Raw genomic sequence first — 72,089 nt, forward strand, 5'->3', positions numbered from 1 at the left:
AACGAATTTTGAATGGTAAAAGAACAGTACTATCTTGATGCAAACAAAAGTCATTTTTATTTTCTTGTCGTTTTATGGAATGTTAAATATCGTATGTCTGTGTGAGTGAGTTCATTTAATGTTTTGATTTTGATATGACGAATTCACGTTTGTTTTATTTTACCCATGGAAAAAATTAATTACACGTGCGATATTCAAAAAATGGTTCGAAATTTAACCAAAAAAGTAATAATGAAAAAATAACTTAGCAACAGAACAGCTAAGCTAAGAATAGCTAAGAATAAACAGACTCGAATAATTGAGATTGTTTGTCAAGAATCATCATTATGTCAACCAACGCACTTTGTTACAAATTGTACTAAATTTGATGGAAAATGCATCATCTCGAAGCCAAAAATATTTTTTCCACAACTGCCTCTTCCAGTGGGCAGTAAAAGGGCTAGTTTGTTATCCAAGTTTAGTTAGATATTTGAAAAGAACTAATTTTTCGAATGTGACTAAATTTTTCATAGAAAGGGAAGTTTTAGGATTTATTGGAGGAAAAAGTAAATAAAAATCTGACACTGGTTTTTTGTTGTAGATGGTGACTTAATGGTATATTTCGTTGTTGCGATTTTCATTAAGCTTCTTCTGTTAACAAAACATTGCTTTACAAATTTTGTAAATATCACGTCTACTTTTGTTTTATTCAGTTTTTGTAAACCTCTATAAATGCGGCAATTCAGCTAGGTGAAGGGTTTTGAGAAACTCTAACTGAAACAGATTGTTCAACAAAATTTTGTAAGAATCTCGTCCATTCAACTGATTTAACAGTTCTAAACAGTAATATAATTTAAAGCCACATTCAATATACTGTAGTTTTGCAATATACAATCAGTGGAATGTTTATACGATGTTATATGTCATTTTCTCAACAAGTCCTAGATCGTTTTAACTATAACAATTTACAAATAATTGGGTTTGTCACAATATTTTTCTACTCGGGAAACTTGAACTTAGACGGAACTTGACGGAGGTTTCGGGGTTAACGAAGTCTTGCAGTTGAAAGTGATCTTTACAAATGAAGCCAAAGATGTCATAAAATCAAATATAGTATAAAACCAATATACCTCACTCTTTAAAAAACAAGGCGACACATCAAGCACGCCATCATATGGAGAAAGTTCCAACTATCACGTGTAAACTTCGACGATCTGAACTACTTCTGGCGGATATCTGACTTGTGGGTGGTGCTGTTGTCACTTAGGGCGGTGATGGTGGTACCACTGACCACACTGACTTGACTCTTAGAACAAAAATTCAACCATTTTCAGTCTAATTATTTGTTGTCCGTTTTTGCAGGTTCGCAATACCGACGGCAGGTGGCGAACCTGAAAAATTTGACAAAAAATGCCCTGTAGGAAAAATGGTCCTGTTTAGCCCGATTTTATCGTAGAAATTGCGTGTTTTATTTTTAAAGTTGGGTGGCATTTCCTAACTGGGATAGCATTTCTTCAAATCGATCGATGCGCACTCTGGAATCGACATTGCGTACTGTTGGAAAAATAATTTTTTTTTGTTTTTTTTCTGGAAAAATTATCCAGAAAACGAAATCGAGTGTCCAGTCAGTATGGTCAGTGGTGGTACTATCAGTGACTTTAGTAGGAACTTTCGTCAGTAGGTGGTGCTGACATACGTGTCCTTGATGAGATGTATGAGGAAGGCTGACAGTGGGGTATATTTGTTTTAATATATTTGATAAAATGGTTATTTTTCAACCACAACGCAATAAGGAAGTGGAGCAGAAAATCTCAAGTTTTCAGTCAATTTTCATTTCTGTCGAAGTCGATGCATTTTTTATAAGCTTTATGGTTGAATTCTAACCACATTTGGTTAATGCGCTCCAATTCAAAAAAGGTTCTTTAGTAAAAAAGATATCGGACAACTCGGAGGATTGGAGTCGAAATCTCGGTCGAGGATTTTTTTTCCGTTTTACTTAAATTACTTAGAATCGTTTAATATGCATTTTCTGGGGAGATCGAGTCGTTGGAATCTTGCCATGGTAGATTTATTGCTCCCACTTTTGTAGCTATATGCTGTTTTGGTAAGTTTAATACAATCTTTTCATCTGGAATATTAGTTTGAATATCTCTATTGTTCCTGCGATAAACATTCTTAAATGTTTGCTGGGATATTGTATGCGATTTCTTCTGGACGTGATATCGAATAGATTTAATAGGTCAATTGAAGTATAAATAGTTTTGGAAAGGCAATCAAAATCTACTGTCTTGCATAAAACTTGCTATCTCTGTGCCAACCTTCATGTAAACAAGGACACAAGTCAACAAAATTCACTTTTTTCTAGAGTGAATGAAAACGAAAAAAATACGCAAGCTTTAGCGCAAATTTTCTGGATGAACTTTAAGATATAGTTTAATAAGATTATCGTCAAGTATCGCACTGCTTAGAAAATTACATCACTAGAACTGGTCGGCCTGGATTACTACTATGGCTGTAGCATCATAACTACTGAACCGATTTTCATAATTTAAACTATTTTAAAGTCATCTACTTACTATCCATTTATTGTGAATTTTTTTTATAAAATCTGTGGCGTCTGAGAATCGAAGCCGCTTATTTAAGCAAAGAAAACAGCTATTTATAATATGTGAGTAACATCATTGTTTCGTGTTCAGACACTAAAAAAGTCAACTTCCTAAAATTCCGTTGACTTCGTCGAGTTGAATTCGCTGCTAGATTTTACGGTAGAAAATGCTCATCGTGCCCCGATTAATGGTGCTCTGTTCGCCCCGAATCAGCAAGTTGAAGTAAAAAAGCGTTTTAAAATTTATTATAGTGAAAAATCAAAAGTTAATGATGGCGAAAATTGAGGAACAATATGGACATCATGTTGCAGTGCGTATATTAATGATCAAGATGATTTAGCAATCATAAAAGCTTATTTTAAGGTGATCAAAAATTATAATATTTCCGTTATTTGACAACCCAGTTGGTTTTTTTAATATTGCTGTAAAGATGAATTTCCTTTATGCTGAAAAATCAATCCTCATGAAAATTTGTTTAACAAAAAAAGTATTTTTGTAAAAAAAACAGAAGTGCTTTCCTCTGCCCTGAGTGCTCGTTATGCCCTTATCTCTCCTACAAAGAAGAGCGGAGTTTAAACTAAGCTATGGTACCGTAAACTGGAGGAACTTTGATCACCGGGGTAACTTTGATCAACATTAAGTTTTTGCAGATAATCATCATTAACTAAGTTAAAAGTTAAAATATCTGAAAACTGTTTACTACGTTTGAAAGCCTATAAATTGAGTTATAAATAAGCTAAACTTGGTTTTTATTGGAAGATTTTTGATATTAATTAAAATATAATTCTAATATCATAAAATATCTGGTTTTTCGAAGACTCACAAACAAACATCTTTTCAGATCAAATTTAAGCATTTAGGAGCAAATGGGTTTTTTCATGTGAAACTTCAACTTTTTTTCTTTGTTTAGGTTTAGTGTTATTGTTATGGTAATTTTAGATAATTTTTGGATATTTAAAAAAACGGTGATTTTCCATGAGGAAGCCTGTATAGTAAAAATGGCCAAAACCCTATCAAATGGTTTAATTTGAAGAAAAAAAAACAGGAACAGTGCGAGGACGTAGGGAATTGCATAAAGGCAAAATTTCATTTGTTCTTGAGGCCAAAAAAAATGAGAAATGTTTATAATTTTTACCCCTAGATGTATGCAGCAACATTGTCCATCTTTTGATTTTTTGAAAAAAACGTTGAAAAATCAGTTTAGTCCAAACAAAAATTACTGCTGTTAATGTTTATGCCTTCTGTGCTAAATGGCATCATAACAATAATTTTAAAAATGTTGAAGTACGTAAAAACCATAGTGATCAAAGTTGCCCCGAAACTCGAAATCTGGTTTTGTAACAAACATTTAATTATAACCACCAATGTCGTTTGAATTGACTGCAATCAATGATCATGTTTTATACTCCTCACCTCAGTAAGTATTTTAAAACTTTAAGGTACTACGAAAAAGCAACCCCTTCCAAAATATTCAAAAATTAATGAAAAAAGTGATCAATGTTCCCCAGTTTACGGTACATTATATTCAAGTTTATATTTTACTAACCTTTTGCACATTAATCAGTTTGTGTGATAACGAATTTCTTGTTCAACAATTACAAATAAGATGAATGTTTTCAATAATAATTGTTTCAAGTACACACAAAATTTTCGAGGCTCCACTTAGCAAAATTTCGCTGTTACTTTTGATTAGCAAAAATAGTTATTTTACTAACGCGATAGCAAAAAGCGAAATTTGCTTCATTTTAGTAATTAAAATGGCGATTTTACTTGATTTTAGTAAAGCGAAAGGTTTTTTAGCCGCTTTGTTTACAAACAGCAGCCGCCGCCAGTTGGCAGAAAAATAACAAACTGACGCGATAAGGTGCGGTTCCGGAAGAACGATGCTGGTGGTTCTTGCATTTGGTGGCAAAATGGTAGCCAAATCTATTCCGGATGCGCACAGGTAAGTGCCGATCATGGAGTGTACGGATTTTCCGAGTTTCAAATTGCAAAATTGTTCGTTTTTTTCTAGCAGTTTGCTTGCTAATTCTGGCGATACCGACGGGTTTTTCTGCAACAGTTCGGGAGTGGACAGCTGGATTTTTAACGCGCTGCATCCGGCACAATCATCGGTGAATGAATGACAATCGGTCACTTGGGTTTTAAGCCGTAAGGTGCGTTCCTAGGATCCAAAAAAATACCTTCCATTGTGTGAAAAGTGTTTGGAAAAATATTTAAAAATATATTCAAGTGATGTTATCCATGCATTCTATTTAATAATCAAACATTCCCTCGAAATTTGCAGATAAAAACGAAAACATTGAAATTTCAGATCCTGCACGATCTTTTCCAGCGGTTTTTGCTAAAATTTCAGTAAAACATGCCGGCGGCTCATTTTTCTCTTTTTTGCTAAAATTTGAGCAGAAAAAAATTGCTAAATTGATTGCTAAATTTCTAGCTGGTCAAATTTGAGCCAAATTTTGCTAAATTCCGGCCTCGAAAGTTTTGTGTGTATGCTCAATTGTAATAGCATTACTAAGATTCATTTATGGACGACCCCTTCTAAGCATTCTAAGTGTTTTTTCTTGCAAAATTAATCACGCGTATAAGAAATGTTTTAAGTGTTTTTGCTTAGAAGTCAACTTGCGCAGCTTCGTGCAGTGTCGGATTATATTCATTAGAAAGCTTATGAAATTACCTATAATTTGGATACAGTCCCAATCGTGGCAAACTGTGGAAACTTAACTTTTATGCTGGTTTTTATAAAACAAAATCACTTTTATTCACAGTTTTCACACCTAGCTTGCTGTTATCACATTTAACAATATCTAAAGAAAAAGATTTGTATGAATTGTGTTTCAAACTACTTTTCCTTTTATGCTAAAAAGATTCGATGTATTTTTGTAGCTATAGAGGATTTCGAAATAATGCACTTTTTCTTCGAAAATGTCAAAAAACGTCGGTTTTTTTTAAACTTTGAAAAACCATAGAAAATTAAGTTGCATGCTATTGCGAAAAAATTCAAGATTCAAGAACTTGAAGGTTATAGAAAACACTAAAAATTTATTGCAATGACTAACTCAAAAAAAAAATTTTTATTGACCGATGGCCAACGATTTCCCACTGTGCAATAGTTTGTGGTTGGAATCATTTTTCTCGTCTAGATAAAAGAAATTAGGCGAATTTACTATTTCTGTGAAGGAAAGCATATTGGCTACTTGGAAACATTCCCATTATATTTTGCTAACCATCTAGATTTATATTAGTGATTTAGGATATTGAATTCCTGTTTTTTCAATGGAATCGTTTAATTTTCCAATATACAAAATGTTCAGCTATTTCCGAGAAACTAAATCGAAAGAATCTTGCACCGTTTTGTAACCGGTACGGAGAAATTACTCATTATATAGAGCGTCGTACTGGCTGGACGTTTATCTTTTTCTGTCAATCTTGAATCACGAAATCTGCTGAGCTATTGAGGATCTTCCATTCTTCTCTTCTGCTGACTTGACACAGCCGCAGCACGTGAACTTGTTAGCACCTTGTATAGAGTGCAAGCAATTGTAAAATTCAAATGAGGGTGTCATAGTACAGTCAAATTAAGACGGCTATAAATCACCCCAGACTCGTAGCAAGGGTTGGTTCGTTTACAGAAGTCGGGTTTAAACACCGATATGATGTCATTCGAATCATTACAAGAGTGTTCCAAGATTTATTACTCTTCGACGACTTTCGGAAACCGTTGATAGAGAAGCGACAAAAAAGGGTTGATCATTTATAATGTATTTTCAGTTACGTCCCTATTTAGTGGATGCTCGCAGAAAGAACGTCCTAGTCTTGCCTTCTGAACCGCGGCAAGGGAGCAATTATCAACTCGGTCCTGATTGAAAACAGTTCGGTGTTATGATTTAAATGAACTGCATTCCTAGATGTGTATCTATAAACTGCATGTAAATTTTCACGGCAGTATAGAATCTCTTTGACAAGTGTGATAAGTATACACGCAAGGTAAAGTTCCCCGTTAAGGAATAAGTCATCCGATATGTGCTCGCTCGAGTAAGTCCAAGTCGCTGAGTTGAGGCAATCATCTTCTCCAAGTGTGTTGGATGGCAATAAAACCGTTTTTATGCGACCACTATGGAGTAATTTACGATCCCGTATTCTGCTAAATACTGTGCTGTCTATATGGTCGATGGAAAAAGTCCGAGGGAGCGGACAATCCGGACTGGCAGGTGCGGGTTTCGTTTTAATTGTGTTTTATTTTAAAATACTCTTGTAATCTAATTAGTGCGTTTGCATATTTCATTGGCGTAAATCTTTCCCGCAGGGAGAAAACGACGTCGTTTAGCTGCTAAGTGAAGGATTATGAATATAGTTTTGCCAAGTCATTTGTAAACAGGAAGTTTTTATTGCGTATTTGAAAAGTTGATGCACGATATTGATTTCTGCTGTTGAATGGATCTTGTAAGACACTTCCATTGTTCCTTTTGGCGGATGAACATTTAAAATAATTTACATTGAATAATTATTTTGCATATTTGTCAGCTCTGTACCTCGTCATTCGCCAGAAGGTCGTTAGATTTAATCGAACTATAGATCGAGATTGTTGGACTTCATATTGATTTGTTGATTCTCAAATTACAAGTCTCAGTAAATATAAGGACTTCTACAGAATTTACCCGGGTTCAAATTATTACACTTGTCACGGACACCTATAAAAGCCTGTAATCCAAAGTGTTCCAAGCAATACGGAACCACTTGAACCTCTACGCCGCCGTGGGTAAATCAGATTAGGAAAATTTATTAAGGCGATACGGCGACAGATCATAATGTTTACACCTAACGGCTAACTCCTGGATTGAATGTAAGGTCCCACAATAATTGTGCGCCAAGTGTGTCTGGCTGGTTGAATGGTGGCAAATTACAGTACAATTAATTTAAATCTTTGCCCCCGGTCGATCGAAACTCAAAACCAGACAGACACTAACACCCTTCGGGACATCAGGCGGGAGGCCGGTTGTTCTACGGAAGCACAACTCAACCTTCGGAGCCCCCGGGGGACCGTTAGATGCACGGAAAACTGAAAATTGATAGATAGAACTTATGAAAATCGGTAAAGTAGTTTTGATTTTCTAACCAAAATACTAACCCGGGTCGTTGAGACCTCAATCGGTTACATGTACTTTGCTGATAATCTGGTGACTTTTTTCAAAATAAAAAAAAATATCAGAAAAAGTTATTTTTTTTTGCATCGATAAATTAAAGTTCGTGTCATATACATCTTAACCCAACAGATAAGTAGGTTAAATTAGACGTGATCCACTTGATCGGAAGCAGCTAACAGATGGATATACACCCATAGAAGAAGTTATAAAAATCCGATGCCTGTTTAGCAAATCTTTGTGCCGAAAATGCGCTGAATATTGTACTTTACCAAAGATGATATAAGCACAACTGGCATAAAGTCTCGAGCCCCCAAGCAAAATAATTAATGAACACTACATTCAAACTAAATAATAAAAACATTTTATGGGATTTTCATCCTATTGGATACTTCATCTTAAAAAAATAGTGAGAATCGAACTCACTGCAACATCCCATCTCAGCTTGCCAGTCCGATATCTTACCCAGTGCACCATCTGAGTCGGTTAGAAAATGTTTTCTATTGCCGGCCGGTTTATATACACACTAGAGTGCTCCAAATGACCCGAAATTTGAAAAAGTTAGGCGCTCCAGGCTTAAATTGATCCTAGGCCTAGTACAAGATCTCATGCCAAATTTGGGCCAGATCGGATCACGGTCAGAGATGTTAAAATCGCGAGTCTACATACTCGCACTTTGCCCTTCTTTGCAGAACGATTTTATTTCGTTAAACTCAATCTGCAATGATGCTATCTAAAGTTCAACTCGGAAAGCATCAGGAAGTAAGCTTCGGGTAAACTCGGCAGGAGTAAACAGCAATCGGGGGAAACATCAGCGAAGCAAACGAACAGTTCTGCGAATTAAAAAAAAAATCGTTTTCGTTCGGCAGCCGAACACATCAATCGGACAACGCATGGGGGCGTGGCTTAAATTGATAGATACAAGGGAACGGGAAACGAGCGAGAGAAGGGTGCGAGGAATGTTAACTCGGTCCATCGGACAACGATCGCTCGTGAGCATTCGTGTACGGTAAGCTTCGTTCTGTTGTTTCGTTGGTGTGATTTTATTCCTGCGAGGCATGGAAAACATCAATTCGAAACTGTTCTCTTCGTTCTGCGTGCAATCGGGTCATGATTGGAACGAAGATAAACTCAATCTGCACACAACAAGTTAAACTCGGAAAAAATCAGCCGAATGATTCTTTCCGAAGCGAGTCTACACACCGCTGATCACGGTAAGGGATCGCTCTACGAGCCTAAAGTTTGTAAGGGAAACACGAAAATCCAAATCAATACTGATGTTATGAAATCGCTTGGTACATCTTTGTACCTGAAAATGATCACATTTTCATATGTGATGAAGGAAATTAGAGAAACATGAACTATCAAAGAACGAAAGAACATAAGCCGTAAATATCATGAAAATTTCGAAAAAGATACAACGGCTCACCGACAGGACTTGAACCTGCAATCTCCGCTTCGGTACAACGGCGCGTTAGCCAATTCCACCACGGTGAACGTGATGGAACCGGCGAACACGAGCAATCGAGCTCTGCCGATCAACTGCTGGACCCTCTATCGAAACACCATGTATATCCCGCATGTGATCTTTCCCTCTATTGATCTCTCTTGTTTCTCTAACCCCACCCATCGACTCGGGATTTTAGCCGAGCGAGCACATGGTCGATTGCTTCGGGTTTGCCGCAACTTACGGTCAGATGAAGAAGCAATCAGTGCCGCTCAAGGTTCCGAGCAGACCAGTTACACAGGGAGGTGTTGCTCTGTTGAAATCAATACTGATGTTATGAAATCGCTTGGTACATCTTTGTACCTGAAAATGATCACATTTTCATATGTGATGAAAGAAATTAGAGAAACATGAACTATCAAAGAACGAAAGAACATAAGCCGTAAATATCATGAAAATTTCGAAAAAGATACAACGGCTCACCGACAGGACTTGAATCTGCAATCTCCGCTTCGGTACAACGGCGCGTTAGCCAATTCCACCACGGTGAACGTGATGGAACCGGCGAACACGAGCAATCGAGCTCTGCCGATCAACTGCTGGACCCTCTATCGAAACACCATGTATATCCCGCATGTGATCCTTCCCTCTATTGATCTCTCTTGTTTCTCTGCCGTTGTATCTTTTTCGAAATTTTCATGATATTTACGGCTTATGTTCTTTCGTTCTTTGATAGTTCATGTTTCTCTAATTTCTTTCATCACATAGGAAAACGAAAATCCAGTTTTTCATGGATAACTTTGGTCCCCTTCGGCCGATTTCTTTTAAAATAGTTTTCCTTAAAGCCTAAACTATGACAAATATTTCATCCGAAATCTGCATTTCGATTCAAGTTAAGACACAAAAGTTAAATTTAAGTTAGAAGTTTCTTCAACAACTTCGAGTTGTATTGTAGCAGGTATTGTCATTCAGTCTGTTTCTGATATCTATGGAGCCACTATAAGAAAATAGACTGAGTCGATTTGGTGTCATTTTTGAATTTTTCAAACTCTGGGGTTTAAACAACTTCGTTTTGATTCAAAACTCATCAACGATTTTTCGCAGAATTTTAAAGTAACGTGTACATGAGTAATTTTGAACTTTATGATTTGTATAGCAAAATTGAATATTTTGTACTGATAAATCAAGATCATTTTTGTTTCTTCTGTGAAACCTAGCCTGCTTATGGTTTTTGTGCAATATTTATAAATTCTCTAAAGGTCATGTTGAGGCATTTACGGACGACCAAATTATAGCGAACCGAAATCATCACTTGACAGCGGTACCGTGCGTATCGAACCGACAACACCAACACATACGCACCCGCATATGGAATGACGACGAAGAAGGTAGATACAGTTGCGTTCAAAAAAGAATGAAATCGCATGAAGCTGCGCACCCACTTCCAACTTCGACAAGCTGCCATTTCTCTCTCGGTTTATATTTTTTCATGAAAATTTTACACAATCTAGTTCAACTATCCAACTAACACTCCACAAAATTTGAAGTCTTTTCAATGACGAAAAACAAAGATACAGCTTTTCCCGTAAAAAAGGGAAATTTGGAATTGCTTCACTAAATTTGCTGTATCTTTGACAATTTTCATTGAAAAATCTTGAAATTTGGCTCAGAGATGTAAAAATGTTTGACCTAATATCAGGCCAAGTTTCGGTAAAATTGAGGAACGTGATCAAAAATGGTGCCGAATTGAAAATTAGGTTCATTATCGCTCAGCAGACGATTTCATTCTTTTTTGGACGGATGTTTGTATGGAAAACATCGTAATCCATTTTTTTTTTCACAAAACCAAAAGTTATCACAAAGAATGTTGTAAATTACTAAAAACTTCATTCGTACTTTGTTTCGAAAGATAAAATGTTTCAACAGGGTTCAAAATAAGTAAAACAGAGTTTCAGAAATGACCTGCTAATTATACCGATAAACAAATTTGATACACAATTAAAGCGAATATTCTATCCGCTCTTTTGTTTCAATACCAGCTCTGTTGGAATCATTTCTATTTCTTAACAAAGCAAGGATGAAGTTCCTATCAATTTACAGCATTCTTTGTAAAAAAAGTTGGTTTTGTGGAAGAAAAAAATTAAAAATACATAGATTACGATTGTTCCATACAAACATCCGTCCAAAAAAGAATGAAATCGTCTGCTAGGCGATAATTAACCTCATCTTCAACCCAGCACCATTTTTGATCACGTTCCTTGATTTTGACCTAACTTGGCCTGATATTAGATCGAACATTTTTACATCTCTGAGCCAAATTTCAAGATTTTTCAATGAAAATTGTCAAAGATACAGCAAATTTAGTGAAGCAATTCCAAATTTCCCTTTTTTACGGGAAAAGCTGTATCTTTGTTTTTCGTCATTGAAAAGACTTCAAATTTTGTGGAGTGTTAGTTGGATAGTTGAACTAGATTGTTTGAAATTTTCATGAAAAAATATAAACGGAGAGAGAAATGGCAGCTTGTCAAAGTTGGAAGTGGGTGCGCAGCTTAATGCGATTTCATTCTTTTTTGAACGCAACTGTAAAGCCGGGTCCCGGCAACTGCGCAGTTAGTTCACTTTCGACAATCGAAGAATAAACGGCGGACGAATCCAAAAATTAAGTTTGCGCGTTTGATTTCTTTTCGGTCCAGAAATACCCGAACATAAAGTGGTCACTTCGACCGGATAGAATTGTTAATCGGTGTACCTACAGATAAAATCGGAAAGTGAAAAGTTTAAGCGGATTCGGTGATAGTTTTTTCGAGCGAAAATCGAGCGTCATCGAAACGTTTGCAAAGAGTGCTTTGTGTGCGAACAAAAGTAGCGGCGCGCTACTCCATTTTGTTGAGTGCAAACCCAGTAGCTGGGAAGAAAATTTGTGCTTGCTGGACTGCATTTACTGGACAGTTTTGAGAGGTCAATGAACGGACAGTTAGTGTTGTTGTAACAAAAGCGGACAGTTTGTGATAAGAAATCGAAAGTTTTGTTGGACTTCACGGACATTGACCCGCTAGAAAAAGTGTGCGTTCTTTTATTGACCGGACGGAAAAAGTGCGCTGCTACATTTGTGGACTGCAAAATCGGCGAAAAGTCGATAAGTGTAGAAAAAAGTGAAATTAAAAAGAAACGAAAAATAAAGGACTGGACTATCAGTGATTAATTAGTGATCATAATAAAATCAGTGATATTACGGCGGAACGCTGCAGAACGAGAATCTGGACTGGAGAACAGGCATCGGTGGGTCGGATAAAATTCGCCATTTTAGTTGAGGGGACGCCACCTGAACAAAAGGAGGACGCTATCGCTAACAATTGAAGCGAAACAATTGGAAGGACGCCATTTTGTAACTCCAGCCTTTGTTCGCTGTCGAGTAAAGCGTCTTGCTGGACGAGCGCCACAAGGTAAGATCGTTTCAATTTGAGCATTTTCCCCCCAAATTAAATAAATAGCATCTCGAGCAATTGTTGAGCTACGTTCGTTTCGCGGATCGCGTCGGTTGAGTAAATCGTATCGTAAATCGAAAAATTTCGGTCAAATTTTGAGCAAAGTCGTGAGCAATTGATCGGTCAAAATGAGTTCCTCTACCAAGCAACAAGTTACCTCTCTCACCCGGTCCCTCTCCTCCATCGAAACGCAATTGAAAAAGATGCTTTTGGTCGTTGAAAATTTCGATGTGGCGACCGGTGAAAAAATTCGCTTGGAAGACATTCTTGAATCTTCTATTGAACTCTACGACAATTTTCGGTCCGATCAATTGAAACTTTTTGGTCTAGTTAAAGAAGAAGAAGTGCCAGATATTGAGATACAAGGTGAAACCATCCACGATATTGTTCGCGAAGTGCGAATTCAAGTTAAGAAGAAGCTTTTGCACTATAAAGAAAAAAAAAGCCACTTATTGTACCTTCTTCTTCCGAAACCCCCAATAAAAGCACAATAAAATTGCCTGAAATTCCCCTTCCACTTTTCGACGGTAATTGCGAGAACTGGCTTTACTTCAAGGACCAGTTCACCAGTTTGATAAAACGCAACGATCATTTAAACGATTTTCAAAGGCTGTACTATCTCCGTTCGTCCCTCCGCGATGAGGCGCGTGCCATTGAATCAAAAGAAGAGTCCTTTCAATCCCTTTGGAAAGCCCTGATGGATCGCTACCAAAACGAAAAATTGTTAGTCGAAAAACATATCTCTGAATTATTCCGCATCAGATCGATTGATTACGAATCCTCCTTGGCACTGCGCGAGCTTTTGAATGGAGTGCTAAAGCATATTCGAGCCCTTGCTGCTTTAGGCTTCTCCCTTGATAAAACGTCGGATGTCTTTTTGGTTCACCTGGTAACCAGTCGTTTGGATCGTGAAACTCGTAAGGCCTTTGAGATGCAACAAACAGACTCGACTTACCCCAGCTGGACAGCTTTAATTACATTCCTCCAAGACAGGTGCAGAGTTTTGGAAAGTCTTGAGTGTGGAAAGGCGTCAGCTGGTGAAAGAAATCCTCGTCCCCAAGTCTCGCAGGCGCAAAGGTTGCGGCATACATCTCGTGGTCCTGTGTCAAATGCTGCTATGAGCCTAGAACCAAAGCGGAACAAATGTTTTCTCTGCAGTGGAAGTCATTTTTTGAGCGAATGTTTTAAGTTTCGAGGCTTTTCCGTCCCTGAACGTATACGCAAGGTGAAAGAACTTCGTTTGTGCATCAACTGTTTTGCTTTACACTGCAACCGTCGTGATTGAAAATTCTTACGGCGAACGGTTTGACTGTCGTGCCTTGTTAGATGGTGCATCTATGGCCAACATCATCACTAAAGACTGCGCCAAAAAGCTGAGCTTGAAGTCTAGATCAACTAACATGGAACTAAGTGGAGTGTGTCACCAACATTCAAAAATTCGTCGTATTGTGCGAGCCTTTGTTATGTCCAGGCACTGTGACTAAGCAAGATTTATCGAGTTCCTTGAAGCAGACAACGTCACTGCGAATCTTCCTCTACAACCCTTTGAAACGTCTTCTTGGAAATTACCTGACGGTGTGATTCCCTCTGACCCCTCTTTCAACATACCAGGGCGAATCGACATGCTTCTCGGTATGGAATTGTACTGGGAAATATTTTCTGGAAGGCAAGAGTTTATGGATGGAAAGTTTTCGTTCCGTGAAACCAAGTTCGGCTGGGTAGTTGGTGGAATAACTGAGCGACAGGGCGAGTTTTCCGAAACTGATGATTGTTTCTGCAACGTTATGACAAATGAAGAGTTGCATGATAAACTTAAAATATTTTGGGAAGTTGAGGAACTCCAACCATCAGAAGCAGTCTCTGAGGAAGCATTAGCCGAAACTCATTTTTGTGACACGGTCGAAAGAACAGCTGATGGTACATATATGACTAGACTACCGTTTCGAAAGGGAGCTACATTGGGCAATTCTTCAAATCTAGCTCACCAAAGATTTCTTGCTATGGAATATCGCTTACTCAAGAACCCCACATTGTATGATGACTACAAAGCGTTTATGGCCGAATATTTATCCATGGGCCATATGATAAAAATCGGAACTATCGATACAGTGGTTGACGGTCCAGACCAGTACTTCCTTCCCCACCACCCTGTCCTCCGACCATCTAGTAGCACCACCAAATTACGTGTCGTTTTCAATGCGTCCTCAAAAACTTCGAACGGTCAGTCCCTGAATGATAATCTTTTGGTCGGCCCAACCATTCAACAGAATTCGGCAGATATTATTTTGAGGTTTCGAAAACATCGAGTCGCTATGTCAGCTGATATTTCAAAAATGTACCGAATGATAAAGATGCACCAAGATGATCAACGGTTCCAAAAAATTCTATGGCGATCGAGTCCTGATAGTGAAATATCTGTGTATCAGTTGACAACCCTCACGTACGGCACGGCCTGTGCTCCCTTCAGCGCTACTAGATGTCTTCTACAACTCTGCCAAGACGAGAAAGATCGTTTTCCTTATGCTGCGGCTCGTGGCACTACTGACTTCTACATGGACGATGCATTGACCGGTGCGGACAGCACAGATGAAGCAAGGACTCCACAAACTGAACTAATCGAAATGTGTTGTTCCGGAGGGATGGTTCTGCATAAATGGTGCTCCAACGACAGCAAAATCTTGGATGCTGTTCCCAGCGAAAATCAAGAACAAAAGGTAATTTTCTCGAACGACAAATCAACAAAGACGCTTGGGCTAACCTGGCAGCCTAACACTGATCTCTTTGTCCTTGATTTCTCATCCATCGAATTCAAGACTTGCGGATGTACGAAGCGTGAAATTCTGTCAGACGTGGCAAAGCTGTATGACCCGATCGGACTGATCGGTCCTGTGATTCTGACAGCCAAGTTGATTGTTCAGGAGGCATGGAAAAGCGGATATGGCTGGGACGACGTTGTAGACGAAGGGTTGAAAAACAAGTGGCTCAAATTTCGCTCTCAAATCCAACAAGTAGACCAAATAAAAGTCCCAAGGTGTGTGCTCCCTAACAACCAATTGAAGTCCATCGAACTACATGGCTTCTCCGACGCTTCGAAATCAGGCTACGGAGCCTGCGCGTACGTAAGATCGGTCGATTGCGAAGATAAAGTGTCGGTTCAGCTCCTTTGCTCAAAATCGCGTATAGCTCCAATTCGTAAAACAGAGGAGGAACAGTTAACTATTCCAAGACTCGAGTTATGCGGCGCTCATGTTTTAGCTCAAATCATTGAAATTGTGAAACGATCTTTTGAAATTACCTTTGACCAAATAATTCTTTGGAGTGATTCCATGGTAGTATTAACTTGGATCCAAACACCATCTACTAAGCTCAAAACATATGTTTCTAACCGAGTAGATTACATCCAAAAAACGACCAGTCCAGCTTTGTGGCGGCACATTGGCACGAAGGAGAATCCAGCCGATGCCCTGTCACGAGGACTCATGCCGAACGAGATTGTCGACTTCGATAAATGGTGGCACGGGCCGTGCTTCCTGCAGAACATCGAGGCTACATGGTTATCTGACGACAAGCCAAACATCGAAATCGAGGACATCCCAGAACTGAAGGCATTGGTGAGCGTGGTCAACGAACGGTTCAGCATCTTCGAAAATATTGGCAGCTTCGAATCGATGCTACGCACGATGGTCCAGATGCTGCGATTCATCAGAAAAAAGCCGAAACAACCCTGCACATTTCGGACGAATGTGTATCACGTGCTGGAACTCAACGATGCTTTGGTGAAATTGGTGAAGCTAGTTCAAGAAGAAGTTTTCTCTGACATCATCGAAAAACTTCGCAACGGCAAGTCAATTCCCCGAGACAGTCATCTGCTAACTCTCGGACCATATCTCGACGACGACGGTGTGATGCGAGTTCGTGGACGACTTCAAAAGGCGCGGATTCCCGAGGACATGAAGAACCAAATGATCCTCCCGGCGGACCATCCGTTCACAGTAGCATTGATACGGTCGTATCACACCAAGTACCTCCACGCAGGACCTCGTCTTACCATCGAAGCTCTACGCCAAAAGTTCTGGATTGTACGAGGGCAAAACATAGTAAAGAAGGTGATTCGCCAATGTACCAAGTGCTTCAGACGAAACCCGAAAATTTTGAGTCAACCTGTTGGCGAGCTCCCTGTCTGTCGAGTCGAGCAAAATTATCCTTTCTACAACACCGGAGTAGACTTCGCAGGGCCTGTGAGTCTACAGCAAAGAAACAGAAGATCGACGGTCACGTACAAGGGCTACATCGCTGTGTTCATTTGCATGGCGACTCGGGCGATCCATTTAGAGCTGGTCGGTGATCTGACATACGAGGCGTTTATTGGGGCTCTCCAAAGATTTGTCGGACGACGAGGTAATTGTGCTCATATATATTCAGATAACGGTCGGATTTTTTTAGGGGCGAAGCGAATCCTCGCAGAGCTGCGAAAGTTGTTTTGCGACGAACAGCACCAACAATCCCTGGTCAACTACTGCAGCGAAGAGGGCATCTCTTGGCACTTCCAGCCACCTTACTCTCCTAACTTTGGTGGCAGCTGGGAGTCTGGTGTAAAATGGCAGCGATGGCACATCAACTACTTGACCCAACTGCAGAACCGAACCAAACTTGATCAAGCGAAGAACATCGAACCTGGACAGGTAGTTGTGGTGCGCGACGAGAATCTTCCACCCCAAAGGTGGATCCTTGGCCGAATAGTCGAAACCTTCCCAGGACCGGACGGTATAGTACGAGTCGCTGACATCCGGACCCAAGACGGCATAATTCGACGATCGATTTCGAGATTGTGTATGTTGCCAATCCAGGACAATTTGGTGACACTACACACAACCATCAAGACTGGGTCCCAGAACGTTTGATTTTTTGGAAGGTTGCCTCCTTCCACCCTGGGGAGTATGTTGAGGCATTTACGGACGACCAAATTATAGCGAACCGAAATCATCACTTGACAGCGGTACCGTGCGTATCGAACCGACAACACCAACACATACGCACCCGCGTATGGAATGACGACGAAGAAGGTAGATAAAGCCGGGTCCCGGCAACTGCGCAGTTAGTTCACTTTCGACAATCGAAGAATAAACGGCGGACGAATCCAAAAATTAAGTTTGCGCGTTTGATTTCTTTTCGGTCCAGAAATACCCGAACAGGTCATATCGAAGTTATTAGCTGTTCAACAGGGGTATGTCTTTCGGCATTGAAAAACAATACATTCAATTGACATCACTGCTGATGTCTCACGAAGTATTGCAAAAAATGTTGTCATGCAATACCTCGCTAGGCACCCAGCAGTGATGTCAATTGAATTTATTGCTTTTCAATGCCAAAAGATGGCTTCATTCGACACCTAATAACCTTTTTGTCTAAAAAGATACGAAGTTACGAAAAATATCACCAATAACTGAAAGGACATCAGATGTCGCTTCTAGGCCGTTTATCACCAAAGAGAATGGGTTCATATAAAATCTGGGACAAGACACGTCGAAACAGGTGCCAAGCACTTTGAAGTTGCTTATTTTCTATTGAATTAGATTAGGGTTACCATATCACGCCATGCTAAAAAGGGTATAATGAAAAAAATCCATTTTTTTTAATAAACTCGTTTATTTGACCCGAAATTCCTAAATCCTAAAAAGTAAGGAAACTCTATAATAAAAAAAACACAGGTATTTAAAGTCATTCAAATAACGCCAATTTTTTGGGAGCAGTAGGTATGACTAAGCATTCAGGATTGCCTGCTTTTTCAAGAAAAAAAAAATGATGTTGCCCAGGTATCACGGAAAAAATGCCAAAATCTAAGCAAAATTCAATCAAAAACTATATTTTTCTTTATATAACGTATGAGTTTTTTTGAACTTGTTCCATCGAAATACACGTGCAATTTTTTTTTAGAAATTTAAAGTTTGAATTGAACATCGCTAATATGACTCCATAAAAAAATTTTTTTCATGTGTACATTTTTCACTTTTTCTCTTGAATTGGCATGAGAAAAGCCTGGATTTTGGTCAGGTTTTCCTGGATATTGCTCGGGTTTTTAATTGAAAATTTTAAAATCCAATACCCGGATTTTGCTAGGTTTATGGGTAAAAATGCTCGGATTTGCCCGGCCCGAATGAATTACGATTAAAGATGCCTTCATGAATACAAGATATTTAGGTAAGGTATTGAAATTTTTGTAAGTTGTAAGTTTTGTATTTTTTGTATAAGATGTGGTAAACAAACTTCATATACTGAAACAAACAAGTACATTTCTCTGATTAATTGGCTATCATAAAAAAAGAGTACATTTCGTAAAATTTCACAAAAAGAAGAGTACGCCCATTTTTAGATCGAAAAAGAGTACATGTACTCTTAAAAAAGTACGTATGGTAAACCTAAATTAGATGAAAGTCGTATATGAACAAGACATCTTCAAAATAGTTGTTAAATAGAACGATGATCTTTAACTTTTACCATACTTTTAGCCACACGGTCGGGCAATTGAGCACAATTTTCTAAAAAAATGAAAAAAAGCCAAATTTGAACAAAATTTTAGCCAAAAACATACAAGAGGAAAGTGAAAGAAAGTAACTTGATTTCAAAAGTTTTTATTGAATTAGAAGCAGTATTAAAATCGTATCTAGGGATTAAACAAAAAATTATGTTCATTTTGAAAAAGTTGAATAAAGCGGGGCATTCCGACCAGATTTATGGCAAAGCCTGAATATTTCAAGAAAATCTGGAATAATCATTAATCAAAGTATAAAGCGATACTTGTCAGCATTTTCCTTTAAGATCAATTCGGTAGACCGAAAGTGGATTTTGTAGTTTCACTTGATCAAATTATGTCTAATTTCCAAACAAACTTGAGACTCGTTGAGCGACCCCTTATAGTTTATCAATTGAACTGAATTTAGCACTTCGATGCACTTTTTTATACTACTATTTCCTACTATTAAATTTAAGATGGTGACCTTATGTATGCAAATCTTATAAGTGGAGCTTTCTTGTATTAGATCTAAAATAGATTACAATGAAAAACACATTTTAGAACGATATTGAAATCCAATTTTAATCGGATTGTGTTGTGAAGGCTCTATTTGATTGCTTTATGAAGTTTGTAGGTCCTTTAAAGATTGCATTATGTACTTTTTCTTATTTTATTACTGAGTCCAATTTCATCTAGTTGCTAAAACGTGCAAAAATACAGCTTTTAAAATATCAAGCTGGTAGTTATTGAGTGTTCAAGTGATTGTCATGTACGGATTACCATATACAATTTTTATGTAGAACAATTAACATCAATAAATGTTGGTTCATAAAATGTTACTTAAAGATTACCCAAGCAACCAAAAGTTTGGATATTACTTAAGGAACGAACTCATAAATTCACATAGAGCTGCACAAAAGTTCCGTAGAACTTTTTTGCTGTTCAAAATGCTTTTTCGATGTCCTTGGAACTTCCTTCTTTATCAAGTTGAGTCAAAACTCAAAAAAATCTTTAAAGTACTGTTTTGGTTTCTGTTTCTACTTATTGGGAACTTTACAGTTGGTATGAAGAAAAACAATCTTCTTGTTATGTACTTCTCAATTTTTCAACATCAAGTAGCTATCAAAGGGTTGCAAGTCTTTTTTTACAGCTCAATAGTTCTTAAAAAATCTTTGTCGTACTCTTTTGTAAACTTGAAAGTTTTGAATTAGTTCCAACGGGCGTTCAAAAGCTACTTCGCAATATAGGAACTTTGAAGTATGTAGATTTAAAGGCTTAAATCTACTTGTTTCGAACTTCAACTAGTGTTTGCATAAATAAACACAGCGGTACTTCGTTTAGCTACTTAAAAATTGAGCTGAAAAGAAGTTGTATAGCATACTCGATTAAGCTGATCAAACCTGATAGAAAAATGTTATCCGAAGTTTTGGTTGCTTGGGTGCCTACTCATGATGTTCATATAGAGCAGCAAGTATGTAGCTCGATTTTCAAACGATGAGCTCGGGTTCGAGGCTTGGAAAGAACATGTTATTTGAATGTGAGCTTAGTAACAAATATGGTTAATTATAATTTAAATCAAAATAGTTGACTTGAGAAAGCATACAAAGAAGCGGAAAAGTAATTTATTTGATTTTTGTACTTCTATTAAAGTGATTTTTGAAACTGATTAGAGGTTGTTAAGCAATTTATGTGAACTTTTTCCCACCTTAAGTTCGTTTAGCTACTTAAAAATTGAGCTGAAAAGAAGTTGTATTACAATACACGATTGAGCTGATTAAACCTAATACAGAAATGTTATCCGAACTTTTGGTTGCTTGTGGTGGCAGTCTGTACCAATATTAGAGCGGGGCTGCCTTGGTACTTCCTTTTTTTAAATATTCCTTGGATTACAATCGATTATCAAATAAAAAGAATGATTAAGAAATTGGATGGTGATGGTGACATACATTGGACGGGTAGCGATAAAACTTGCTAAAAATGTTTGGCTCAAAACTTTTTTTTTTTCATTTATAAACGATTGAAAATTTCAAAGTATTTAAATCAATAACGCCAAAAAGTTGAAAGCCCGATACATACACGGAGAAAAAAGTAAAGCTTCATCAATAATATTCCGCCTGTATTCATATATTTATAAAATATTCAACTATATTTGTATGATTGGTTCAACTATAATTATGATAACAATTGTATGATACATTCAACCATAAATATGATAAGTTTAAATATAATGTACTGATTGTACAAAGCAATTTTGTTTAGCTGGAAACCAGCAAAATTTTGCCGGTTTTTGTCCCGCTGACTTTCCGGCAATATGAATTACTGAAAAAAACAGCAAACATTAATGCTGGTTTTCAGCTATTCAAATTGTTGGAAATCAGCAACGAAAGGTTGCTGGAAATCTGCTATTTCTTTCAAAACATTCAGCTGTATTCGATATCAAATTTACATTTCAATACGAAATTAAGTATGTATTGAATTTCGGCAGAACCTTTTTTTCAATATTCCAACACCGGTCTGGCAGCTTTGTGCCAAAGAGTTGATCATCCGCCACCTGAAACAGAGTTTTGATTAGTATCTTTCATGAAAAATCTACCTATCCAATGAAAACTCAGCCTTGGCTCGATGTCTTGTTGCTAGAATATAGAGGGAAATAAAAAAAAGTTGTTTTAATCTACCCATATAGCGTGAAATAGAGTTTCACTTTTCTTCAGCGTGTGAAAACAAACAGACTCCAATTTGACAACTTGATTACTGATTTTCCAGCAAACTAGACCAATTGCTGGAAAGTTCTGCAATTTGAAAACCGATTGCTTATTTTTCAGTAAAAATTACAAGAACACCACCGAATACTGGAAAACACGTCAATTAGATAACCGATTGCTGGTTTTCAGCAAAAAATGGGATTGCTGAAGCTCCAGTATTTGTTTTTTTTGCTTGGAATCGGATGAAAATGTAGTGTGTATGTATAAGGCATTTCCCCACTTGTCAGACAAACAGCTGATTTCTCATGTTTACATTTTCTCGGCATATCGTGGTAGGGTAAACATAACAACAACATTACGTATGTTCAATGACCGTATAGTAACGATATGAAATTGGCAATGCAATTGTAGTGGTTTTGCAAGCGCACCTTGGTGAGGAGCATATAAATTCTTTATTTAATGATTTGTAAATTCATAACAAGTTAAGACATGAAGGTTTGTGATGCTTTTAATTAAAGAAATTTTTAAAAGAAAGCATTGAACAGTGCTTATCATCAAAAATCAAAATGGCGACCAGTTGGTGTTTACATTTTTCAAAAAAAAAAAAACAAAAAGCTACCCTACCACAATCTGTCTCAGGAAATACTCTATAGATGAAACTTTCATATTTATAGTTGAACACCTAAAATCAAACAATTGTAGTTGAACCTATCATATTTAGGAGTGAATAAATTATACCATTACAGTTGAATCTATCATAATCATTGTTGATGGCGTAAGGTCAATCAGCAGATTTAGTTAAACAATTATGGATGCGAATAAATAAACTACACTATGATAATTGGAATAATTTTTCAGCATTTTTTAGATAATTTTTTCAGCAAGTATTCGAACCGGACAAATCCGAGCTATTTTATTAACAGAATCAAAGCAATCGAAAATTTCCCTTTAATTCAACCAAACACATATAAGAGCTATTTTACTTAAAAGACCTTGCAAAATTGTCGAAAAAATTCGAAAAATATTCGGGCAAAATAAAAAAAAAACTTGACAAAAATTCCCGCCAAAACTCTTTAGTAGATTTTTAATCGTTTTCAGGCGTTCAAAAAATCTTTCATGATGATCTTCGAAAAATAATCTTTTTGGACGCTTAAAATTTTTTTTTTCAACACAATTTGTTTTTTTTAGATTTGGTAAATTAAGTGAATATATCCGGGCTTTTTTCAACGAAATCATAGCAACCAGGCTACCGGGCCAGACCAGACTTTTCCCAAATTTCGTATTAAGTATCTAGGCACACCCGAATAAACCGGGCTATCTGGCAAGCTTAGTATAACTAGCTGAAATAATTGAACATCAGATGTATTTTCTCCGTGTAGACATTATTTTAACCAATCTTTTAGGATGAGCTAAAGCATTGAAAAACGAAGACAAATCAGTGATATTTTTTCAAAGAAAAGTAGCCTCTATATTTTAATCAGAAGAACGTAGGGAGATAAGGGCATAACGAGCACCCGAGGCGAACATGGCCCATTTTTTGTAAGAAAATACTTATTTTCTTGAATAAATTTTCACGAGGAAAAATTTTGTAGTTCCTATGGTATCAATTTTTCAGCAAAACAAAATCTCCTTATCGTCTTTACAGAAATATTTTTGAAAAGCCTACCGGGCATAAATTTGTGTCTTTTAAGAAGCATTTCGAATATTCAGGCTAATTGTTATTCAAGCATTCCTTTCGAGAGAATTTTGAAAAAAATAACACTTAGGATAATTCTTATGAAAGTATTATTTAAACAAATCTCAAGCTTTCCGTAAAAGTGTGCCAATCGTATTGTGCATTAGATCGATCGGAAAGATTTCGCGCTCGTCATGGGCAGGGTGCGGCTGATTTCTGAGGATAAACATCGCCGCCGACTAATGTACCGCAGGTAAGATACGCTTTCTGTATTTCCCGGGAAACTGCAACAGGCAGCGTTGGCTCCAAACAACTGGCCGATGGCCACCGGCGCAAAATTATTGCTGCACACGGCCTATAAAAGGTTAATTGATTGAGATTCAAAAGACGCAAACGACGCTTCGCAAAAAAACATGATTTTAGTTAACAAATAACGTGTTGTTATTTGACGAAACATTAAACAACACTCTCCAGTTCGGTCCTCGATAAACGCAAAATATGGCAGTTCAAGTTTTTACGGCATCAGCATCATTCCGTCGATCAACTTGGATTCGTGGACCGTTTTTCTTGCCCGTCGCGTCTCTGTTTCTCTCTGCTCTGATGTGCTACCACTTGTTCGTTGGATATTCCGAAACCAGTGCACGTTCCAGCATGCCGCGGGACACGCTGAATTCTACGCGCACGAGACACGGCTATTTACGGTGAATGGAATCGTCTGGAGCGGACCAATATGGAATCGCTAGCGCCATGGATCGGAGACGTTCCGCAGACAGGGGCCTTTTGGTTCGGTTCGGTAGATGTATTGTGTATGGACACATGGCATGCACCGAGTGCTCCCGTTGGGATATTGCGACAACCTGTTCGGCGCTCGCAGATCCATCTTTGTACGATGGCGTTGAAGCACCGCGCGGCCCGAGAAAGTATCAAAAACAAATACCTATCAATATGTTTTGCTTACTTTCGAATGAAGTCGAGTCAATAAGATACTTTTTGCAGGTCAGATATTTAAGCCTGAGTTCTCTTAGGGTATGCGTTGTTTGGATAATTTTATTAGTTTTTCAAACTATTTTCATACTTTGATGCGCTAAAAATGTTAATTGTATAAAAACTTTTATTTTTGTTTCGATTATAGTCGTTTTACCATCTTTATGGCATTCGCGACTATATTATATCAACGATACAGTTGGCGGACAGGCATTGAAAAACTCATCCGGTACAACTGTGTTCGATGTTAACTCTTGAAATCGGTGATGGATATTGATCAAATTTGGCCACGTACCAGAATTTTTTTCACGTATTCTCACAAAATTTCGAGATTTGAAATTTGAAAAAGTTACAGCTTAGCTTATTGCGTGAAAGTTTGAGTTGAAAGTATGCTCGTTGTTCCGTGCGGTTTCATCCTGCTTTTGAACGCTACTGTTTGTCAAGATGCATTTCGGAAAGCTTCTGGGTCAAAAATTTCTACATGTAAAAGGTACGAAAAGTGGTTCCTGCGAAGTTCAAGTTTGCTTTATGGAAAAAAATTGCGAAAAACTGATGATTTGGCAAGGGATCTGCAGCTGCGGAGCAAAGGCCTGGGTGTTCGTGACAAATAAGACAATAGAGTCGAAACTGTACAAGAAAGAATGCATCAAAAACCGTGTACTATTTTTCATTGAAATCCATAAAGGTCCCGTGAATTTTTGGTCAGATTTAGAGAGTTGTCACTATAGTCAGGAAGTCATCCAGTGGTTCCGCTAAAGACCCGATCAGAAGAGATAAACGAAATTATACCAAGATGAGATATTATGATAGTCAGTTTTTTCCTATCAAAAAGAGATATAATTTAGCACTCGTAGGATGTTAAAATATCTCAAATTATAACAAAAAGTCTATGCAAGCATAATTAAATTATATCACCCCTTGATCCAACTGCCCGCAGTTCCGACCTATCGAGAGATTTTGGACAATAATAAAGCGGAAGCTTAAGAAAAGCGAAAAAACGGATCGGGACGCGACTCAGATGATCACAAAAGATGTGCAACAAATTTGCCAAGGAAGTTGACTCCGGCAGTGTGCAGCGTTTGAAGCAAGAAGTAAGAAGAATGTGTAGATTTTCATAAGAAACGAAGAAAAATGATTTTAATTGATATTTTTTCATTAAAGTACTGTGAATTACTTTGTTTTGATGTATCAATCATATTTGTACGTCAATTCGATGATTTATTATTCCAGAGTCTAAGTAGCTTTAGCTTTATGTCGCTGTTAAGGTTTACTGCAAGGTCTTTTGATACACTAGGTTCTCCAACTTTCACAGTAAGTAGGCGAGGAGTGAGCGGGGCTCTCAATGAGTTTGTTTATTTTTTGCTCAGCTTTTCGGTAGCCTACATAGCCAAAATGGCTGAATCGGGAATTCGATATTCGGTAACACCTCCTGAATATATACACACCTTGGTTTACTCGACGATGTCTTTTTTTAGATTTTTTTTTTTAAATAATCGGTTTCCCTGAAAATTTGTCACTTTATAGAGAAGACTTTCCCCTACTCGAGGCACTTTTCAGGAAAAAAAATCGATCGGGGTCTAGAGTAGATTTTTCCTAAGAACATCAAATTTAACATTTTTGAAGTTAGATGTGTAAGACAACATAGAGAAAAACATGCGATAATAGGTGATATGAAAAAAACCTTGCAATTGCTTTTGATAAACTAAATCGAGCAGTCGAGCAGTCGCTTAAAGCAATTGCTTCGGTCGATATGAATAAAGTTTTTTTTGACAGCTGTTTTCTCTGTCAGGAGCTTTTACTTTTAGAACAAGCTAATTTGGTATGAATAAAGCCCAAATCTAAAGTAATCACTCGACAAATCTCCTAGCAATTGCTTTATTTTCTAAGCATGCTCGGTAGCAGACTTTTCCAATAAAAAATTCTTTAGCAATGTCATGAATTTATTAAATTAGCAATATTACACTTCAATACAATTCAAAACAGCATTTTCAACATGGATAAAGAAAAGTCGAAGTGATAACCCAGCTTTTTGCATATTCCTGTCGTTGTATGAAATGATTCTTCGTCTAAGATGAAACTAAACAAATCAATTAGTAAATATTCCAAATTAAAAAAAATCCGGCTATAGTGGAAGAAGTCCCAATCGGCTCGAAGTTGGGAAAAAATTGTTATAATTTAAAACATAATTCAGACTTTCATATTTACGTGATTTTTTTCTTTCTAAGATTAAAAAAAAAATATTTTAATTAAGATTCGCGCCTATTGCCTATTTTTTATACATCGGATTATCCCGATCCGAATTCGTGTGGGAGAGCTATGATAAATGTTAAAGTTAGGCCATTTGTTGTTTGACTATATTCGAATATGTATTCATTTTTCTTTAAACATCAACATACGAGCACGCATTAACCAAAAACTTTCCGGTCGTTCTTACACCCATCATCCGCACCGTCGACTTCATGGCTATTTTAGTCGTACTTTTCAATTTTCTGATCGTCTTCTTTCATTTAACTTTAGAAAACTTCGGATTCTGCTGGTTGGATAGCTCTATTTTTCGAAGCAAAAGCTATGTTCTAAGACTTTAGTACACATCCGCTAAGCAAGTGTTTATTCATACCAAACTTAGCAAATGCTTTGGGCTTTTGCTTTGCTTGATTTCGAGCTAAGTAAAAGCTACCGAAGCAATTGCTAAACCTTATTCATACCACTAAATGTCTCAACCAAAATGTCTTTCTTTCATTGATTGAATCTAGCAAATCTTACTGTTAAGACAAGGTAGATTATCAACAGAGTTTTAATGTGTTTTCGATTTTTTTTTTAAGCGATACTAGATGTTTAGAGTCGCCAATTGTCATGTTTGCAAAACTTTAAATCAAAACCCGTGTAACTAAAACTCGTTTTAAAATGGAAAAGGAACAAGTTTGTTTTGATTAAACAGTATTTGTTCATATCTGTGTAGATTCGCTTTACACTCTGTTGGCCGAACGGGAGACATATGCCTTACCTCGCTGCAGGCACTTCCCGGCAATGTAATACAAACCGTGTGGAGCACATCTCTCAGATTTCCCTTCAGATTTCCCCTTTTTTGACAGATTTAAGCTTTTTTCTTCAGATTTGAGCTTTCATCTCCTATGCTCTCAAGGCAAAAAAAGCTTAAATCGGAGGAAAAAAAGCTTAAAAACGAGATTCACCAATACTTATTTAAAAGATGTTGGCCACACGATACATAGACAAATCGTGTAACGTTGCCGGGTCCTGGCTGCAGGTTGCTCGTTGACTGACTCGAGGCTTATTCTTTCTGTGTGTGTGAATAAGACGAGAGAGATGCTACCTTCTCTCTCAGCTATGATTATTGATCGGGAGAGTCGTTAATGATGCTGTCAACTGCCATATCAATCATCTACTACACAATATCCAATTAATTTTGAAATTCTAAAACGTTCAAATATGACACACCTTTCTGATCAATAAATCAAACCTGAAACAAGAGAAAATAGACAAAAAATGTAACTCTTTGTGTCACTCACTGTGCTCAGAACTGGCAGCAATTTTCTTGGAAAATTGTCAAAAGTTCTCGGTTTCCTTTATCAAAATCTATATGAAAGCAGCGTCGTGTCGGCTATGGGTCAAAATGAAAAATGTTTGTTTTTTTTACCAGTGTTGGAATACAGAAAAAAATTGGTTCAGACGTCAAACTGGTCTGATTAAATCACCGCCCGGTGAGCAGATAACAAATTTTGTTCCATTCGTATGATCATTATTAAAACTTTTTTTTAAGTTTTTAAGAGACTTTTGCATTGAACAGGTTTACAAATTTCACTAAACTGAGCATGCCTTATCTATAAAACAATAATGCTGTTGATTTTGTTTGGCTCCGGCACGAGATTTTATCTTGAACGATTTCAACTCTTTTCAAAAAGTGCTCAGTTCTTTGCCGAAAAGTAAAAAAATGCTTCAAAAGTGTTTCACCGAATTAATATTTTCCTGACCTAGGTTTTTCATAAATATCGTAGATATCGATTGAGTTTGATAATTTTCACACATAATCATTTCTCCTTTTTTTTTTTTTTTTTTTAAATAACGCCTCATAAATTTCTTTTTTTAATTAAAAAAATCGTAGAATTTAACCAGCAAATAGCTTTATTCCTATTAAATTCGTTCATTAGGATCTATTCGATTAGAATCAGTGTTCTTTTTTTCCAAATTGGTCGAACATGTCATGAGATTTCTCAATTATCTCATCCTACGCTTCAACACTGTGTTTTGTGACACAGATTCTGTGATGAAAATTTGCTAAAAATTCTGTGAAATTGCAGATTTTTCTGTGATTTCGGTAACCTTGCTCAACACCCCGTTCTCCTGCACGCCGCCAAAGATGGTTCTTAACACTCGTCGCTCGAAGTGCTCCGAGTATGCGTAAGTCCTCCTCGAGCAACATCCACGTCTCGTACCCGTAGAGGACAACCGGTTTAATGAGCGTTGTGATCAGGACTTGTGGAGTCTATAGTAGGCCCGACTTCCGCTGATAATTCGCCGCCGGATCTCACGGCTAGTGTCATTGTCTGCGGTCACCAGTGAGCCGTGATAGACACCAGAAATCAGAATGATATGGATGAAAAAACGAGACAGAGAATAAAGTATCCTTTGAACTGCTCCCGTTGAATGAACACCCCCACTTAATCTCCTCCGTTGAAGAGAAACTGACGGGATCATACTTTTCTTGAACTTACACACTAAGATTGCATTTATCCGCTCGGGACCATGATCCTCCGAACCACAGGGAATCGGCTAAATTTTCACGAAATTCGTACGAAAACCCACTCGAATTTCGTTACACTTCATTTCTCCTGAAGTTAAGGATAACATTGCTACGAGTGTACAGGAACTCGAACTAACTCCATGAGTTCAGGACAATGTGCTCCTGAATCATGGTAGACACGGTTATGTGGAGCGATCTCGACGGAACGACTAGTTCGACGAGGAGTGTAGGAGGGTGATGGACGAAGAGAATGCCGCGCGGGCGGCAGTAGTGCAAAGAGGCACCCGTCGAAATGTGGAAAATCACCGACAGCGGAAGAGGCAGCGAGTCCGACTTTTCCAGGAGAAAAAGCGCCGCCTGGAGGAAGAGGAGCTCGAGGAGCTGGAGCAGCTGCATCGTTCCCAAGAAACACGAAAGTTCTATCAGAAACTCAACGCATCCCGCAAAGGCTTCGTGCCGCAAGCCGAAATGTGCCGGGATAAGGACGGGGGTATCCTGACGGACAATCGTGAGGTGATCAAAAGGTGGAAGCAGCACTTCGATGAACACCTGAACGGCGCACATGCAGGAGATCAAGACGGTGGGGGAAGGTACATCGCCGGCGTAGCCAACGACGAAGAGGAGCCACTCCCAACGATGAGTGAAGTTAAGGAAGCCATTCGCCAGCTGAATAGAAACAAGTCGGCTGGGAAGGATGGCATCGCAGCTGAACTCATCAAAATGGGCCCGGACAGGTTGGCCGACTGCCTACACCGGTTGATAGTCCGGATCTGGGACATAGAACAGCTACCGGAGGAGTGGAAGGAGGGGGTAATATGCCCCATCTACAAGAAGGGCGACAAATTGGACTGTGAGAACTACCGAGCGATCACTGTCCTCAATGCCGCCTACAAAGTGTTGTCCCGAATCCTACTCATCCTACTCCGCCGCCTCACGCCACAAACAAACAGATTCGTGGGAAGTCATCAGGCCGGCTTCATGGAGGGACGGTCTACGACGGACCAGATATTCACATTACGGCAAATCCTCCAAAAATGCCGTGAACACCAAGTCCCTACGCATCATCTATTCATCGACTTCAAAGCCGCATACGACACGATCGACCGTAACGAGCTATGGAAAATCATGGACGAGAACGGCTTTTCCGGGAAGCTAATCAGACTGATCAAGGCGACGATGGATGGAACGCAGTGCTGTGTGCGGATTTCGGGTGAATTGTCGAGTTCATTCGAATCGCGCAGGGGGCTTCGACAAGGTGATGGTCTATCCTGCATGATGTTCAACGTGGCGCTAGAAGGTGTTATTCGACGAGCGGTGGGCGAAATGCGGGGCACGATTTTCAACAGATCCAGTCAACTTATCTGCTTTGCCGATGACATTGATATAGTCGGCAGATCATCTGCGGCGGTGGAGGAGATCTACCGCAAACTGAAACGCGAAGCAGGAAGGATTGGGTTGATGATTAATACGTCCAAGACGAAGTACATGCTGGCCTGCGGATCCGAGACCGACCGAACCCGCTTGTCCAGTAATAACAAGGTCATGATCGACGGCGACGAGCTGGAGATAGTCGAAGACTTTGTCTATCTCGGCACACTGGTGACCGCAGACAATGACACCAGCCGTGAGATCTGGAGGCGAATTATCAGTGGAAGTCGTGCCTACTATGGACTCCACAAGCAACTGCGGTCGAGAAGACTTTGCCCTCGTACGAAGACATGGATATTGCTCGAGGAGGACCTGCGTACACTCGGAGTATTCGAGCGACGAGTGTTAAGAACCATCTTTGGCGGCGTACAGGAGAACGGAGTGTGGAGGCGAAGGATGAACCACGAGCTCGCGCGACTCTACGGCGAACCCAGTATCCAGAAGGTGGTGAAAGCTGGCCGGATACGCTGAGCTGGACATGTTGCGAGAATGCCGGACGACTGTCCTGCAAAACAGGTGTTCGCTACGAATCCGGTAGGAACAAAACGAGCGGGGGCGCAACGAGCGAGGTGGTTAGACCAAGTGGAGCGTGATCTGGCGAACGTGGGGTGCCCGAGAAATTGGAGAACGGTTGCTATGAACCGAGTGAATTTTAGGAATTATGTTCGTCAAGTTATGTCGTGAGACGGAATACTATGTAAATAAAATAACATTTTTGTTAGATTCTCTTTCTTAAACAAAAAAAATACAATTTTATTCTCTTTATCACCAGTGCTTAAAACTAAAACCCTCGAAAGAGTTCACTTCGTCGTGGTTTCTTGCTGTTGAAACCGCGAGTTACAAAAAACCTAACGAGCGCCACGAGATGCTTCCTCCGGCCGTGCCATGTGCATCATCCGGATGAGATTCGGTTTAAGCTGCAATTTGCAAATCTGGTGGCTCTAGGACGCTAATTTAATCATAGAAAACAGCTATAATTTGTGAATTACTTCATTGTCTCGTGTTCAGACACTAATAAGTCTATTTCCTAACGGGTTTAAACTTGAAAAAGTAGATAAAAACATTAAAAAATGGATTTTAGATTTTTTGCCAAAAGCTGCAAATCAGTTACTGCAGGGGCATCATGAGAACCCCTACTGGGGCAGAATATGCACCATTAATCGGGGCACAATGAGCATTTTATGCCGAAGAATCTAGCAGCAAATTCAACTCGATAAAGTCAACTGAATTCAAGAGCTAGTTAGGTGTCGGAGAGGTAATCAGAAGACTCAAGATCGATTCCTTTTCGAGGTTATTTTTTTCATGATCGATTGTTTCGATTATTGCATTATACGGATAGAAGCATCATCCACTAAACAAAGCATCAGAAGCTTAATATAAGAAACATTTGATTACCTCTCCGACACATAACCAATAGATCAGATCTCAAATGAAAACTTGTCAAGCTGTGGCTCTATAATTTTGTTGACTTCATCGAGTTGAATCTGCTGCTAGACTCTACAGCAAAAATTTAATGATGGTGAAAATTGAGGAACAATGTGTACATCATGTTGCAGTGTGTATCTTATAGATCAAGGTGATTTAACGATCATAAGAGCTTATTTTCCGGTGTTCAAAAATTATAATATTTTTGTGAGAACCTAGTTGGTTTTTTTTATTTTTCTGGAAAGATGATAAAGAGATTTCTTTTTTGCAGAAATTAATACTAGACTAGGTATAGGAACTACAAAACAGTTCCTCATGAAAATTTATATGGGAAAATTCCTAATTTCTTCGGAAAAAGAATTGCTTAATATACCCCGGGTGCTCGTTATGCCCTTATTTCCTCTACCCATAGAAATTTATTTTATTTTATTTATCTTCAGTGGTGCCGAATGCAAATATTAATTTTTTTTCTTTTCAATACATTGGATTTATTTTCTCCATATCCTTCATTTTATCTTTACACCATTTTCTCCCCGTACGACGGTATTAACAGTTGTCAGGAACAATCCTTCAGAGTTCTAAATCTGTTTCAGTCTCAAATCTCCCTGTGTCTGACTCCCATTCCTGAGCGTCTTTCAACCAATCGGAACAATCCACCCTGCTGAATCGAGTAATGCTCTTCTGCGGTAGTTGATAGTGCCGTGGCAACAATTGGATCGTGAAATTAATCATCGCCGCCACCGCCCGTTTGTTGTTCCACGCAGGACATCAGAGGGCGACCGCACGACGACGATCGACTTCTGAAGAGCAGCAGCTATGCCATGTCTACACTGCATGACAAATTTAGCGGTACGTTTCTAGAATGGCTTAAGCCGTATAATCAGGTCTATCTTCGACTACATGTTGCAATTTGTTCCAGTTTAATAAGAGAATAAGTCCATTCGAAAACCGATGCCAGCAGTGTAGTTTTATTTTGTTTACATACGATGAGTTTAATAGCCGCAGCTCCTTGCATTGAGTTGAGGGACCAGGTGGAAGCTTTATGCTTTTTTTTTTGTTTTCTTTGTGATTCCACTCGATTTTATAGCTGTGAGCCTCTGTAACATAGATAGCGTGTTTATTGGATTGTTGTTTTGAAACATGCTTTAATTGTAGCAAAATGACTGTGGTGACCTATTAAACATCGATTGAAGAATGGTTGAAAAATAATTGCTGGTTTACTTTTTTAGGAAGATAAAATATCCCTAGCTTTGTGTGTTGAAATCCTAGATTTATTCTATGCTTTTTCAACAAAGACTATAAACTCTTAATCTTGTCAACAAGGGAAAGGATTGAGCATTCGAATTGAGGTCAAAGCGCGAACAAGGTAGTAGGAACTTAACTCTCGCTTCTTACAAATCCGATTCACATCTACTTTAAATGACGGTTTGTGCGATCGTTTGGGTATTGCGATTTCTATCTAGTTATATCTAGTCACTTAATTCGGATCGCAGTTGTCAACTCATTATCCTACAGCTCATCTATTAAATACGGTAAACTAATAAATTTTCGACATTATTGGAATGAATCTTAAGGTAAAACCATTCAATGCTAATGGTTGCAGAAATCACCTTGATCATCTAAATTTTGGGAATCTCCCATAAAAAATAAAGTGTTGATCAAGAGAGTACATTCAATTAAACACTGCTTTTATCCATTCAGAAGTCCACCAGTTTTTCCCGATTTTGAACCTCAAGCAGGCGGTTGCAATCCGTGACAGCTGTCAGTGTTGTGGGTGAGCATAAGAATGAATAATATAGCAACCATATATTTGCATCAGATGGATTCCGAGCACAGTACGAAGCATTTCCGTGCAAGGTCTTGCACGACGGTGTCTTGTCTTATCAAATCCCGGTAACTACTGGAGTGAGACAGGGATGTATTTTATCACTGCTACTTTTTCTCATCATAAGGGATGATATTCTTACTGTATCGATCGACTGTGCACCGAACCGAGGATTGCCGTGGAATCCTTCAACAATGGAGTAACTAAACGACATTGACCTGGCAGACGATATTGTTTTGCTCGCCTAAATACAACCGGATATGCAGAGCAAACTCGACGACCTAACCGAAAGCTCCAAGGTAGCAGGTCTCAAAGTAAATTTCGGAAAAACAAAATCGATGGAAATCTACACAGAAACTTCAATTTTGTGGTAGCTGGGCAACAGGTTTAGAAAGTGGAGTGCTTTCAGTATTTTGGCAGCCAGATTACACCTGAGGGTGGTACCAAGAAAGACATCGAAACCCGGTTCAGACAAGCAAGATTTGCGAGTCTCCGAAACATCTGGCGCTCACGCACGCCAGATCTCTTTACGAACGAAATTCCGAATCTTCAACTCAAACGTCAAAACCGTATTATGCGGGTGCGAAACTTGGCGCACATATGCGGTGACGACGCGAAAAACGCATTTTTTGTGAATCACTGCCTGCGAAACATCATCCACGCTTGGTGGCCTGGAGCAATGGAGATCTTTTATCTCAGCCCTATGCGTTGGTCAATCGGCGCCGGACCTTTAGGTAGGTAGGTAAGTCCCGGGTGATTGTTCGGTTTGTTTATTAAGAGAAAGTTGTTAAGTTTATAAGAAGTTCGAATAGAAACCTTCCTGAATGTCGGTATACTTAAATCCTCCTGAAATCCGGGGAGAAATTGCTACAAATGCCTGATATCTTGACTGTACCGATCTATGTAAGTGTTGCTCTTACCAAAAAAAAAAAACTCACCTCCAAATAACACCCACCGCGATTCTACATCATCAACCAAATCTACGTCACCTGCGAACAATCCCTAACACCTCGATGGGAGCGTTATCTGGCGCTATGCACAAAACAACTACACAAACAAAGCGGCAACAATCTCTCTGAACGGCAGGAGGTGTCAAAATCAACTTTGAAAAGATCAAGTCACTTGAAAATCCATTTTGTTTCGCGGTAGTCGTGTCTACTATGGTCTCAACAAGCAACTGCGGTCGAGAAGACTTAGCCCTAGCACAAAGTGTAACCTGCACGAGACGTGGAAATACTCGAGGAGGGCCTGCGCACACTCGAAGTATTCGAGCGACGAGTTTAAGAACCAGCTTTAGCGGCGTGCAGGAGAACGAAATGTGGATGCAAAGGATGAACCACGAGCTCGCGTGAATCTACGACGAACGCAGTATCCAGAAGTTGGCGAAAGCTGGCCGGATACGCTTAGCAGAACATGTTGTGAGAATGCTGAACGAATGTCCTGTAAAATAGGTGTTCGCTACGAATACGGTAGAAACGAGACGAGCAGGGGCGCAACGAGCAGAGGAGTTAGACCAAAACATGTGGTTCAAGATGCTGTCCTCCTTTAGATCACCAACCACATTCCTTTTTGCGCCAGGTGAGTGACCTCTTTCGGGGGGACTTTGTGCAACTATTTCAGAAAAGAAAATTACTTGCCTCTAGAATTCAGTTTCCGAAGGGGAAGACGAAGCTTGCTCGAGAATTCGCGAATTCCGGTTACGAAGTCAAACTACACTCAGAAAAATACTATTATGTATGCCATAAGATTCTCTTATGAAGTGGCGCCATAAGAAAAATTAATGAAATTCATAAGATTGTCTTATGACGCGAATGAATTCTGAAGATGAACGCCTACTTCAATGAGAGGTTGTTGCATTTAATAAGAGATTCTTATGGAAACAGTAAATCACTTTCTAATAAGAAAAATTCTCGATATTTCATGCTGAAAACATTCACTTTATTGTTTGCCAAATTTGTTTAAAATTAAATCCTCCATGGTCACCATCAGCAGCGCATCAACAGACGGCTCCATCAAAGTTTTTTTTTGCCGCATCTTAATCTTCGACCTTTCATTTTTTGCCGATCAGCTTTCTGAAAAGTAAACAAATAATGTAGTTTAGTTTACTAATATATTCAACGTTCACACCAAAAACATCAAATCGAACTTACCATTCCGGAGATAACAATAACATTTAACATTGAAGGAAAACTATAGTAACTATGAACTGGCGATTGCTTCGTACTGTTAGATGATGAAAAAAAAACTGATGCTATGAATGAATGTGTTCATCATTTTTTTCACAATGCCGTTTCTTCTATTTTTCATAAGAACATCGTACGAAAATTGAAAGAATTTCATAAGACTCTTATGAAAAATTCGTTTGGACGCAAAAAAGTGGTTCATAAGATGTATCTTATGAAATTTATAATAAGATTTCTTCTGAGTGTAGGTCAGCTCCGTCAGAGGACATTAGAAGCTTCCAATTCACTTACGTCCAGTGATCGGAAGAGACAGGACTAATTTAATAAACTAGTTTGTCGATAGGTAAATTTGAAGTTCGAAGTGTGATTCTTAGACTAGATACCTCAATCTAAACCAACCTCTTTTTATCTAGTCGCAAAATAGAAGCAAAAGGGCAAGATAGAGTAGTGCAGTGCAGTGCAGTTCTAAAAAGTGCATTTGAGGTAGGTGGAGAACCTCATAGGGTTGAGAGGAAAACCTGACCCGCCAAATTTATATTCCTGCTCCTCAGTTACAGGTTCGACGTACCGTCACCCAACATCCACCAAGAGGACGGACGCTAAGTCGGTTGCAGGCCACAAGCGATTCCTACAACTTCACGGGAATCACCAACGACACCGCTAGCCAGATTTGGAACGGTGTTCCGGATTCGCATGCGTCGTCAGTAGCCGACATCAAGCCCGTCGGTTACTTCAGCCACGCTGTTTCATCGGTGTTCGCCTCCACCAGAGCCCACACCTCCACCAGAGCAACGATACTTGCAACGGTATCAGTGGACCAGGAACCACACTTTTGCGGTTAAAATTAACTGCAGGCCAAAGACTTCGTTGTTGCTAATCGGTGTCTTCCACAAAGTTACTCGACTATATTTTCGCTATCTATTGATGGATTTGAATTAGTTCTATTTTTCTCCATAAGGTGGCGCCAAAATCTAACTTTTTACAGAAGCAAGATACACGCATTATTTCATCTACAAAGTTGTTCATTATATCTTTCACATCAACTTTGTTAAGCTCTATGTTGTGTAATTACCTTGCCAAAATAATAATTTATGAAAACCATGAAAATAAATGGTTTTTTTCACCTATTTTGGTTATTAGCTATCAGTGTTCGGCACAAAAGCGCTAATCCGCTATTCGCTAGTTAGTCCGCTAACTTTTTGTTAGCGGTTTAATTTTGCCGCTAAGTTTGGATTGATTTAGCGAATTGAAAAGTTCCGCTATTTTTTGGTTCCGCTAATTGAAGATCGCTAACTCCCATATATTTGTATCAATCTCTCGAATTTTTAGTGATATAATAAACTTTTTTTCATTAATCAAGTCAAAGTGACATTGTGCATCATTCTGATTGCTTAATTGGATTCATTGGAGGAATTCGTACTAGAGTTAGAGAAAAGTTGTAAATATTGAGTATCATTTTTCTCTCTTTAAGCACTTTTTTTAGCAACTTTTACAGAAGAAGATAACAATAAAAGTTGTTAAACAATACAAAACTATTTTCAACATCTCTTCATCAGCATTTGTTTTCAAGTGGTTGAGCTATTTACTTTTCACATTACAGTTTTTGGAGATTTTACAGATCAGTTTTTTTTGTGGCGTTTAAATAGCTCGGGGAGCTGACGCTGGAAATGAAAATTAGAGATAGTTTGGAGAAGAAAATTTTAAAGGTTAGAAGTAGGCAGCGTAGAATAGAAAGCGATCATGAGACGTTGGTTAGACCATCATGCACTTCATTATATCCATTCCGGCTAGATATAGACAGAATGCAGTTCAAGATAACAAACCAACCCCTCCTGATACCAGTTGGAGGAAGGACAAGGGTGGGTTCGAGACTGGCCTCTACTTACTCCCCAAGCATCTCACCTGTCGGCAACTTATGGGATTCGAACCCTAAAGTTTTTCTTGCCGATACCGGGAATCGAACCCAGTACGCCTGGGTTACCAGACTCGCGCCAGCCTATCCACTAGACCCCATCAGCTCTTCAGTTATTTGGAGATTTTACAGATCAGTTCATATAAAAATAAGATAAAATTACTATTAAAGACATACACCGTCTTAGCCGATTTAGGCTCACAGACTGAATAAATGACGCGGACAACTTAAGATTAACATTTAACACCCAGTACCGAGATGGGAATCGAACCCATGCCATCAGTGGACCAGCGATTACCGTCTTACCACGCTAACCACTCGACCACCGAGACGTACCTACGTATTGTAGCCTTCGTTTTAAGTTCAAATAGAGATTGGTATACATGTTCACGTTTGACAATGCTCCTGCAAATTTGAAAAAGGGGAAAACAGGTTAAAGATTTTAAATGAGGATTATGTAAAATAATGCCAAAACATTAAAAAAATGAATTGCACAAAAGATTATTTACAACAAAATTGCATACTACCTACTTTGCACAAAACCGACAAATCGAGTAAATTTTTAACCAAAATTTGAATTAAAAAAAGAGAGATATAACTTTTCCACATTCTGTTCTTTTGCTCTTTCTTTAATTGTTTTTTTTTTTTAATTTATAAAATACAGAGACTCGTTAAAACTCCTTAAATCTTTGACAGTTTTGGTTTTGCTCATTTAATTTTATGAAAATACAATCAATTTATCTAATTTTAAATTAAATACTTGAAACTTCATTAATTCCCCCTTGGGGAGTTGGAAAAATCTAAAGGGGGAAGTGCGTGACTAAAGAAAAATTTCATATTTGTTCCGGCCTTAATGTTGGTAAACAGTTAGCGATTAGCGATTAGCGCTTAAGCTTAAAGCGATAACTTTTTTGGTACATTTAGCGTATTTAATTAGCGATCGCTAACTTTGTATAAGTTAGCGATTTAATTAGCGGCGCTAATTTTTCAGTTAGCGATGCCGAACACTGTTAGCTATATAATACCACAGAGAACAGACGTACAAGCTAGCCGACGAAACTTTTGTAAAATTTCCAACGATCGTATCGAAACAATTTTTGTTTTTTGGCTGGGCCACCAGATGTCTCCAAACACACCAAAGAGAACTGTCAAAACCAAACTGAGAAAAAAAAAACAATATTTTGGTCAGTTTCGAGCAGGTCGTATAAACTGTTTTGCATGTTTCAAAAAAAAATAGCTGTTAAAGTTTCGTAACACTTTCGTCCGGCTGCATAATGGAAAAACATCTTAAAAGTTAATCGATATTCCTTTCAAGCTAGAAGTGCTAAATTTTGGACAATGGGATGCACAAATGATACTTGAAGGTAACCCGCTTTTAGATATCTAGTATCAGTTCTGATGGGAAAGATTTAACGTCAAGAATGTTCCTTATTATAACCATTCAAGAAGTGCAAAAACTTATTGTAAAACTGTTAGTTATTTCGACTGCCTCAGAAGTGCAAACATTAAGGAATGATTAAAAGTTTATCAACGGTACTTTCTACTTTCTAACGGTTTATACTTATTGACATTTTTCGGTGAGAGAAACAACTTTCTTTATATTTAAATTTACGTTACGTTTCGGATTACTCGGTGGGACATCTGATGATGGGTGAAGAAAAGTAATCCGAAATGTTACGTAAATTAAAAAAAAGTTATTTCACTCACCGAAAAAAGCCAATAAGTAAAAACCTTTTGAAACAAAAAAAGCATTGTCCAGTCAAAAGTAACTCTTATTGCATTTATCTAGTTATAAATTAAACCCGTCTATTTTAGAGTGGCATTAGTTTAATTGTTAATGAGTTCATAAACGATTACCCCTTTCCGAAAACTGTGCACTTGAAGATTTGATTTGTAACTTTTGAACGGCGCAATAGATGGCACTGTTTCAAGTCAATTTTCAACGTATTTTTTGGATGTCAGCATTTGAAATTTTACACACTTTTTTGAAGATTTTTTATTCGAGCTTGTATATCTGTTCTCTGTGATAATACCTCAAATTTCCACAGTATTCGATTGGAATAGTCTCAAATGAGATATTCTAGTGGAAAACTTATTCGTTTTACAGATTGTTTCAGTCGAAATCGCAAAAAATAGGTTAAAATTATACATTTATCAAACTGTAATAACTTGCTTGCGAGCAGTTTGGCGCACCTCATTTTTCGAGAAGTGACAGTTGTGATTATGATCTAAATGCATGTAAAAAATGTCGGTGGGTTCTCGTGAGTTTCTTGCCAAATGATTTAATAAAGTTGGTCAATTTTCAATACAAATTCACATATGTTAAGACCTTTTTCAAAGAAAACATCCGCATTTCTCGTAGGAAAGTCTGATTTTTGTCGTTATATTATTACTTTAGTCCATTGTAATGCTTAATTAAAGTGCGAAAATTGTGCTGAATAATTTATTCAAGCATCGATTCAACAAGTAATAGACTCCAATAACTGAACGATGAAAATAAGAATTTTTTACGAGAAATGCGGATGTTTTCTTTGAAAAAGACCTTTCAATAAGTGAATTTGTATTGAAATTTAACCGACTTTATTAAATCATTTGGCAAGGAACCCACGAGAACCCGCCGACATTTTTTACATGCATTTAGATCATAATCACAACTGTCACTTCTCGAAAAATGAGGTGCGCCAAACAGCTCACAAGCAAGTTATTGAAGTTTGAAAAATGTATAATTTTAAACTATTTTTTGCGATTTCGACAGAAAAAAATTGCCTGACTACTTTTTTCCCTCCTCGAATATTTTATGGCAGTGCGTTTGGTGGAGACGCTTGGTTCCTGCTGGACTGATCAGGTCCGATTCGGTATTAATTTTTTCACGTTAATTAGGATTTTCCCATCTTGTGGGTGGTGAAACGGCAACGTAAAATTCACACAACATACAGAATAAAATGCAATAAAAACATGATTGTAATAATTTAATGACTACATTTGTGTTGATGAGAAGATTGGGGAAAACGGAAAGGGGGTCACACTTTGTTCGTTGTTCGCGATTGATTTATTTGTCGCTTCCTGTCGAAGCCCCGGGAGGGCAGTGGACAAAATCCGGAACCACTTGAGATATATTTGTGATCGTTAAACTTATTTCGCTGAACGAAATAACAAGTCCGTTTTCACACTTTATACACGATTTATTTTTCCACCGATAAACTAACGAAAGCCCAATTAACTTAACAGAAACTCTTTATTAAAGTTTAATTTGGGACTTAAAGTATATTTTTCTTAAAATTAGCGATTTGAACTTAACATAAAAATTGCACTTATATTAAAATAGTAAGTTCCAAGTCGAATTGGAATTTGCGTGCGAATCAATGTGCATCGACGGCTGCGAACGAACGAAGACTGTTGGCTAGTAGTTTTTTCCCCCAGCGCGTGTGATGAAACCATACAGCACACAATCGATCACTTTTTCGATGGCTCTATTGTGTGAAGCCACCAATCTCACCGGCACGCCGGCCGGCGTTTATTGTTCCGCTGCAAACTCGGTCGAGTTGATGATCGTTGATGATGGTTCAATAGGGTGTCTCATCATCACACGCAGATGGTTGAACTTTTGGTGCGAATAAGTTTTCGATGCACATTGTGAATCGAACATCCTGCCCCTCGCAGAAATAACTATTTCTGGAACATTGAATCGTTGACCATAAGTAGTTGTTGGATGATGCTGTCCCCGGGAGAGTTGACTACGTTGACGATGATGGTACCAGCGAAGCGTTGAACCCAGTTGTCGTCTCGATGTCATCTCCGGCGGTTTTCGTCGATATGAAAAGAATATATAAGACCCGGTAGAGGGTTTCAAAAAGGTAAATTGATTGGAAAGGTCCTCACCTGGACCCTACAGTTTGTGGGCCTTGTATTTTAAATAAGCTGCTACGTAGATTGATCCGCCCATGCGGAAATCCGATGCTGATGTGGTTGATCCTCGTTGGAAACCGTTGAAGTCACAGTCCTTACTGTGATTCGGAAATTTTCGATGCAATTTGCTCTTCAGATGCCGATGTAATAGGAAGAACACATATTTTCGATGTTGAACGGGTTGTTTTTCCGGTGGGTGTCTGTAGTGATACGACTCGAACTACTCCATCGGAACCAGGGTGTAAATCGACGATTCGTGCCATTGCCCAGCGCATCGGCGGTTGATTTTCGTCGATAAGGACAACGAGCTGGTCCTTTTTCAGCTCCACGGGAGGTTTGAACCATTTGGTACGAGATTGGAGCGTGTGTAGATACTCCAGATTCCAGCGACTCCATATCTCCTGCTGCATTTTCTGGATTTGCTGCCATTGTGGAAGCCGGTTGTATGGAATGTTTTGGCAATTTTCATCGGGAACAGATTTCAGTTCCTCGCCTATCAAAAAATGGCCGGGCGTTAACGGCCGTAAATCCGTAGGATCGTTTGTGAGTTCGGTGAGCGGACGCGAGTTCAGGCAACACTCAATCTGAACTAACAGGGTCTCCATGTCGTCAAATTCTAATTTTCGGTCCCCCACAACTCGAACAAAATGTTTCTGGGCTGAAGCAATGGCAGCCTCCCAGAGTCCGCCAAAGTGCGAAGCTTTGGGCGGGTTGAAATGCCAGCGAATTCCGTTGTCGGAGCATTCGCGGGTAACAGAATGTTGAAAGTCTTTAGTTTTCAGAAGGCGACGAATTTCATTATTAGCTCCAGTGAAATTCGTCCCATTATCGGAGAAAATATCAGAGCACAAGCCTCGACGTCCAACAAATCGACGGAGAGCTTGGAGAAATTTTGCTGTGCTAAGGTTCGTTACAATCTCTAGGTGGACGGCCTTGGTGCTAAAGCACACAAAAACGCACACATAAGCCTTAATAGGTGCATCACGACGGTGACGAGGTTTTAGGTAAATTGGTCCCCAGAAATCTACACCGGTGATAGAAAATGGTCTTGATGGTTTTACGCGTGGCGATGGCAAATCAGCCATAAGCTGCTGTATGGCTTTCGGCTTGGCTCGAAAACAAACTACGCAGGAGTGAACTATGAGCCTTGGTGTGGTTCGACCACCGAGAATCCAGAAACGTAAACGAAGTGTGTTAGTGAGTAATTGGGTTGCGGCGTGCAATAAACGTTCATGATAAGATCGTACCAGAAGTGTGACGAAAGCGTGAGATTTTGGCAATATTATTTGGTGTTGCGATGCGTACGATTGAGCCGACTTTCCCAACCTACCGCCAATTCTAAGAACCTTATCTGTGGCAAAAATTGGGTTGAACCAACGAAGTTGAGATTTGTTCGAAACTGGTCGTTGATTTTCCAAATCCTTCCATTCTTCGGGAAAACTATTTCGCTGAACAAGCTGAATCAAAACATTCTCAGCTCCAAGGATTTCTTCTGTTGTAAGTGGTTGAGATACGACCCTTTCAGACTTCGGCAAACGACGATTGGTGAAATACCTCCTCCAATAAGCAGTCATTCTCAACATGTGCTGATAGTTGGAGAAATTGGCGATGTACGTGTCCACAAATGTAGGTGCAAGTGCAGCTGACGTTAACGCGCTTCTTTTGCGCTCATGAGCAGCCTCTTCCGTAAGCTCAAATTGTGCAGCATTCACTGGCCAGAAACTCCTCTCCTGAGCGAGCCAATGCGGACCCTCCCACCATAGTCTGCTGTCGAGTAGTTTGTTTGCGGGTAGTCCTCTGGATATTATGTCCGCCGGGTTTTCAACTCCAGCTATGAAGTTCCAGTCGCATTTCTCTGTCGCTGTTTGTATTTTCGAAACCCTGTTCCCTACAAAGGTCGACCATGACGAAGGTGTTGCTGCCAACCAGCTCAAAACCGTTGTAGAGTCCACCCAGAAAAATGCCTTTGCTGGAACCCTGAGTGACTTCGAAACCTTGCTGTACAACTTAGCCGACGAGAGTGCTCCACAAAGCTCTAGACGTGCGATGCTCTGCTTCTTCAAAGGTGCCACCTTGGAAGACGATGTAAGTAGTGCTGTTTTGATTTCGCCCTTTGAGTTGGTTGACCGAACGTAAACGCAGGAACCGTATCCATTTTCCGACGCATCGGAGAAAAAGTGTAATTCGAAGTCGACAGTGTTCGGAAGCATAACGAACCGATCGATTCTAAGCTGATTCAGAAGCGGAAGCTCAGCGACAAATGATTTCCAGTAAATCTGCATATCTTCTGGGAGTTCACGATCCCAGTCCCAAAGTTTGTCGTCCTCTTTCAAACTCCAGAGAGCTTGCATAAAAAACTTGGCCGTTACCACCACGGGGCCTAATAACCCTAGAGGGTCGAATAGTTTCGCGATACAAGAAAGTGTTGTTCTTTTTGTAATCGTTGAGGTGATTTCAGTTTGTGAATCGAGAATGACATATTTCAAACGGTCGGTGTTGGTTTCCCAGTGCAGGCCTAACGTTTTTATTGTTTGATCCTTATCAAAATCTACTGTCGACTGGAGAGCTCTTTTTGATTCAGGTAGCTGTTCCAGGACTTCCTGGTAATTGCTTGCATACTTGCGTAGCTCCATGCCTGCTGAGGAAAACATGCCTTCTAACTGCGTAATAAGCTCGATTGCTTCGTTGACTGTTTTTGTACCAGAAATGAGATCGTCCATATAAATGTCTCGACAAGTCGCCTTGGACGCGATTGGATAATTTTTACTCTCGTCGTGAGCCATCTGCTGCAAAACTCGAGTAGCGAGAAAAGGTGCTGCAGCAGTACCGTATGTTACGGTTTTTAATTCGAAGATTTGAACTTCTTGTTCGGGATCTGACCGCCAGAAAATTCTCTGAAGAGGTGTGTCGTTTGGATGGATTTCAATTTGCCGGAACATTTTGGCAACATCGGCAACAATCAAAATGGGATGAATTCGAGATCGCAAAATAATTGACCTAAGGTCATCCTGAATGGTTGGACCGACCAGCATAGCATCGTTCAAAGAAATACCTGATGAGCTCTTACAAGAGGCGTCGAATACGACTCTTAGTTTTGTTGTGCTACTTTGTTCTCGAACCACTGGGTGGTGAGGAAGAAAGAAAGACGGTTGGTGATCGATTGAGGAATCATCTATTTGTTTCATGTGCCCCAGGTTGATATAATCGTCCATGAATTCACGATACTGAATTGCTAGTTGAGGACTTCGTTTGAGGCGACCTTCTAGAAGACGAAATCGATGCAAAGCAGTTCTCCGATTATCGCATAAATTTTTCAAAACGTCTTGCTTCATAGGTAAGCGAACCATGTAGCGACCGCTGGGTGAACGTGAAACCGATTCGACGAATAATTTTTCGCATAACATTTCATCGGGCGAATAAGCAGGAGAATCATCAGTTTCGAGGAGCCAAAATCTTTCCATATCTCGATGTAAATCAGCTGTAGTTGCTACATTGCAAATTAGAGGAGCGTTAACCTTCCTTTCAGGAACTTTTCCCGAGATAATCCATCCGAATACAGAGTTAACCAAGTGTGGCATAGAATCACCCATAGAAATTCGTCCAGGAACGTAGAAGAGGTCAAAGAAGACATCTGCACCAAGCACCACATCGATTTTAGCTGATTCATAAAAGGCAGGGTCGGCAAGTTGAATTCCTGTAGGTATTTCCCATGTGGAAGCGTCTATGGAAATAGTCGGCAAGTCTACGGTAACCTTCGGCAAAACGAATAGATCAACGGTGGCCTTGAAGCTTGAAATCCGCGACTTGAACGTCGAGCGGAGTTTTGAACGAACACTTGTTGACGACTGTCCTATGCCTGCAATAGGAACATCCACTCTATTCCGCTGCACCTTCATACGCTGACTAACACGCTCGGCTATGAAGCAACACTCGCTTCCAGAATCCAATAATGCACGGACGGGGTATTCGTTTCCGGTATCATCAACCATTAAAATGACCGCAGTAGCAAGAAGGACTTTACGAGAGGTTGAACCTTGTGAACTGCAGCTAGTGACTCCAGAATGGGCAGCGGAAGTTTCAGATGCTGGGTTATCAGGTTTCGGAATGGGTGGACTAGGTTTGTTTGATCTAATGTTTTGAGCTGGTTTATTTTCGAACCTTTGAGGCGAACAGAGTTTGGTATGGTGACGACTATTACAATTGCGACAACTAGACTCAGAGGAACAAGTTTTGGCTAAGTGCCCACGGCGCAAACAATTTCGACATAATTGATTACGGCGGACAACATTTTCCCTTTCATCGACGGACATATTGTTGAATGAAGCACATTGATAAATGTTGTGCTGACCAGAGCAGACGAAACAATTGCGTTGAAATCCACTATTCTGTACACTACCATAATTGCTAACTCGTGGAAAAGCTGGCTTCTTGGCTGGGAAACTAGGTTGTTGCGACGTAGAAGGCTTAGTGGAAACTGTTTGCAGGACGTTTACCCTACGTTGGAGAAACTCGACAAGCTTAGGGAATTGATCAATGTTTTCATTTTCCGCATATTCTTCCCAATCCCTTCTAGTAATCGGATCTAGCCGAACGCTAAGTAGATGGATAAGTAAGGCATCCCAATGTTCAGTTGCCTCGCCCAACTGTTTCAATATTTTTACATTTGCCTCGAAACCCTCAATAAGTGTGTGTAATTCTGCTGGAGACTCACGTTTCAGGCAAGGGAATTCAAATAGCGATTGTACATAAGTGCGTTTGAGCCTTCTGGGGTTTTGAAAATGATCCACTAACATTTTCCATGCAACTTGGTATTGATCATTGCTAATAGGGATAGTTTGTATAATTTTGAGCGCTTCGCCAGCTAAAGAAGAGCGCAAATAGTAAAATTTTTGAATTGTTGATAGGCTCGTTGATGAATGAATGAGCGAAACGAATAAATCGTGAAAATTTAGCCAATTATCAAAATTGCCATTGAAAATTGGGATTTTCACATCGGGTAGTTTAATGTTCATTTGGTGGGAGGGTTCCGCAGAACGACGAGTAGTGTCATGTAATTCAGGGGACGGCTTAGCATACAAAAGCAGAGTACCTTTGATCCGGTAGTAGTTCCTCTCAAAATCCGTGCGCTCCTTGAGATACTCCTGCAATGTTTTGTCGTCTCCAGAATCCTCCATTATCTCGAGCTCCTGCTGAACGGCATTGAACTCCTTCCAAAGTTCAACAAGATTTTCCAGCCTGACTGGAACCTCGACTGCATCGCGTTCTTGTTGAAACTCGTTGACGAAGTTAACAATCCCAGCGAAGGAAGTCGTGATGCTGCGTTTGCGGTTTTTTAGACCCCGCAATTTCCTTTCGGCGGCCGACATCTCGTTCACGGTGTGGATCTAAAATCAAAAGACCGCGTAGACCGCGCAAATCGGCTTAAAGGAAATGGAACCCTAATTACCTGGGCAAGGCTTGAAATATGCCTTGTATAATTATTGCCTCTGCACCAAGAAAGGGCCGTAAGTATCCAGGAGGAATTGTTGACTCTGGATAATGAGCTCGAAAATGCACCAAATCGTCTTCAAAATGTCCGTTTTGTAACTTCCAATTGGTTGGACCACGTGGTAGCAGCACTAGGTAAGCTTTCGATAGGCCAGGTTGGAGAAATTCACAGGAATTGATCTGCCACCTCGGCGCGCAAATGACACTCGAAAGATATTCAATTTTGGTTGTAGTATCGCTTTGGATTGGCCAGGTTGAAGAAATTGCCTTGAATTGATCTTCCACCTCGGCGCGGAAATATCACTCGGAAGATGTTCAATCTCGAGCGTTGATAGTTCGCTCGCAGGTCACGTAAAATCCGGGATTCATGCAAAAAAATTAAGATCCGGTAGAAAAATAACGGAACGGTAAGTATTTGGAACCGCACTCACCTATGTGAGGCATAAAATATGCCTTGGATATATTAAAATCAGCAAGCAGTTCGTGGTTCCAAAATGGCGCAGCAGCCATTTTACAGATAGATTCCGGATCCAAAACGTGTTTTCCGGTCAGACGGATTCCTATCGACGTCTATCCGGTTCGAAGGACCATGTCGAAGCCCCGGGAGGGCAGTGGACAAAATCCGGAACCACTTGAGATATATTTGTGATCGTTAAACTTATTTCGCTGAACGAAATAACAAGTCCGTTTTCACACTTTATACACGATTTATTTTTCCACCGATAAACTAACGAAAGCCCAATTAACTTAACAGAAACTCTTTATTGAAGTTTAATTTGGGACTTAAAGTATATTTTTCTTAAAATTAGCGATTTGAACTTAACATAAAAATTGCACTTATATTAAAATAGTAAGTTCCAAGTCGAATTGGAATTTGCGTGCGAATCAATGTGCATCGACGGCTGCGAACGAACGAAGACTGTTGGCTAGTAGTTTTTTCCCCCAGCGCGTGTGATGAAACCATACAGCACACAATCGATCACTTTTTCGATGGCTCTATTGTGTGAAGCCACCAATCTCACCGGCACGCCGGCCGGCGTTTATTGTTCCGCTGCAAACTCGGTCGAGTTGATGATCGTTGATGATGGTTCAATAGGGTGTCTCATCATCACACGCAGATGGTTGAACTTTTGGTGCGAATAAGTTTTCGATGCACATTGTGAATCGAACACTTCCTTTACTGCGGAAATAGGCCGCGAATCCAATCAGAAACCTTCTTTTCCAGTCCAAGTAGAGGGTTGGGTCTCGTCCAACGTTCCGAACCCCTTGCTTCGCAGCGACCAGGTAACTCCCACTTCCACGATTTTTCTCTGGGTACTTTTCGACTTCGATGCGGCTAAAACGAATCACGTTTTAGAGTCCCTTCCGCTTCTTTCTTAAAATAGGCAATCAAAAGGAACTCAGTGGCGCTTAAGCCACCCGCTAAGAACCGGAAGCGTGTCGGTTTTTTTAAATGAAATTTGTAAAGGATTATTTATTTATTAACATAGTATTCCGTCTCACGACATAACTTGACGAACATAATTCCTAAAATTCACTCGGTCCATGGCAACCATACTCCAATTTCTCGGGCACCCCACATTCGCCAGATCACGCTCCACTTGGTCTAACCACCTCGCTCGTTGCGCCCCCGCTCACCTTGTTCCTACCGGATTCGTAGCGAACACCTGTTTTGCAGGACAATCGTCCGGCATTCTCGCAACATGTCCCGCCCAGCGTATCCGGCCAGCCTTCACCACCTTCTGGATACAGGGTTCGCCGTAGAGTCACGCGAGCTCGTAATTCATCCTTCGCCTCCACACTCCGTTCTCCTGTACGCCGCCAAAGATGGTTCTTAACACTCGTCGCTCGAATACCCCGAGTGTACGCAGGTCCTCCTCGAGCAATATCCATGTCTCGTGCCCGTAGAGAACAAACGGTCTAATGAGCGTCATATACAGGTTACACTTCGTGCGAGGGCTAAGTCTTCTCGGCCGCAGTTGCTTGTGGAGTCCATAGTAGGCACGACTTCCGCTGATTATTCGCCTCCGGATCTCACGGCTGGTTTCATTGTCTGCGGTCACCAGTGAGCCGAGATAGACAAAGTCTTCGACTATCTCCAGCTCGTCGCCGGCGATCGTGACCTTGTTATTACTGGACAAGCGGGTTCGGTCGGTCTCGAATCCGCAGGCCGGCATGTACTTCGTCTTGGACGTGTTAATCATCAACCCAATCCTTCCTGCTTCGCGTTTCAGTTTGCGGTAGATCTCCTCCACCAACGCAGATGATCAGCCGACTATATCAATGTCATCGGCAAAGCAGATAAGTTGACTGGATCTGTTGAAAATCGTGCCCCGCATTTCGCCCACCGCTCGTCGAATAACACCTTCTAGCGCCACGTTGAACATCACGCAGGATAGACCATCACCTTGTCCAGCCCCCTACGCGAATCGAATGAACTCGACAATTCACCCGAAATCCGCACGCAGCACTGCGTTCCATCCATCGTCGCCTTGATCAGTCTGATCAGCTTCCCGGAAAAGCCGTTCTCGTCCATGAGTTTCCATAGCTCGTCACGGTCGATCGTGTCGTATGCGGCTTTGAAGTCGATGAATAGATGGTATCAGGTATCAGGTATCAGAATGGGGGTAGGCTTAATAGCGGCACGTTATCCAAACATACGGGAAAATTGTGCCTAGCCTTTTTTTATCCAAGATTTCATCATTTACCTGAGAAACCTGAAAAACCTATTAAAGGAAGAAATAAATTCAATCTATTTAAGATGGCATAAAGCCTTTCCACTAGGGATTATTAGCATTAAAGCTCTTTTCTACATTCGGTAAGGAATGATAGAATGTTTTTTAAGTTTAATTTCTTAAACTCAGATTCGCTTAAAGCGTAAGATCCCAGAGTACGAAAACGTAGTCTGGCAAATGAGGGACAGTTACATATAAGATGGAAGGGATCTTCCACATCTAATTCACAACTACCACATACTGAAGATTCAGCACGCTGAATGTTGTGCATGTGATAGTTTAGTTTACAATGACCGGAGAGTGCTCTGATCAAGATGCTGCAATGAGATTTATTTAAAGTTAATAAGTAACTTGATATGATTGGAGATGGTTTTTCTAAAAATAATTTAGTTTGACGACAAGTGTCCAACTCTTCCCAGTATCGTTCATGCTGGTTAGAGGACCAAGTTTGAATTTGGTTTCTGAACCAACATGGTGCTATTGGGACAGCCGGCTCTGGTCCGTAAAATTCCTTTTCTGACCCAGCTCTAGCGAGTTCGTCGGCGCATTCGTTTCCAAAAATTCCCTTATGTCCGGGTACCCATAGAAGGTTTAATCCATTGCCTTCAGCAAGTTCTTCGATTGCTTTCCGGCATGCGATAACCAGTTTTGATCTAGAACTGGATGCACTGAGTGATTTGATAGCTGCTTGGCTATCTGAACAGAAATAAATTGTTCTGAACATAATTTTCTTTTGAAGTGCAATTTGCACTCCATACATAATAGCATATAGCTCAGCCTGAAAGACTGTACAATATTTTCCTAGAGGTTGAGCATATTCTATGTTCAACTCGGGACAGTAAATTCCTGCACCTGCACGGCCGTTTGATAATGAACCGTCAGTATAGAATACAATATGAGAGAACATTTGGTCCTCTACGAAACCTGATAACCATTCTTGAGGAGAAGGAAATTTGACTTTAAACCCCATGTAGGGAAAACTACTCGAGAGTGTTAAATCGTTTGGCGCTAGATTAAACTTGTTTAATCTAACTAATTCAGGCCACACATTTGTATGACTCGATGATCTTTCGATATTTCCTGACAGCCAGAGACCAACTGCCTGTAGACGAAAAGCACATGAGAAGGCTTCCTGTTTTAGGAACAAGTGTAGAGGTTTGATAGAAAACAGAGCTTCTAGTGCTGCAGTAGGAGTTGTTGTGAACGATCCGGACATCCCTAAGAGACACATTCTTTGAAGGTGATTTAGTTTAGTCCGAACTGTTGCAACTTCTCCTTTCTGCCACCACACTAGACACCCATAGGCCAGAATTGGTCTTACTATTGTGGAGTAAATCCAGTGAATATGTTTGGGTTTGAGTCCCCAGTTTTTCCCGATTGCACGTCGGCATTGTCCGAAGGCCATGCATGCTTTTTTGATTCTGAATTCGATGTGATCTGACAAGTTTAATTTGGAGTCAAGAATGACACCCAAATATTTAACTTGATCAGACACGGTGATTTCGGAACCATAAAACAGCAGAGGGCGCACCCCGCGGGTGATACGTTTTTTAGTAAATAATACAATATTAGTTTTTAGAGGATTAACTGACAGTTCTACATGAGAACACCATCGTTCAACAGAGCGCAGAGCTTGTTGCATTATATCAAATAACGTGCTTATGCACAAACCTCTTACCAGCAGAAGATAATCATCTGCGAATCCATAGGTTGGTATTCCACGGTCATTGAGTTTTCTCAACAAGCCGTCTGCAACTAAGTTCCACAAAAGGGGTGATAGTACACCTCCCTGTGGGCAACCACGTGTGCTAACTTTTGTTATTGAAGCCTGTCTTAAAGACGAATGAAGATTCCTGTTACTTAACATTGCGCTAATCCAGTTAGTTATAACACTAGGCACTCCATGAAGTAGTGCCGCATCCATTATTGATGTAAACGAGACATTATCAAATGCTCCTTCTATGTCTAGAAATGCTCCTAGACATGATTCTTTCTGTGAAAAACTAATCATCAACCCAATCCTTCCTGCTTCGCGTTTCAGTTTGCGGTAGATCTCCTCCACCAACGCAGATGATCAGCCGACTATATCAATGTCATCGGCAAAGCAGATAAGTTGACTGGATCTGTTGAAAATCGTGCCCCGCATTTCGCCCACCACTCGTCGAATAACACCTTCTAGCGCCACGTTGAACATCACGCAGGATAGACCATCACCTTGTCCAGCCCCCTACGCGAATCGAATGAACTCGACAATTCACCCGAAATCCGCACGCAGCACTGCGTTCCATCCATCGTCGCCTTGATCAGTCTGATCAGCTTCCCAGAAAAGCCGTTCTCGTCCATGAGTTTCCATAGCTCGTCACGGTCGATCGTGTCGTATGCGGCTTTGAAGTCGATGAATAGATGGTGCTTAGGGACTTGGTGTTCACGACATTTTTGGAGGATTTGCCGTAATGTGAATATCTGGTCCGTCGTAGACCGTCCCTCCATAAAGCCGGTCTGATGACTTCCCACGAATCTGTTTGCTTGTGGCGTTAGGCAGCGGAGTAGGATTCGGGACAACACTTTGTAGGCGGCATTGAGGACAGTGATCGCTCGGTAGCTCTCACAGTCCAATTTGTCGCCCTTCTTGTAGATGGGGCATATTACCCATTTGTAAAGGAATACTGTTCATTAGGTTATGTCGTGAGACGTAATATCATATAAATGAGAATAATCTCTCCTCCTCACGACTCTAGGCATGGTTTCTCCTCTAACGACTTGAAATCTGACCTCTTGTCGGACTTAACACACAAACCTCTCCTAATGACTTATCTTCGCCTGACCTATCCTCTAACAATTCTAGATCCAAACTCTTAAGACATAGCCTCGATGCCTGCAGAATACCATTGGCTCTAGTATTCCTAGCAACTGGATCTCAAACGGGAAACTCCATCCGCACTGTCTTCGAAAGGCAATAGATATTTAGATTCGGAAATGTAAGTGAAGATGGATTACGCTGGGTCGAAACGGGAATGAGACCGACAAAGCAACACTTGACAGGAATCCTGATGGACGGATGGAATCCCCACAGCATCCCTCGTAGGATGCGGCACTCCTAGAATACAGTTGAGTTATCTCACCCATGGAAGCGGCATGCCTACAGGCGTTCAGTACGTAGCAGATCTTATAAAAATTTTGTTGTTTGAACCATGACATTGGACCCACTTAACTCGAAAGTCTCACAAAGGGGTCAATCTGTTTACTCCGATATTACTCTTTTTTTAGCTTTTAACGTTAGGTTTTTACAAATCTATTGATTCTTGAAACAATTCCCTGCTGTTAATCGATTGCAAAATCCACCAAATCGATCGTTACAGTAATTTGAAAGGTAATCTGTAAGCTCCCAACAAATGAATCCAGATAAGAATCGAGATAAGAACACGAAACAAACTTTGCTCACCGTGGATGAGTAATATGCAATAGTTTTCCACTGCAACTCATAGAATCTCTCACCTATCGATTAACATCGGTTGCGAAATGCAAATCCCAAGAACAAACACTGGCATCTGAAGAAGTATTCCGATTGATTCTATAAATTAATTTGAAATATGTTTCATCTGAGTAAATTTCTGTTGCGGATTGTTGATCTGTTGATTTTCTTTCATTAATAACAGGTGCAGACGAAATAAATCAAAAGTCCAACTCACCAAATTTTCCAGCTCTCAATAGCAAATGAACTTCAAAAATAATTTGAATTAATCCCGAATATGCACCAACCGACCAAGAAAGACAGACACAGGCAGTTAAACAAAGGAATAAGTGGATTACGACGACTACGTTTCGACGAAGCTTAACTTTACGAGAGTTATTATAATTATGTACCTGTGCATTTCTGCATTCATCCTTTAGCCACACGACGACGACACAATTGGTGATCGGACCGAATGACTAAAGTGAAATCCCAGAATGAAATTCGAAGCGCCCTTATCGTACGAATCGGTGGCCCGAATCAAGTGAACGAACAACCTGTCGGATAATGAACGTTTTGGAGCGAATGAATGTTGGTAGGGGAGGTTGGTGTCGTTCATTTGAATGAAGTAAACTTCAAAACTTCCCATATTCGTCTCTTTTGCTCTTGTGGGGGAGTGAATTTTGAATGGGTCGATTCATTCAACGATAGGGCAATGTTTTCGTTGTTTCTCTTTCTGTCGTTCGTGGCCCGAAAGGGGGGTTCATCGCTGTTCGGCTTCGGGTGTCGCTGTTCATTTGACTGCGCCGGGCCGGGTAGAAGTTTTCTTCGTCGCTCGTGCGTCCGATCGGCAGCTCAGTTTGCTTCGTTACAGCGTGCCATTCGGTACGTGGCGCCTGCTGGCCTGTCCTGGCGGAAGATTAGTCTAGTGTGTGGACAGATTTATTCACTACTGGAAGACAGTCCGTTTTTCTTCAGTGGTGCGGATTTTCGAAGGGAGATTTCGCCGCGGTTGTGTATCCGGGAATATCGAGAGTTCGAGTGCGGCTGCTGCTGCTTCTTGCTAGTGTGCTGAAGTTCTGCGAATGTGTGTTATACAGTGTGGTATCGATTTATTCATCAAATTAATATCTCCATCAGCGGTCGCCCAAGCATCTCGCTAAACGCTGCTGGATTTCGATACTTGAGATCTGTGGCTGGGCCGCGCGCGTTTCAGCAGCGTGTCTGTCGCCGCCGCGTGTCTTGAACGCGAGATTAGTTTGAATCTTCTCGACCGTCAGTGGTTGGGTTCTGAGCCGTCGTCATCGTCATCGCTGGAAGGCTCTGGCTAGCCAGGCGCTATCTTGGCCGGACATCGATTTTTTCGGTCGCCGAAAATCTGCGGTTTTTGCGTACGTCGAACGGTCAGTATTTGCCTAAGTGGTGAAAAGTGGATTTTTTGTGTATGTCGTTGAAGAAATGTGATTTCAATAATACAGTCTACGGAGCCTGGCGAGCCTGTTAAATCAATTATAGGTCTAGCTATTTTCTGAAACCGGAGACGAAGAATTGATGAAGATTGAAGAGTGATGGAATAAAATTTGGAGGCTGTGGTCTCTGTGAGCTCCGCATGTTTTGGGCCAAGGTGCGCTGTCTGGGGAAGGTCAGCAGCAGCACCACATAGTTGTACGTTTGATTGATTAGTGAATTGCGAGTGTCGTCTCGTCTCATCTCGTCTCGTATGTCAAAGAAGCAGTCGTCATTAGTTTAGGAGAACGAGATGATCAACCTTTCAAATGTATGCTGTCGTGAAGTTGTTTCTGATACGGGCCAACGTTGACGAGTTGCCCATGTGCCGATCTGGCTGCGTACAAGCCCCAAGTAGTAAAGTGTGAAAAGAAAAAAAAATAATGAAAACTTTCTGCATGATATCAAGAACGGAATCTCGCACAACGGCAATTGGCTGATGTGGTGCTGACTTGGAGTAAGAAGAGAAAAAAAAACAGCAACAAAAAATATCGTCCAAGAATCAACGCGCCGCGGCAGATCATAATATTTGTTACTTATTGTTGTGCCAACAATCTCTTAATTAATTGAATAAAAATAATCGTTCGTTCGTTCGGGCGAAGTGAGCTGAATCAGCGAGTAGCTCGCTGAAGTAGCAGAATCTCGGGAGAACACTTGTCCTCATGAGAATTGAGACACGTTTGATTCCGTGCGTTGGTTGGAGTTTGGGGAGGTTTGAGGAGTTGTTAGAGTTAAGGGGGGACACTGACACACGCACCGGCTGGTCAGAGAATTCGTCACATGCGTGCTGTTTATTATATTATGGCTTAAGTATACGAGGCGACGGCACAGGCGGTTTATTATTGCCGCAAAAGCCTGTTAGTTGATCGCAACTCGAGTCACAACGACTTGTGCTCTCCATAGTTCGGATAGACAGTGATGCCATTGACCACTAAATTATATTTAAATTATGTTCTAAAATATGATATAGAAATATGTGGGGCTTCAACATAGAAATCTGTGGGGCTTCAAGTAGCAAAATCACTTTTTAAAGTGTTTCAATCTGTAGTTCCTAACACTGTGAGAACTTGGCCGGCATCGTTATTGGTTGATTTTAAAGATTGATATTCATGAAAAAGACTGTTTAGTCAGGTTACTCATTCGGAATACGTCATTCCATCAGCCTCTCTCATCAACTTTTTGTTTTATTGTGCAACGTATAATGCCACAATTTCCACGAAAGTTAAATACTAATGGTTTAAATGGAAGGTAATTGGTTGAATATATTTTTTTTAACTTAAAAAACTCCATAAGACATTATTCAGCACTATGGAGACAAATATATGTCATTATGTAATACTAAATTATGCTCAATCAGTGCATAGTTGAACAGCCATGCACCCTCATTTGCAAACAATAAATAGCACATGCATGAATGGTGTTGTTTGTATTTTCCACAAATAAAATAAATGAGTTCACACATTTTGGAATAGTCCTCTAACAATGCTCAAAATTAGTTATACTCAAATAAACTTCCAGTTCCTTTGAAAAAGTCCACAAAAAAAGTAGAAACGTCGGTTAATTCAAATAAAAAGTTGTTTGATTAAAAATATATCTTTACAGTTTCTCAAAACATGCTTCATAATAGTTCTCAATGGTGTGAAAGCATGTGAGAAAAATCTCCTCGATTATTTTCGAGACTGTCATTTTTTTTTTAAATTAATCTGGACTCTGGATACCCACTAAGTACATTCTAAAGAAAATACTTGTTGAGGAAAAAAGTTATTCCCCAAAACCTCGATCAACGGAAATTACAGTGTCTTGCACTTATGATTAGAACATTAATTTTCTAGCTAAATTTGTGAGTTAGCGAATAAGGAAGTTTTAGCTTATTTTGAATTTTACAAAATAAATTATAAAAATCTTAAATTGAGTTATAATTTTTTATTATTGTTTGGTTAAGTTTAATTTCAAATTTTTGAGAACGATTGATCGAAATAATCATAAACGGTTTTATAAAGGCCTAAAATGCGATTTGAAATCTCAAACTGGGTTTCGACAATAAAAAAAAAATTCAAGTGTTTTCTTTCTTGATTTTTGTTGTGAAGTTTCTGAGTTTTTAAGAAATTTGCTCGGATACTTCCCGGATATTTGGTTGAAAATTTTGAAAACAAATGTCCGAATTTTGACAGGCTCTTAGAAAAAATAACTCGGATTTTCCCGGCCCAGATCCGTGAGATAACCTTACTTATTGGAATAAGGAAATAAGCTTAAAATTTGTGAAAAATTTCAATGCTATTTTTGGATAAACAATTTTTTTAAAATTAAAACTCTTAGAGCGTAGTTTTTTTTTGTTAATTTCGTTCTGACTTGAGCTCTTATTACATTAGAGTTTCCGTCACAACTGTATGTATAATTTTGACTGACTAGAACCAAAAAACCCTCCAAGCATACATATCGGGGGACTGAGATAAAGAGAGAAGATACGTCAATGGACACACAAATTGTTCAGCTAATGATAGAAATTTTGATAAATTGTGGCCAATTGTGCAGGAAAATGAATAAATTTGAGTTAAAATGAGAGAAACCAGTGCTCAGAGAGAGAGAGAGAGAATGTTTTTGTGAAATTTCCTAGAAGTTAAGTCATTGAGGATCAAACGACATGAGGACATTAAGAATTAAAATTTAATATTTAAATTTAACAGTGATTCTTAAAAAAAAAAATCAAATATGACGTTTTAAGTATCATCTGAGATACCAAAGTTGAGAAGTTTGAGATGAGAGAGGGCCTCTATGATCAGAATTTTGATTATTAAGTAAAAATTCAACAAAACATCAATGCTTTAAAGTAAGGTTGCCAGATTTTTTTCAGCACGTATCCGGGCCGGACAAATCCGGACAATCTTATAAAAAAAACTTGCGAAATCAAAAATCAAGAAAAAAATAGCATTTTTTCATAAAAACCCATTAACAGATTTAAAATCTTATTTTAAGCTTCCATTTTCATGATTTATTGCTAAAAAAATATAGTTTTTGAGGCATAAATAAAAAAAATTTTTTGTTCTATTTGCGAAATAAAGGTGAATCAATCCGGCCAAAATCCGGGAGTTTTTCAATGAAATCCGGGCAACAGGGCCGGACTGTTCCCAATTTATGTATTAAATATCCGGGCAATCCCGGATAAAACTGAGCAATCTGGCAACCTTACTTTAAGGCAGAGATGAGCAACTCGCGGCAATGTGTCAAATCGACACTCCAGGGACTGCAACGGGTAAAAAATTTAGCGACGGATGAGGGTTAACAAGTGGAATATTTTTGTTCTTGAATATTGACGGTAATGAGGAAAGTTGATTGATAAAGACTGGGTGAACGATTTTAGATTTCTTATTGACATGACTCAGCATTAAAGTTTCCGACAAAATTCTGAACTTTCGACAAAATTAACATCTGTTATTCTGTTATTCAACCCGGAAAGTTTGTGACGATTATCTGTGATGCATTTTTAAGAAATTTCATAGTAGTGACATCCCAAACATCGTTAATTTAAGTAATTTTACTTGAAAATAAGCAATTCACATTAACAAAGTCAAATGATTTTCATTAACAAGCTTTAGAAAGCCTATCCCATTCAGTGATATTTTAATTGAAATAGGATAATGGAATCTCTAAAAAACTAGAATCAACAAATTTTAACTTTGACAAATTTTGCTTAAAATCTGTGAAAAATTAAAAAAATCCACCGTTTGTGAATTGTGAATAAACTTTTCGAAAATGCGCACAGAAAACATGATTTTGAGTCTAAAAATTGAAATACGATCGAACCAGTGATCGAACGTCCAACGCTGAGAAGACAGTGATTTTCTTAGAAAATATATTTCTCATTTTAAGTTATCGTTGTGATTTAGATCCATAAGACTTTTGAATTGAATTGATGACGAGTAATATCTACTATCAGTTCAAACAAAAAAGGGGTTCTACTAGAAAACGGTTCCAAATTTTAACGAACTATAGAAAAACTTTCATTAATTTTAATTTTTCATAAAAAGGGCAGCAAATAATGTTTCTGTTTGTATGAATATTCGCGAAAAAGTTAAAATTAATTGAAAAACTCAATTTTTTGAAAAATGATCAACATTTAATAATGTACCTATTCCATTTCGGCTTTTATTTAAAAAAACGGTGTTAAAATTCTGTTTTCTTAAACAAATGTATTAGTTTATTTCCCCTTTTTTAGTCATTTTTTATATCAAAAATGAGTCGTTTAATTATATTAATAAATATTATATAAAATGCGGCTTGCCGATAAGATTTAAAACTCAAATTTTCCTGTTTCTTCAGAAGGTTGCCCTGCTGTAAAGGTCTAAAGGTCTTAAGAAATACGACATTAAAGTTTTTTTTTAGTTCTGGTGTTGCTTAGTTGCTAGTTTTTTTTTCTTTATTATAGAGACTTTCAGCCTCGGGCTGGTTCGTCAGCCTTGCTAGTTTGTTTGAACTGCTTCTCGCAGCTAACAGTTTTTTGGGTTTTCTTAAGGTTCTGCTTAACTATCGCCCAATATTTCCTGGTATGTTGGGAGGGTTATAATCCTGAGCACAACCTGAATGTTATTAGGGGCATTCCACTCCATGGCCTTTTTGCATGATGGCAAGATGTGAAATCTGGCTAAAACAACACAGACAAGTTATGTTTCTTCAGGACAGGCAGCAAATGCTTTTAAAGACGCTTTTTCACGTAAATTTCCTAGTTAATGGTACCCCGGTTGCAACGTAAATGTTGCTTTTCAAGACACAGGTACAGATAGCTTGCCAAACGAGATATTTCCTGGCAAATTTCGATAGTTTAATATGCTTGAAAATGTCTACCACCTTTCCCCATCCGGTTGCTGTATAAAACTCTTGTCCAAGAAACTGTCTGAAGTCCGCCTTGGCGTGAATTTCGTCGTCCATTACCACGCAATCAAACTTCGCCATCAATGTCGTAAACAGCTTCCGAGATCTTGTTTCTACCGTAAGTTTTTGCTTAGCGTTGCGATTTGGAGTCACTACCTTCTTATATCTCATGCAGGGTTGTAGACGATACTCCCAACTTATTCACGACACCTTCAACAGAAGGGTTGGGGTTGCACTTGAAAACACTATCAACTCTTCTGTTCCAGATCCAGACTTCCTATGTGTCGACGAACGTTCCCAGAACACTCTTATTATTTTGGTGACGGTTGATCTAGCCACATTCAACGATTTTTGCTATATATACGTCGTGCGTGTAGTTTAGATTTTCACGACGCATGTACAAAACTTTAATTCGTGACGCAATTTTGATAACTAAAGATTTAATGTCAAAATCCAAATAGAAGCATCATTCTACACACACACACACCTACAAAATTAGAGGTGTTCAGGTTTTTCATATCACTGATTAGAAAAAAAAAAAAACGGCAAACTTAAGCTGACCACTTTTTGTTCCGAACACTCTGTATATCCCTGAGACTAAATAGATCATAGCGAATCGTTTATTGGCACTACTTATTATCAATGATGGCATAAGACATAAGTGATTGCCTATTTAGTCCTAGATCAGAACCATGATAGAAACAAAATTATGGTTCTCTGGCTACACTGCGTGTCTCGATCCGGGGAGCAGGTTCACAAGTGGTCCACAAACAGCACACATGACCGTGGGGTGGTGACCGATCGGATCGAGTGAGCCGGTTGTTGCGTGCTGCCGTAATATTTCAGAAGACTTCATGAATGTAGGTATACATAGCTATTCAGATACCTACATACAATGCGAAAGTGGTTCTTCGACTGATTGATATCTGACGACTGACTGAGACGACCGACTGCATTTTATGTATGTACGGACGACGACGGTCGATGTGCCCTTCTCAAACGCAGATATGTATAGCAGTATTTATGAAGAAAAAATATAGATCTCCAGCAAGGTGTCCGGCGAGCTTGGCCGCCGCCGCCGGCCTCCATTTGAGGGGCCTCTCATTTCTATTTTTTCATCTGGTTGGTAGCCGCAGCCAGATCGATTTGCGAGTGATCGCCTCCATTCGTTTTGTATTTTTTCGGCGGACAATCACTCTCTGTCCAATATCTGGGGAATTGGACTTGGATGCTACTTACTATAGCTAGCTGCTACTGATGAGGGTAGTGAGAATGATCGACGACGACCCGTGCGTATCTACGTACGTAACGGGGTACGATGGCTTTAATGAAGAGTGACATTTATTGACAAGTGAAACCTATTTGTGTAATTTTGATTGATTCTTTATGACACGACGACACGCGTTGATTCTGGGTCGATATTTTAATAAATGTTTTTTTTTGGCATCGTCTGTAGATCGAGTGAAGATTAAACAAGTGTAAGAAACCGTTATGGGAAAATGTTAAAATCTTATAAAGAATAAATGTTACTGGGAACTCTGCTGAGTCAGATATTGGAGTGAAAAACACTTATTCAACGCTGTAGAACAACGAAAATTAAACAAGGTAAGTACTTGTATCTATGAAGTGGTAAACATGCCATCGTTTGTGTTGAGCACCTTTTCAATCAAGACATTTGCTGCAGGTGAAAGCAATGGTTGATGAAGATGATGGAAAATTTATCTATTATTTCAATTCAATATCCAAGTCAATTTTTAATGGTTTGTAAATGTAAATTTAAATAAAATTGCACTAAAATTAAAACTTAAACTTCAAAATGCAACTTTTTTTCTTATCATAATTTAGGTTTGACAATCGAAATTATAAATCTACTATTTTTTTTCTGTTTTCATTTCAATAAATTTTAAATTTTTTGTATACATTTTTGTCACAAATACAAATATCAACGATTTTTATGCAAGTCCTATAGCTGTAAACTCCTGTCCCAAAAACACATTTTTATCAAACAGTAAACGATATACCTTGAATTGGAAGTACAGTTCTTTCTACCATCATTTCAACCATTTCCTATAGCTGATTTTACCATAGCAGAATAAATAAGTCAAAAAGGAAGCTTGCTTCCGTTTTTAACCTCAGTTCTGAATCAGGCGTCCGTCAGTGAAGTTCGTGTCGTGTTTAGTCTTCGAGAAGTTCCAAGAAATTCATCCGAAAAATAATAAAAACTTCGATCTTAAGTTCAATCTACAGTAAAGGAACGAAGTAGTAACTGAATAGAAACTTCTTAGTTGAAATGCAGTTCACCTGAGTCCTTGAATAAAGCCACAAGAAAACATAGCTTTTTTAGTAAGCGAAAAATTCGACTCATTCTGTAAGGCAGTACATAAGTAAAACATAACCGACTTGTATTGAAATCTTCACGCAATATTCAGATCGTGTAGATGCTTAGATCATGCTTAAAATACTTGTAACAAGAACTGCAATACTATCTCCCTCATAAAACTGAACTGTTAGTGATGGTGATCTCGAAAAAGGACCTCAACATAATTCATGGCTTGAAACATGAAGAAAGGAGGTCGAACTATCTCTGGTAAGGAAACCACATACAATATCTGTTTCTTAATCAGCAAGAGATAGCCGAGGATACTAATAATTTTCTGCCAAACGCCTCAATTGAACAGGAACTGCCTGTAATTGAGTGCACTATTGCATCTGGTTTATCCCAGATGTGCTCTCGACTTAATATTCTTGAATAGACCAATCTGGATATAAACAGTGAACTTTATACCTTCTTTGACACTCTTTGGGTACACTACGTGAGCACATCCCTCCCAGACGACCAAAATAACATAAGCCGTTTAAACTCCCTTGGTGAAACTCGGAACTACGTAGAAGTCGTAATTCAGTTCGCAAAGCCCGGAAACGTTTCTTCGACGATAAATCTGATCATAACAAGACTATCCTATCTGGTTTAGAAGTTGAGTAATCAACCTTGCGAAGCACTGCTTTCACATTTTAAAAACCTTGAACGCAAGGTTAAGCAAGATCCATAGAACTTTTGGAAATTTATGAAAAATCACCGCCTCAAAAATACTGTTCCAGCTTCTGTATCGTCTCATGGACGCACCTCGAGTAGCATCAGAGAATCAGCTAATCTATTTTCTGAATTCTTCAGCAGCGTTTATAGCTCTTTATCTCTTGACCGCGCTGGTACCTATTTTGGAACTCTGCTGAACTATGACGTCAGGCTACTGCAACCTCTATTCACCTATCAGAAAGTGCTAAGCATTCTCAGTACGCTCGATCCATCGAAGGTTCAGGTGCAGGTCAAAATGGAATTCCATCGTCATTGGTTTAGATTAGCTCATTAGCTGTTCCTCTTGCAACACCGCTTTGTTTTATTTTCAACCAATCGATCTCAGAAGGAGTTTTCTATAGCCATTGGAAACCCGTTTCTTTATCGCCGATTCATAAGTCTGAGAATCCAAGCAAACAAAAGCCGGGTTTTTTACTTAAAGATGGAACTCCAAAGTTTATATTTGGCTGCAAAAAAGTTCTACGAGAGCTTCAGGTGATTCTTGTCACTCAGGAACTTCCATCGTCTTTTGAAAGGTTAAATTATAGTTAAGTTAACGGAACTTCTAAGCGTTTTTAATGCAACTACTTTCAAGAATGTCGATAACGTTTGCTTAACAGTTTCTAACGCACCGTTAAGATACTTCTAGGTGTTTTAAAGAACCTTGTCACATGTCACATGTCGGCATGTCAAAAATGTCTGTCAATTTCTTGTCATGGCATTTGTTTTGTTTATATTAGTAGGGGAGAGTGAGTATACTTGATCCCTGGGGATACTTGATGCCTTAGCTATATCTCGAAACTGGAATGTCTTACAAAGATCAAATGTTCTAGAAAAATGTGCCAAAATGAGCAAAATACAAATGCTTGTAGTTTAAAAAATTTTAACAAAATAATTGTTTGAGTAATTGAACTTTGTTTGAAAAATTTCACGAAATGTAACTTGAAGATCTTTTTTCATCACTTTAAAATGTTCCTTACATGGGAAAATTATGAAAAAAATATTTGTTCCAATGTATCAATCGTTCGAGCGTAAAATGAACTTCATAACGCCATATTTTGAAAGTAATGGAAAACTCTCAACTTTTTTCAGAAAAAGTTTTCTAAAATGTTGATTATGGGTACAATTGATCCCCTAGAGTTGGGTACAATTGATCCCCCTTCCAAACGGCATATTCTTCTTCTGAATTGATCGTTATGATTGCTGATTACGAAATTACTAATATTTATCCAAAAACTTATATTTATCAAACAATTGTCTGAAGAAAAGGGCAAAAATAATTAATTTTCTCTTAATTATAAAAAAATAGCGCCTTTAAGTATGCAATGTAAAAGCGTTGAGACCAAGTTATAGAATTTTCTTCTTATGTCTGTTATAAATTGTGAAATGAGAACAGACATGACCAAAATAGTCAATTAACATTCTATCTTGGGGTTTTGTTTGATTTTTATATAAGGATTAGGGCTTCCTGAATAAAAGATCAAGTCTCCTTCAATAGGGAATCAAGTCTCCCCTAACTTCAGAAAAATCGCAATTTTTTTACTCCCACGAAAATGCTTCTAGTTCATCAACGGGTTCAAGTATCGTTCTAATTTTTGTAGCATAGAAACTTGAAGTTACAAGCTGTCAGAAAATGTCAAAGACGGCGAGTTGCTAAATTTTTCCAAAAAGTTATGGTGAAAATAAGAAAAGGGGATCAAGTATCCTCACTCTCCCCTACTGATATTTTCGACTTTGCCAAAGCCTTCGACAAAGTACCTCATATGGTCGTGATGAAGAAAATTAAACGCTTTGGTTTCCCTGGGTAGCCAAATGCTTGCACTCTTACATGCTTAATTGCCAAGGCTTCGTAAATATCCGCGGAATTCTCTCCACTGGGTTTAATATGCCGTCTAGTGTTCCTCAAGGTAGTCACTTAGGACCACTCATCTTCGAGATTTTTATAAACGACTTAGCAACCTTCCCTCAGTCGTCAAAACTACTGTTTGCGGATTATTTGAAAATCTACCCTATCGTTGACTTAAGAAAACATGGAATGGAACAGCTTATTTAGAACCAGAAACTCATTGGTCTTCGATTACTCTTTTGGTGGCCCTCCGCTTGAAACAGTTGTCATCATTAAGGATTTAGGAGCAACCTTTGATCAAAAGCTATCGTATAATCAGCATATTGCGACAACAACGCTAAAGCCTTCGCTTAATTTGGTTTCCTGCGACGAGATACTTAAAGCTTTGAGGATCCATACGCTCTCAAGACAGTGTTCTGCTCTTTGGTGCGAAGTGTCTTGGAATATGCGGTACAAGTTTAGGCACCCTACCACTCTGTCCAAATCGAACGATTTCAGATAAAAAATATTCATTGCTGGTATATAGGACATTGCGTGAGGACGTATTTGATAGTTACGTGTTACGATACTGGTTACGCTGCAAGCATGGCAGATGGGAGGGTCCTCTTTACCCATAAGATAGCCTGGGGTCAATCGTGTGTATCCTATGCGTATTCGAGATGGGGCTCTCCGCCTAAGAAAGGATTCGGTCGTTCTATGGATATTTAGGTGCAGTTTTTGTCCTCTCTCAGCTTATTTTCGGTGATATTATTTCAGATGTATGCCCAAGAGAGGAATATGTGGTTTTCAAGCTAGTGAGAGGCATCTGATAGAGGGATGGGTATGTTGGGGGGTTCAAGTAGACTACCGTTGGAAGCTAATCGATCTGCTGCTTCATTGCCGGGAATCTTGAGATTACTTAAAAAAGACACACACCGTTTTAGCTTTAGCGATTTACAGACATGGACAACTTAAGATTAACATCATTACAGGAATCCAGCACAGTATTATCTTCTTCGCAGCTGCAATGTTGACGAAGGGTGACGATTAGACTTCCCCAAATTTGTGTGGTAGTATATTTGAAACCTGTAAAATGTTATGCGCTGTAGGCTAAAATTGATCCTAGGCCTAGTACCCAGAGGGAGGCAACGTTACACGTTTTGTCTATGTATCGTGTGACCAACATCTTTTAAATAAGTGGTCGTGAATCTCGTTTTTAAGCTTTTTTTTCCTCAGATTTAAGCTTTTTTTACCTTGAGAAGATAGGAGACGAAAGCTTAAATCTGAAGAAAAAAGCTTAAATCGATCAAACGAGGGGAAAAAAAGGGGAAATCCGGAAGATGTGCTCCATACGGTTTGAATAGCGTTGCCGCCGCCTGCTAGTACCAGACTTCATGCCAAATTTGGGCCAGATCGGATCACGGGAAAGGGTCGCTAAACGACCCTTAAGTTTGTGTGGGATTTTGAGATATTTTGTTCGGGAGAAAGATGAAAAACCAGTTTTTCATCAATTAGTTTTGTTCTCTTTGGCCGATTTCTGTTGAATACGATTTTTCTTAAAGCCTCAATTATGGAAAACATTTCAACCGGAGACTGTACAACTGGAACAAAAGCTATATTGATAAAAACTGGTTTTTCATGTTTCTCCCGAACCAAAAATCCCATACAAACTCGTTGAGCGACCCCTTCTCAAGATCCGATCTGGTCCAAATTTTGTATGGGATCTTGTACTACACTGACCGAAATCTGGCTATAAGCTTTATCAGATTTTTTAGTGATTTTGCACTAAAGGAAAATCCAATACTTTTTACGAATGTATACACAACTTGAAATGTATAGATTTTTGTTCTGATTATCTTTATCGGAAATTCCAATGGATGTAGGGGAAAGGTTTCCTAAATGGGCCTATCGGGTTAAATGACCCTACGGCTGTTTGATGAAATGGCTGACTAGACAGCTTATCTGACCAATGCATTTTGAGGATGATACGCTTAGAACATAAGGCAAGAAAGAATGTTATGAATTTACAAACTCAAAAAAATTTAAAAAATCAAACAAGGTTTTGATAAATTTTGATGTAATATTTCGACTTTTAAAAATTATACGTGAAAAAGCTTAAAACAAAAACTAGGATGGTTTTTGTTTCTTACTGAAATGAACTTAAAAAATAAAACATATTTCAGCTTTTGTGAAGGTTTTATAATGATTATAAAGTGGAATAATAGAGTGTTTTTGTATGCCCCCATCATGTTTGTAAAATGCCTCCATCCTAAAATAACAGGTTAAATAGAATAAATAAATGATTTTTATCATTGAACCTTTAAATCTAAGCTCTGAATAACATCTTAAGAGAGAATTGAAGATCTGAAAACAGATTTCATAAAGTATTTCTCATGGATGAACTCCCTCCATAGTACGGAAACAATAACTTTTGTTTTATTCCATAAAATTGTAATATATATAGATTTTTCAGAAACTTCAGCTTTGTCGTACGGCAATTTTTACTTTCTAGCAGGTTCAATGAAATTATACGGAAATATTGCCCAAAAAACAGAAATTATGTTCAAAACATAAATAGGCGCATTTAGCCCGCACGGTTTGAGGTTCGGCATTTTAGACATCACTTTTAATAAAATCGTTTTCTTGGAAACAGAAGAAAATTTTAACATAGAAATTACTCCAATGTATTGAAAACAGATTCCTGCACACGTGTATAAAGTTTTTGTACACATGTTCAATGTGATATTTGATTAAATCAGTGTTCTGCTTAATAGGCGCATATAGCCCGCTCCTCCCCTAATAGTTTGTCAATTTGATTTAATTTACAGTTCAATGCAGTGAAATAAATGTTTTCGTTTTTTTTTCGGATTTCGTTTAAATGATACATCGTGATTTAAGTTTAGATTGTTTTTATTGATAAATTATGTACATATACCTGTAGGTCTGGCTGACGCATGTATGGTTCAAACTTCTGAAGTGGTCGATGTTCCGTTTTCCTGCTGCTAATCCACCGTTGCGATTAAAATTGCCACTTGATGCACACTAGCATCGTTCCAGAAGTCAATCTTGCCGGGAAATAGATTTGGGGATTCAGGGGCCTTCCGAGGGCAGAAATTTATTACCTTAAATAAAAATAAAAGAAATATTTTTACTGAATAAATTTGTTGAGTATGCTTTATAAAGACAAATTTTCAATATTCTTACCTGAGGGTCTACTAGAATCTTGTTCAAATAATTTGAATATCCAGTTCAGGTGAAGTTCTCTCCGGAAGAACATCTCCTCGTTCATCAGAATGGGGCGCTTCTTTTACACCATCGAAATATTTCTTTTTCCTGTGGGGAAAGCTATACGAAGGATTAATTTTGATAATTGGAAAAATAATGAGACATTTAGCTTACTTACCTGTTTTACAATCCAATATTCGCCATTTTCCGTGTTTTTCCTATCCATCATTATAATGATTGTAAACATAGAACAATTTCAACGAACATCGGTTTTTCTTTATAATTTCACAGCCTGAACCGAAAATTATTTGTTCTGAATTCAAACCACACCTACTAAAAACTATATCGAATCATATTTATGAAATTTATTAGATTTTCAGATACAATTAATATAGTGTAGTATTACAGAACGAATGTATAAAATTTATTGGATTTTTGATTAGTCTATACTATGTACATCGTAGACAAAAATTAATTGTACAATTTATAGGATTTTAGCATTACATTTATTGGATTTTCTAGTACTTTATATCCACCTTCCTTAAAATAAAAGCTATTAAAACGATTTAGTGAATTTTATTGCCTGATTTGGTTCAGTGTAGGCCTAGGATCAATTTTAGCTTACAACGCATAACGTTTTCAATAGTCTGGTCATTTGGGGCACTCTAGTGACGATCCATGGATGTTTGGTGTTGGCTGCTGTCTTGAGCTGCTTTTAGGATGGCGAAAGCTTCGGAGCTGAAAACGGAGCATTTGGATGGTAGAGAAAGGGCAACACTGTCGGTTGTGCTGAATATGCCACATCCAACTGGCCATGTGTAAACTTAGAACCATCGGTGAAGAATTTCGGTATTTGCTTATATTTTCGGTCGACGAGCTGATGATAGTTGGCCATAGCAACATCAGTTCGAATTCGCTCTTGCTCTAAAGGGCTTTATTTCTTTCTTATTTCCGGGTTGGGCACCATTCCAACCCAGTGCGTACCTCTCCCTAAGGGAAGGAGGAACATACAAAAAAACTCCTGTCAGGAGCGCCAATGTGGAATCCCGTACGGCCCATTTCAGGGTTCATCTCGAGATTGGCGTACAACTGACCTAATTACTAACTAGATGCTAGAAAGGTCAGTTGTACTAGCGATTGCTTAGCATTGCTTGTTAAGTTTGACTCTCATATGTTGCTCTTCTAGTGAGAGAGCAAAGATTGTCTTTTGTAAGCAGGGTTGCTAATCTGCCTGATTTTTTGGGGCCCAAGCTTCCGTTCTCCCTGATTTTTGGAAATAAGCCTGATTTTCCCTTAATTTTTGTGAATATGATGGGACATTTTTTTTTTCAAGGGAGCTAAACTGCCAGGCTCATTTATCCCTATAACAGCATTAAAGACATTGGTGGAGGTCAAAATGTGGGTTGACGACCTAGTGCCATAATCGTTTCAAAGTTTAAGTTAAGAACGGGTGCAACGAATTCCATCTGAAAAAATCCAAAACTGCAATGACGTCCAGCTTCTCGTTGGTCATCTGACTCTTCACCAAAGTCAAACTTCAAACGGGAAACTGCTCATAATTAGCCAATGCCATTTTCATTTGTTCGAGATGACATTGACAGATCCGGCTCCCTTCGGCGGGTTGACTTAATTCCGTTTGGCCATCGCCGAACGCAAAATTGAAGTTCATCAAGCTCTGGGTAGCATCTGCTCTCGTGGAAATCGTGTGTCCCTCTCATGCGAAATATTGGTACGACACTATCTTTTTTTGTTGCCCCTCTTCTGAGTGTCTCTATCCAATACCCGAGAGCGTATATAGTTTAGTTAAGTGCGAAGATGTGCCGGCAACTAAATTTATTTAGCCTTTGAGACAATAAAATTCGGTTTTATGAGTTGCTGTGCTGGATTGGTATAGATAAAACAACGGCCCCAAAATACTACGCGACACGACGGTGCGGTTCTTAACCGGGTGATTGCCAAAAAAAGGCTTGAGAGTGTTCGAGGTTTGAACGTCACCCATTGCTTCTCCGCAGGGAATAAAATATGTATTCTACCAAGACGGGAATTCGAATGTCTGTACCGAACACTCGAAACGATTTGGTGAGTAAACGGCACCAAATAAAATTATGTCACAATTGGATCTTACAACAGCTTTAGTTTAGCGGGACTCTGAAGTGTTTGCTTTTTGCTCAAATCTTACACTGTTATTCCGGTTGACTTAGGCCAGGTTCAGGGGAACGACACATGTTAAGTGTCGAATCACCTGTAGATTCGATACGCATACTGAAGCCCGTTTGGTATAATTTGCATTCGCTTTGAGCCGGTTACGACTTTCTGATCTACATAGTATACGGTGGGACGTGATGTTTCCTCCCAAAAAAAGTCGTAAAACTTGGGAAAGATACTTGTTTGATCCAATGGAGGTCCCATAAAACTTTATAAATTCATTTTTGATAAGCACTTTACGGTTGAGCAATGAATTTTCAATGAGCGTACTTTGTTTGGTGGAATACATGTCATTGCTCCACTTGGACAGAAAATAAATGACGGAAATTGAAGTTCATGAAATTTGTGTAGTCAATGCTGGCGAGTGCCAAAAATCCACTGGTATAACTTCAATTGAACACAAAAGTATGCAAACAGAGAAAGTTGAGAAATTTTATGCAAAATGTCAGTTATCAAATTTAAAAGAAGTAAAAATCTCCATATTCCTCTCCTATTAGCTCTGAGCAATTGGTTCATTGACCGAATTTCCAGCAGCAAAAATTCGGAACCACTCGAACGTCAGCAGTTAATGTTTGCATTTTGTCGTTTGGCGGCTCAACTGTTGCTGAGTAAATTTCGGGCATAATTGCTTTATTGCCAAAACAAAGTACCGAGCGAAAGGCCATTCCCGAGATAAGAAAACAGCTGAGATGAATCTGGTTTCGAGCAGATCGCAACTGAATGTGCATTTTTCTTAGAAGGTGTATTTGTATGAGTATTGCCAAATGTTGGCAAACGAAATGGAAAAGGACCAACAGTGAGTTTTTGGTTGGTTGAATTTGCTTATTTTTTCGACCAAAATCCAAAAGCCTTAAGAAACTTCTAGAACTAATGGGTACTAATGTTATTATCAAATCATTGTTGAAAAAACGTCATATAAAAAATAAATTTTAACTATCTTCGTAAAACGCCAACGGAACGTTAGGTCAGCTTGACCAATACCGATTTCAGCTCGATTCTCAAAAATAGAGAAGACTAACCATTAGAATCTAATCAACGTCCAGGGACAGTTTCGGGCTCACCCACCGTTCTTGAGGAATTTACAGTCAGGACAGGAAAAAAAACTGACCATCACCCAAAGAAGTGCCGCTGATAAGATTGACCGGTCAACTTGATGTTGGAATTTTGTTTTGTGCTTTGTGATTGCTGTAGCTGTTCCGTACGTAGCTCTGATGTTCCAGGAATTTTGTAGAACACGGACATAAACATGATCGACATCATCTTGGAACATGTTTCGGAAAGACTTGATGAAAAATGAGATACGCACTCTGACAAATGAGAAATCATAGGAGGAATTCCGTTTCAGTAATCACTTAGTAAGGCCAGTAACACTTAGAAATTTCCCTAGTTGATGTACTTTTGAATTTTCAAAAATTTTCACTTCTTGGAATTGATTATCACCCAAAAATGACCTAGGTTGAAAAACTCAGTCCTTCAAACTCACACAACCGAAGCTAGGAAATCCTGGTTTTAATTTGCTGGTTATTTATCTACTGTATATGTCAGAAATTTGGGCTATGTTATTAAATGTAGAGGTAACTTTTGTGGCTAGTGAAGTAGACAATGTGCAACTCGAGACCCCATACACCCAACCCTCGGGTAGTGGTCATATCACCTCTTGTCTGCAACTCCGATTCTCTACCTCCCCGTGGTACTAGCTGGGGTGCGAGCAACCTTAGCGGAGATCGGGTACCCAACCCCGGTGG

The 72,089-nt window shown here is 39.1% G+C and overlaps 2 protein-coding genes and 1 long non-coding RNA gene across 3 annotated transcripts; 1 reads left to right on the top strand and 2 right to left on the bottom strand.

Annotated features, from left to right (window-relative positions):
• Nucleotides 1-12,789: 12,789 nt before the first annotated feature.
• LOC129752582 (uncharacterized) lies at nucleotides 12,790-36,995 on the top strand. The gene is made up of 4 exons (XM_055748356.1): nucleotides 12,790-13,027; nucleotides 14,273-17,059; nucleotides 17,105-17,556; nucleotides 36,705-36,995. Exons 1-4 carry the CDS (start codon nucleotides 12,790-12,792, stop codon nucleotides 36,993-36,995), a joined length of 3,768 nt encoding a protein of 1,255 aa, XP_055604331.1.
• Nucleotides 36,996-42,066: 5,071 nt separating this feature from the next.
• LOC129752583 (uncharacterized) lies at nucleotides 42,067-47,337 on the bottom strand. The gene is made up of 2 exons (XM_055748357.1): nucleotides 47,048-47,337; nucleotides 42,067-46,465 (listed from the first exon to the last, which is right to left on the bottom strand). Exons 1-2 carry the CDS (start codon nucleotides 47,335-47,337, stop codon nucleotides 42,067-42,069), a joined length of 4,689 nt encoding a protein of 1,562 aa, XP_055604332.1.
• Nucleotides 47,338-67,749: 20,412 nt separating this feature from the next.
• Nucleotides 67,750-68,655, bottom strand: LOC129750720 (uncharacterized). The gene is made up of 3 exons (XR_008738470.1): nucleotides 68,318-68,655; nucleotides 68,119-68,247; nucleotides 67,750-68,036 (listed from the first exon to the last, which is right to left on the bottom strand). It is a non-coding gene; the product is annotated as an uncharacterized LOC129750720 (long non-coding RNA).
• Between the last annotated feature and the right edge of the window lie 3,434 nt (nucleotides 68,656-72,089).

The sequence above is a fragment of the Uranotaenia lowii genome, chromosome 3, assembly GCF_029784155.1.
Source record: "Uranotaenia lowii strain MFRU-FL chromosome 3, ASM2978415v1, whole genome shotgun sequence".
NCBI classification, from domain to species: Eukaryota; Metazoa; Arthropoda; class Insecta; order Diptera; family Culicidae; genus Uranotaenia; species Uranotaenia lowii.

What these genes read in the sequence shown, in the direction of transcription:
- LOC129752582 (XM_055748356.1), top strand. Translation starts at nt 12,790, where the DNA reads ATGAGTTCCTCTACCAAGCAACAAGTTACCTCTCTCACCCGGTCCCTC. An exon ending in GCCAGATATTGAGATACAAG is followed by an intron (nt 13,028 to 14,272) that starts GTGAAACCATCC and finishes TCAACATACCAG; the next exon opens with GGCGAATCGACATGCTTCTC. An exon ending in TCAAGACTGGGTCCCAGAAC is followed by an intron (nt 17,557 to 36,704) that starts GTTTGATTTTTT and finishes CCTGCTCCTCAG; the next exon opens with TTACAGGTTCGACGTACCGT.
- LOC129752583 (XM_055748357.1), bottom strand. Translation starts at nt 47,337, where the DNA reads ATGTCGGCCGCCGAAAGGAAATTGCGGGGTCTAAAAAACCGCAAACGC. An exon ending in ATCAAAGGTACTCTGCTTTT is followed by an intron (nt 46,466 to 47,047) that starts GTATGCTAAGCC and finishes TCTCCAACGTAG; the next exon opens with GGTAAACGTCCTGCAAACAG.